Below are 72,089 nucleotides of genomic sequence, written 5' to 3'. Positions count from 1 at the left end.
ACATGCTTTCATACATCATCATCATCATTCCAGGGTTTACATACACCAACAGGATTTAGAGACTATATGCACAAAAAATGGGTCAGAATTTATGTGCATAAAAAAGGGTCAATTTACACAGCATGGATCGGCCCGCCAAAAAAAAGAGGAACAGTCCTAAGACTACTGGTCGGCCCCGTTCGACGATCCCACATCCTCAGGATCTGTCATCCAGGAGGCCGGGGGCGATGCGTTGATCACTCTACCGTTGGGAAGATCCGCCACGCCCTCACCCAAAATGGCATTCATCACAGCCAACGGAATATCCATGCTATCCAGTGGTCCAACCCTAACACCATCGACTCCAAAATGAAACCAAGTCCTAAACATATAAGGTACCCTGACATCCACGGTCACCTGGACCCAGACAATGGACCTAACCAACTGATAGACCCAAGGACTTCCAGGGTCAGGAGCAGTCTGCGTCGTCTGGTCAATCTCCGTTGGCATGCCACTCTGCTTTGAGGGTACTGCCATCTACAGTCCTGTAATATTTTCCCAAAACCGGGATGAGACTTTGTCTTAGCAAGTTCACCCCTCCTAAACCCCTATTGGAAAGTAAATACGCCCCAGAGTAGTCTAGCCACGACATCAAGAAGACTTACCTCGCATTAGCCTTCATCTGCAAGTTAGCACAGTTTATATAATTCAACCACGTGAAATTCTGATAACCAAACAACCGAGGCACAATCATATTATCATAACAATTCCATCACATGGATTGTCTCAATGATCAATCGATTCGGCCGATTACATGTCATTCTAGCAAATCAATTACTGCTTCCAATCACGATCCTATAGAAATGTTTAATAACCAATGGCAATCACGACCCCACTCGGCACAACCTTTAAAAGGTGGTAGATCTCGGCCCGATGGGCACGACCTCTAGTAGGTGGTAAATCACGGCCCGATTGGGCGCGACCTCTATCAGGTGGCAATTCACGGCCTTACTAGGCGCGACCTTTATCAGGTGGCAATTCACGGCCTCACTGGGCACGACCTCTAATAGGTGGTTAATCATGGCCTCACTAGGCACGACCTCTAATAGGTTGTTAATCACGGGTAGTCGCCCATCAATTTCTACACTTAGGATTTTATAAGAATCCATATTTATCGCAATCACACTCAATTTGCCACAACCAATCATCAATTTCAAATTCTAAATGAACAGTAGCGATCGACACGAAATTCTGAGCAATCGGGGTCAAAAATAATTTTTCTGTTTTTTTTAATATTTTAATAATTCCGGTTTATAATATAATATAATATTTTCCAAAATTTTGAAGCAATTAAATAATTCAAAACTAAAATCCTTTTATGTCCCATCAAGACTTAACATTAAATAACCTCTTTTAATCTTAACTAAACATACTTTAATATAAACCAACTTCTTAATCCAATTTATAATTAAATATACTAATATATCCACATAAACTCACTTAATTCAAACTAAACATACTTAGAGCATTATTAACACTCTAATTAGGGTTTAGTGAGGTAAACTCACTTGATTAACTTGTCGCTTAGACCAAAACGACGAGGGCGACGTCGGGATCGACTTTTCCAAAGGCAGGCCTAGCTTTCGGGGCCGGGAAGACGGCCAAAACAGGCCTTAAGTGGGTTGTGAGACCCACTTTTCTTGCTGCACGACGGGGTCGGAGGAGAGGGAGAACGGCGACGGCTAGAGGCGGTAGTGGCGGAGGAGAGGCGTGGTTGTCCAGGCAGTGGCTCACAGCGACGGCTGGTGGCGTGGCTGACAGAGGGCGACGGCGGCAAGCTGCTGTGGACGGGCGAAGCTGCTGGCGCAACGACGGAGGGGCTGAGCGGAGGGAGAGGTGATCGCAAGGTTGGCGAGTGCGGGACGACGCGACGACAACGGCAGCTCGGCACGACGATGACGGACGGCGGGGAAGCGGCGCACGACCGTTGGTTGACGGGTGAGCTCCTCCTTCGCTGGTTTCCTCTCCTTCAAAGACCAAAGGAAGAAGATGATGTTGATAGGTGAGAGGGAAAAACCCCATTTTATGAGGGCCAATGGGCTCTCGCCACTTGTCAACACCCCATTCGCTTGGCTCCCATCAGCATGACATCACCCCTATGATGTCATCTTCCACTATCTCCTCTCCCACAATATTCTTCAATGGGTGCAATATCATTTCTGCCGGGGTCCAAATCCTTGTACATCCAATTTCTTCAATTTTTCTTACAATTCTCTTCTAATTGAATCCAATTAAAATCCACAAAAACTATCCGATGATCCTAATAAGATGTGTGACATAACCGGGCTTTCAACTCCTAAATTCAATCCCAATTTTTACGGTTGAATTCAATCTGGTGCGATTTCAGCGCGCCTAATATACTAAGTAGCTTTTGGGGAAATTTTCTTGCATCCGACCTGAGGGTGATCAGTCCCCAAGTCTGACGAGGTAAAATTCCTTAATTACTTCACTCAATAGACTAGTTCCCTCGTGAGTGGCCAACTTTGAGAGACGAACTACATGCGCAGATGAATTGCCCGACTCAATTGACTAAAAATAAAATTGAGAAAAATCGGGATGTCACACATGTTTCCTATATTTTATAATCAATCAGAACTATTGAGCCCAAAAACTAATGCTAGTTTTAAAAAGATTGATTAAGAAACTTAATATCATATTACATAAAAAGCATGCCATGTCAATCTTATCTCATCGGTTAATGATACGTGTGCATACCATTATTTTTTTTTCCAAGTCTTGATATACATGGCACCATCAACGAAATATTAGGGAGATTGAGACTCCATTTCTTTGCTTGAAAAAGAAAATTAAGAAAACATTTTCTTAGCTTATACCCTTAAAAAATGAATAAAATCAGGAAGATGTATAAAAATTGCCAAATAGGATCAACCAAAAAGAGAACCATAAAAAAGGAAAAAAATAATTGTTGTTATGCTATAATTGAATCCATTAGAATTTTTAGAGCTCAATTGCAATTGTGATTTTCTCTTTTTAAGATTTAAAACTCTAGTTGGAATATCTACATGCATAACTCCCCAATGTATATACAAAAAATAAATTCATTATCCCTTCTTATGTAGGTAAGGAGCATAGGGTTAGGTTTCGAAGCATAATAAGTTTTAATTTTGGGCTACACCACGAACATATTGAAAGGCCAAAATGATAATGCGTGAAAATAAAAATCAATCAATTAATTGAAATTAAAGTAGATAGACATAACACAATTTCTATTCTAATTTCTATTCTAAGAAAATTCACAACTCGTTCGGTGTTATTACATCACAATATAAGTATTGGAAAAAAATTATATCACAATAAATAATAAATAAAAATAAAACAATAGGAAAAAAACCCAAGACAACAAGAGCAGCGGCAAAGTTTAAAGGCTAAAGCTAAACTATGCAAATAATAACTTAGCCATCTTACACTAAGGTTAAAAAGGTTAAAGCTAAACAATGCAAACAAGATAATCACAATCAATGATCCAAGCTTGAAACTATTTCAATGGTCTATTTAGTTTAGTCTCTTAAAACATAGTTTACTTCTTGTTTTTGTTTTTCCGCTTACTTGTGGTGGGCTTACTTGTGGTGAACTGTTTAATCAAAATAAATTCATAAAAAAAAAATTAATTAGGGAGAGAAACTATACAATGGTTTACTTAGAACACTAGTTTTAGTTTAATCAAAACAAATTCATCACTCATCAAAGAGAGAAACTATCCCAATGGTCTAATTAACACTCTGCATGACTTTTTATTTACTTAGAAAAGGTATCCCAATGATCATTTGAACACTGACATTAAGTTTACTTGTTATACCTCAACCAAAGAAACTTTAGTTTAATAAAAAAAAATTCATCAAAAAAAAATTAATCAGGGAAATCCACCAAAGCAAGACCAAAGAGAAACTAGAATTCTATGCCTATTTACAAAAGAATTTTATAAAAATAAAAATTATAGTCACAATTGTCTACACAATGCTGGAATGCTAGAATGCAATGCGTGGAATTGAATGCCTAGAATGATGATGCATGAAAATAAAAATCAATCATTGTAAATAGACATTACACAACGTCTATTCTAATTTCTATTCTATGAAATATATCACAATATATGTACTGGAAAAAAATTATATCATGGTAGAAAAAACAATAGGAAAACCCAAGAAAACAAGAGCGCAGAGTCACCGTGGCATGGCTTGACCATCTTACACTAAGCCTAAAGGTTAAAGCTAAAGGCTAAAGCTAACCTATGCAAACAATTGAGTATACAATCAATGATCCATGCTCCAAACAACATGAAAAATTATCCCAATGGTCTATTTAATTTAGTCTCCCAAAAGATAGCTTACTTCTTGCTTTTCCGTTACTTTTGGTCCACTGTTTAATAAAAAAATCATAAAAAAATAATTATTAAGAGAGAAACTATCTCAATGATTTAGTTAGAATACTGGGCTTGACTTCTTGTTTACTTAAAAAAATTATCACAACAGGGCATATAGTTTACTTGTTATGAGCCTACCAAAGAAACTTTAGTTTAATCAAAATAAATTCGTCAAACAAAAGGATTAATTAGGGAAATTCCATTGCTCTATACTTAGAGTAGTATCTTGACCAACTCTAGATCTAATAGAAGCAAGCCCCACAGCCCCACAGCTAACCCAGTAGCAATAATGGAAGTGGCAGAAATAAGCGAATTCATGATAATTTCCTCACAAAAAGAAAAGAAAAAAAGAATGATACCTTCATCCAATGAATTATGATTTAATTATTCCATCACTAAGATTCATCGAAAGGAAGTCACTACCAACTTTTAATTCAGAATAGGAGGACCAAAGCAAGACCAAAGAGAAACTAGAATCCTATGCGTATTTACAAAAGTTTTATAAAAAGAATTTCTTAAGATATAGTTGCAGCAAGATTAAATTAAATCTATCCAACAGAAAATTCAAGAAATTCATTATAAAAAAAATCTAGAATCACAATTGTCTACAATGCTGGAATGCTAGAATGCATAATCAAATGCCTAAAATAATGCGTAAAACAAAAAATCAATCATTGTAAATAGATATTACACATTTTCATTCTAATTTCAATTCTAAGAAAAGTAAAACCTGCAACTGTGTTTATTACATCACATATTGGAAAAAAATTATATCACAATAAGAAAACAAAACAGTAGAAGGAAACCAAGAAAACAAGAGCTGAATGGCACATCACCCAATTTACCGTCTTGAAGCTTGTTTGGCCATCTTGCCAATTTACTGTCATGAAGCTTGTTTGGCCATCTTACACAAAGGCTAAATGCTAAGGCCAAACTATGCAAACAATAGCTTGGCCATCTTCCACTAAGGCTAAAGGTTTAAACTAATCTATGCTATTTGAGCATACATTTCATTCAAGACCAAACCAAGACAATCAATGATCCAAGCTCCAAACAAGAGATGAAAAATTATCCTAACCGTCTATTTAGTTTAGTCTCCCAAATCATAGTTTACTTCTTGTTTATCATGTTTAATCAAAGTAAATTCATCAAATAAAGAAATTATTTAGGGAGAGAAACTATACAGTGGTCTACTTAGAACACTAGGCATTGTTTTATTTAATCAAAATAAATTTATCAAACAAAAAAATTAATTAGGAGAGAAACTATCCAACACTAGGTATGACTTATTGTTGACTTAGAAAAACTATCCCAATGGTCTACTTTGAACTGAACACTGGGCATTACTTATTGTTTTTTTTTTTTTTGGTAAAGGTAAAGGTAATATAGCTTTGGACAAATATACAAGACCAGCTCCAAAGCTGACACTCTTAGGGCGCTACGCATAGAGAGTGTTAGGGAGCCGAAACAAAAAGATTACAAAGAAGAAAAAGAGACAAGCACAAGCAAGAAGCAAAGACCAACAGGTCACAAGCGAAAAGAAAAAAACGCTAAACAAAACCTCAGCCGCCTAAGGAGAAGGCCAAGGGCCAGACACCCAAGGAGGGGAGGAGAAAAGATTGGTCTTCATCCGGATCTACGCATTCTCCTCACGATCATCGAAGATGGAAGGGTCGAAGCCCCAGTTTCTCTGAAGCCTTCTATTTCTTGAGGTATTCAGGACATCAGAGAAGGTGAGAGCTTTGTCCTTTACCATCTTGATAATGTGATTTTTCATTGCATCAAGAACCACCGCTTTGTCGCGGAATATGATAGAATTCCTCTCCTTCCAAATTAAGTAGCACATGGCAGCAAAAGAGTAGCGAGCTAAGTTGTGAAAGAAATCATTGCCCTTTAGGAAGGAGGTAGCCCATTGGAGATTCTCCTTCCACGGCCTAGGGTGCCAAGGAAGGTTGCATTGAGTAGCCCAAAAATAAGCAATGGAAGCCGATATGTGGCAATCAAAAAACAAGTGATCTGGGCATTACTTATTGTTTACTTAGAAAAACTATCCCAATGGTCTACTTAGAAAAACACTGTGCATATAGTTTACTTGTTATGTGTCTACTGAAAAAACTTGAGTTTAATCAAATAAATCTAGGTTTTCTACTTAGAACATTGGGAATGACTTATTGTTTACTTAGAAAACTATCCCAATAGTAGACCATTGGGCATGACTTATTGTTTATTTAGAAAAACTATCCTAATGGTCTACTTAGAACACTTGGCGTATAGTTTACTTGTTATGTGTCTACGGAAGAAACTTGAGTTTAATCAAAATAAATCTAGGTCTTCTACTTAGAACATTGGGAATGACTTATTGTTTACTTAGAAAAACTATCCCAATTGGGCATATAGTTTACTTGTTATGTGTCTACCGAAGAAACTTTAGTTTAATCAAAATAAATCTAGGTCTTCTACTTAGAACATCAGGAATGATTTATTATGACTTATTGTTTACCTAGAAAAACTATCCTAATGGTCTACTTACATCAAGACTTATTGTACTTAAAAAAATTATCCCAATGGTCTAATTAGAACAATGGGCATATAGTTTACTTGTTATGTGTCTACCGAAGAAACTTGAGTTTAACCAAAATAAATCCAGGTCTTCTATTTAGAACATTGGGAACGACTTATTGTTTACTTAGAAAAACTATCCCAATGGTCTACTTAAAACACCGGGCATGACTTATTGTTTACTTAGAAAAACTATCCTAATGGTCTACTTAGAACACTGGCGTATAGTTTACTTGTTATGTGTCTACGGAAGAAACTTGAGTTTAATCAAAATAAATCTAGGTCTACTTAGAACATTGGGAATGACTTATTGTTTAATTAGAAAAACTATCCGAATGGTCTACTTAGAACACTGTCATGACTTATTGTTTACTTAGAAACACTATCCCAATGGTCTACATAGAACACTGACTTATTGTTTACTTAGAAAAACTATTTCAATGGTCTACTTAGAACACTGGGCATATAGTTTACTTGTTATGTGTCTACCGAAGAAATTTGAGTTTAATCAAAATAAATCTAGGTCTTCTATTTAAAACATTGGGAATGACTTATTGTTTACTTAGAAAAACTATCCCAATGGTCTACTTAAAACACCGGGCATGACTTATTGTTTACTTAAAAAAACTATCCTAATGGTCTACTTAGAACACTGGCGTATAGTTTACTTGTTATGTGTCTACCGAAGAAACTTGAGTTTAATCAAAATAAATTTAAGTCATCTACTTAGAACATTGGGAATGACTTATTGTTTACTTAGAAAAAATATCCCAATGGTCAACTTAGAACACTGGCATGACTTATCGTTTACTTAGAAAAGTCTACTTAGAACACTGGGCATATAGTTTACTCGTTATGTGTCTGTTATGTGTCTACCGAAGAAACTTGAGTTTAATCCAAATAAATCTAGGTCTTCTATTTATTTAGAACATTGGGAATGACTTATTGTTTACTTAGAAAAACTATCCCAATGGTCTACTTAGAACACTAGCATGACTTATCGTTTACTTAGAAAAGTCTACTTAGAACACTGGGCATATAGTTTACTCGTTATGTGTGTCGTTATGTGTCTACCGAAGAAACTTGAGTTTAATCCAAATAAATCTAGGTCTTCTATTTATTTAGAACATTGGGAATGACTTATTGTTTACTTAGAAAAACTATCCCAATGGTCTACTTAGAACACTAGCATGACTTATCGTTTACTTAGAAAAGTCTACTTAGAACACTGGGCATATAGTTTACTCGTTATGTGTTTGTTATGTGTCTATCGAAGAAACTTGAGTTTAATCCAAATAAATCTAGGTCTTCTATTTATTTAGAACATTGGGAATGACTTATTATTTACCTAGAAAAACTATCCCAATAGTCTACTTAAAACACTAGGCATGACTTATTGTTTACTTAAAAAAACTATCCTAATGGTCTACTTAGAACACTAGCGTATAGTTTACTTGTTATGTGTCTACCGAAGAAACTTGAGTTTAATCAAAATAAATCTAAGTCATCTACTTAGAACATTGGGATGACTTATTGTTTACTTAGAAAAACTATCCCAATGGTCTACTTAGAACACTGGCATGACTTATAGTTTACTTAGAAAAGTCTACTTAGAACACTGGGCATATAGTTTACTCATTATGTGTCTGTTATGTGTCTACCGAAGAAACTTGAGTTTAATCCAAATAAATCTAGGTCTTCTATTTATTTAGAACATTGGGAATGACTTATTGTTTACTTAGAATAACTATCCCAATGGTCAACTTAGAACACTGGCATGACTTATTGTTTACTTAGAAAAGTCTACTTAGAACACTGGGCATATAGTTTACTCGTTATGTGTATGTTATGTGTCTACCGAAGAAACTTGAGTTTAATCCAAATAAATCTAGGTCTTCTATTTATTTAGAACATTGGGAATGACTTATTGTTTACTTAGAAAAACTATCCCAATGGTCTACTTAAAACACCGGGCATGACTTATTGTTTACTTAAAAAAACTATCCTAATGGTTTACTTAGAACACTGGCGTATAGTTTACTTGTTATGTGTCTATGAAAGAAACTCGAGTTTAATCAAAATAAATCTAGGTCTTCTACTTAGAACATTGGGAAAGACTTATTGTTTACTTATAAAAACTATCCTAATGGTCTACTTAGAACACTGGCATGACTTATTGTTTACTTAGAAAAGTCTACTTAGAACATTGGGCATATAGTTTACTCGTTATGTATCTGCTATGTGTCTACCGAAGAAACTTGAGTTTAATCAAAATAAATCTAGGTCTTCTACTTAGAACATTGGGAATGACTTATTATTTACTTAGAAAAACTATCCCAATGGTCTACCTACATCCAACATTATTGTTTACTTAGAAAAATTATCCCAATGGTCTACTTAGAACACTGGGCATATAGTTTACTTGTTATGTGTCTACCAAAGAAACTTGAATTTAATCAAAATAAATCTAGGTCTTCTACTTAGAACATTGGGAATGACTTATTGTTTACTTAGAAAAACCATCCCAATGGTCTACCGTGGTATTCTTAGAACACTGGGCATGATTTTTCGTTTACTTAGAACAACTATCCAATGGTCTACTTAGAACATTGGGCATATAGTTTACTTGTTGCATGTCTACCCAAAAAAACTTGAGTTTAATCAAAATAAATCTAGATCTTCTATGAATGACTTATTGTTTACTTAGAAAAACTATCCGAATGGTCTACTTAGAACACTATGGTCTACTTAGGACACTTAGAAAAACTATTCCAATTGTCTACTTAGAACACCGGACATATAGTTTACTTGTTATGTGTCTACCGAAGAAACTTGAGTTTAATCAAAATAAATCTAGGTCTTCTATTTAGAACATTGGGAATGACTTATTGTTTACTTAGAAAAACTATCCCAAATGGTCTACTTAAAACACCGAGCATGACTTATTGTTTACTTAGAAAAACTATCCTAATAGTCTACTTAGAACATATGATGTGCTTATGGTGTCAATAAGTGCCGTTGGTTATTAAGATAAACTTGAATGGAATTTTTCGTTGGATTCGATCTCAAGCTTGAGCTACATCCATTGTCATGAATTTATATAATGGTGCAAGTTGGCATGAGAAAGAAAGTATCTTCCAATTTATCGTGAGATTTCAGCTTGAAGAGAAGCGTATGTCTCCATCATGGAGTGAGGAATACAACTAAGGGATGTGAATTTATAGGTTATATGTCTATTTTTTCTTTTTATATTTTGTGGTCATAGATAAAGATGGAGATGTTTTTGGAATTTTTTTAATTCGTTTTTTAGCGACTCGCTTTTTCGCAGAGGAGCACACCCCGAACCATTCGATCTTTGGTGAGATAATCTTTCATTATAAAACACAGAAATCATGTTGTTTACCCGATAACAATTAATAAAATGAAGGTGAAGAACTTAACTCGAATAGTTGCGAAAAGAGAAAATGAAAATTAACTTGTGGAGCAGCGAGAGAAGAAGTACATGAAATGCCTTTTTAAATGAATATTCATGCATCAGACCACCTGACTTGTCCACGTGTAACTCAGCGCGCGATCGCTTGCTTTTCTCTACAGAAGGCCCACAGCTCCCCTTTCCGTGCCACGTGGATAATTTCCTTTTTTTTTTCCAAGAAAGATTATCCAATTTGTATTTTTGTCAAAAAAAATGCTTGAAGGCTCTATGAAAACATACGCCCAAAAAAAAAAAAGGATTGTTACCATCATCGGTACATTTTCATTCTAATGCTATATCTAATAATTTTTTTTTTATTGAAAAGAGTTTAATCACATTTAAAAAATAAAAAAACCGTGTGAAGATAATTTTTTTTCATTATTCATTTTCGTGGTCTCCTAATTACGAGCTTAAAATGAAAAAAATAAATAAGGAGAAAAATGGTTTATTTGTAATTTAAGACACAACCACGCTCTCCCGCTGGGCCTCCAACTGACACCGCGTTTGCTGCCGTTGATCGCCTGGCCATGCCCGGCCGCTCACCGCTGTCATTGCACGGCGAGACACGTTCCAACAATGGCATTGACTCCGGCGACGATCTGATGGACCCTACGCTTCACGTCATCTGCCTACTCCTGCGCTCTGGCTCGACGACTCGACACTGCAGCCACTGTAGCCCAGCCAGGGCACAGCTAAGCTCCCTGACGACTTGCCCCTACATCGCCCGTCGTTGCCGCTGCATCGAGGCCAAGACGACGAACTATCGACCCTCATTGAGCCTTGTGAGTCAAGCCCTTGGTGTGTCCCAGAGATCCATTGCACCGGCGGGCTCCGTGACCTTGTTACCTATCCATCACATGACCGTGCTCCCCGACGACGAGCCAAGCAGTTCCTCATCCTTGTGCCGTTGTTCCAACCCTGCACTACGGGATTTCCAGTCTCGTCAACGTTGCTGCTTCTATGGCTTGAGCAGCTGCTGATCGAACATTGTCCTTGCTCCCTGTGCTGAGGCCGCGTTTCTTGCCAAACCCGCTATATTCCTTTCCCGGTTTAGATTGCACTGATTCAAACCATTGTTGGCGTTGGCTCTCTGTCTGTTTGTCTCTCCCTGGAAGCCTGGTTTTGACTTGTCAAGTTATTGCCCCTACCACTACCATGTGCCATCGAGAACCATCAAAAAGTAATGTCCAAGCCAAATTCACGTGGGTGGGTTTTACAGATTCAAAATTTTCAAAATTTCCGTCTTCCCCCTTGCTCTACTCTCTCTCCTGTAGACCTGGCTCACCTCTCTGCACACTCTAAGGCTCTCTCTCCTCTGCTCTCCTCTACAGGGAAAGGAAAAGCAGCACGGGAAAAGAGGGACAACAAAAGTAGGGAAGCGGCAGCAGAACAGGAGGTCAGGGCAGAGAAGATAAGCAGACGAGAGACCGCAAGAACATGAGGTCTACTTACTTTGCGTCGTTCAGGCTCAAGCTCATGAGGACGAGGGTCGCTGCGATCAAAAGGGAGGAGATACGCATGCTCCGTTTGGCGAACGGGGAGAAGGCCAAGAAGAACAGGGTGGTGTCTTCAGGTCTGCAGCGTTGAGGATTTGCACCAACCTGATGAAGGTGAAGCAGCAGCGGGTCTCGCTCGACGGGAGGCTGGTAAGCTTCATCAACTCCATCTTCAGCGCAATGCTGAAGAGCGCTAGGAGGTCCGGTCCTGCAGAGGCGAACCTTGAGAGGAAGTTGAAGTCGGGGCAAAGGCCTTGTTTGGTAACCATCCAAATATGGCCAAATTCTGATTCTTTGTTCCCAGGAGTAATTTGGGAACGGAATCCTGTTTGGTAAAATTTTTGTTTCCAGGAACAAATTTGGGAGTGGAATCAAGAATAAAAAAACAATTGATTCTTGTTCTGGGAACAAATTTGAGAATCAAAACCAACTATTCTTCTTCTTCCCTTCTGCCATCCCGCGACTGCTGTCCACCACCGCCCGCCACTTTTCTCCGCCGCCGCCCATCGGTCACCGCCCGCCGCCGCCGGCTGGTCACCACTCGCCAGTCCAACGAGCTCGCTGGTCATCGCCTGCCAGTCCGACGAGCTTGCCGGAGGCAAGCCTAGCGAGCTCGCCGGAGGCAAGCCCAGCCATCAGTGAGGCTCGCCTAGCCTCGCCAGATTTGGCGAGGCCGAGCCTTAGCGAGGCTGGGCCAGCTAGGCTCGCCCAACCCTGCCGGTGGCCAGGTGGGCCTCGCTTATCCTCGACGAAGCTTGCCCAACCCCGCCGGTGGCCAGGCAGGCCTCGCCCGCTGCCGACATGTGGCATCTCAAAATTCATGGCAACCTCCAAATACTTTAAACCTATGGAAATATGATGGAAGTGTCATTGATTCATGTTGTGATCATTAGACCAAAGAATTGTAATAGATTAAGACTGAGTACTTTAATGGAAATGTATCTTGTGTTCATGGGTAAATTAAGGTTGGTGCTATATGACAATTTGATAAGAAGGATTTTGGTTCTTGACCATGCACCTTATAGATTTGATTCTTATTGTTTAACGTTGCAAGTTTTTGGCCATATTATTTTGTGATTAGGTATTTATCTAAGTAGGAAATTAAGGTGGGATTAATTGGAATAATTGTGGGATGGATAATTGAGAACTAAACCAACCCATAGCCCCACCAATCGACCATATAGGCTAGCCTGCGAAGCCCAAAGGAAGAGGAGGAGCTGCCGTCGACCAAGCTGGCCCAAGCCTAGCCGGATACAAGCCCATCTTGCATGGCAATTGCCAAGTGGCGCCGGCATGCAAGATCATGATTGTTAATCATGAGGGGGAAGAAATTAAAGGGGAAGAGGGGGCGGATTAGGCGAGGAAAGGGAGAGAGGGAGTCATCTGAGAGAAAAAGAGGAGAGAAAGAGAGAAAGGAAAGGAAGAAAGGAAGAGAGAAAGAGATTGTGCGTGCAAGAGGAAGGAGGGAGGTCTATCCGCCGATCGTCCGCCTAGCTCGCCGCCGTTCGTTCGCCACCTTCCCCATCTGTTTTTCTGTTTGTGCTTGGATTAGAGGCAAGTAGAGTCCTAAAACCTACCCTGTGCTTGCTGTGATGTGTGTGTAGTAGATGGTGAATTTCGGTTGTGGTAGATGTGATGAAAGGTCGAAGCTATGGGGAGAAATTCATTGGCCTAGCATGCATGCGTGCGACTTTTGAGCTGCATGCGACTTTTTAGTTGGAATCTCGCTTCGATCTCTTCATTAAAGTTGTATAGAACATCTTGAGGGATATCATACCAAAATTTGAGACAAAACGGACAAGAATTTCCTGGTGAAACGATTTTCCTTTGGAGAGATTAGATCTGGAATTTGTTGTGCTGACCTTTAGTGATTTCGTGGACTGTAAAGTAGCTTTCTTGCGAAAATCACACTTTGAGTTCTTAATGAAAGTTGTAGTGTACTTCTTGAGGTAAAAAATATAAAAATTTAGAGGAAATGAACAAAAAATAGGTCGGTGAAATCGTTGTCCTTTGAAGAAACTGGATCTGGGAAAGTACTACCTCGACCTAGTATGATTCTATGATTTTTATAAAATCATACAGTTAAAATTTGATCATGTGTCCTTAATGAAAGTTGTAGATAATATTCTAAGGTATAACATACTGAAAATTTAGAATAAACAGACATATGTAGATTGGTGAAACGAGTTTCCTTTGAAAGAAGATAATCTGGAAAAAGTGACACCGAGAACAGGGGGAATTAATCGTCTATATCTGTTAATATAGAACGATTTGGATTTAGATTTATTCACGAGATATTTACCTTTAGGACTTGTATATAACATATCAAAATTTCATAATTTTCGGAGTTCAATTGGATATTTAATTTAAATTACTTCCGAAACTGTGCAAGCTGAAGTGTTAAAAATTTGAAGACTGTGATGCATGGACCGTACTGTTTTGTGTGAGATTCTTTTGGTATGGTGTTTTTCATGAGATATCTGCCTTTAGGTCTCTTCTATAATGTGTCAGGTTTTCAGAATTTATTTATACCATTCACTAATTTTCCTAGAGTTTTAACTAAAGGAGTGTATTATGTTTTTATCCGAAAATTGATGCGTTGTCAAAAATAAATGAAGTCTTCCATGTGATGTAATGTTTTGAGTGGTTGATTTTGTTGCATATGTGGTGACATATGGCATGTTATGTGGCATCAAAAAGCTGGTTGAGACTCTTGATATTGATGCATCAAATGCCATGTTGAAATTAAGATTCGTATGTGAATATAAATTGAAATAATAACAAGACTGTCGGAGGTGTGAGCCGACAATGCCTCGGGAGTTTTGAGATGCCCGGAGTGTGTGAGTTGGATGCTCGGAGTGTGTGAGTCGGATGCTCGGAGTGTGTGTGCCGGATGTCCTTGGGAGTTTCGGGATGCCCGGAGGTGTGTGCCGGAAGCCTCGGAGGTGTGTGTCGGAGGTTCCTCGTGATGCCAGGTTGGATGTGAGCGATAAATTGAGAGATTCAAACACTGGTCCCTGGAAAGATAAAAATTGAGACTGTATCATGCGCATGGATGTGTACATATGGCATGGTGATATATGCATGACTGCTTGATGATAAGTGCATGGTGGTATATGCACATATGGCATGGTGATATATGCATGGCTGCAAGGTAAAGTATGCCTGAATGTATGAATGATATGTGCTTTATTCATGATACCTTGATTGTTCTATTTGATGCATTGTGTAGTGTGACGGATCTTTACTGCTGAGTGGTTGTACTCACCCCTTTTGGGGATTAACATTTCATATTAGAAATATGCCTCTTTCACCAGTTGTGCGTGGTACCTTCTATGGCATACCTACTGACGTCGAGGTGGAGTGCACCGAGCATTCTTGTATTAGTATACTTGGTCTGGAGTATGTCCAAGTTCGAGTATTGGTGATGTACGACGTGGGTTCAGCTAATGGCCCTATCATCCAAGAGTTTTTGTCCGTTCACGTTCGATGCAATGGGGTGATGCTAGGGATGTTATTACCACCGTCGCCCGATGCACCGGGTTGGGTGTGATGGCACGTAGGACTGGTGGGAGCTGACGTTTTCTTTTCGGGGATAGCCAACACTTGTCGATGGAGGGATGTACATGTTTCATATAGGATCAAGTTCTCTTTTGGGTGTAGCCAAGTATAGTTAAAAATCTTGGGCTTTTTGTTGTATCGACCTGAAATGTCCATTATGAAAATATAAATAAAAGTGAATCGGTTTTATCTTCTTTTTTTTTTTCTGGTGCGTAGTTGGTGTGCATTGCATTATTGTTATTGGAAGGAGAGATGGTGAGACTTGTTTATGCTTATGCTGATGAACTGCGCTGGGACCTTTATAAAAAAAAATGGAAAAGTATTTTACTAATCAACCCCTATGAACTATGGTTTCACTTAAATTAAAAAGTTACCTTATTGGCATGTAATCGGATGAGTGGCAAGTAATTTGTGGCGACCCTAACGGATTGGGGGCCGTCGAGGGGTGCCACACGACGAGGCTTGGCCAACGAGGGCTGGCGACGCTTTAGTGAGGTCGTTGGCCCTCGTTTGGCCGATCACCGGACCGGCGACCGGCCAGAAGAAGAAGAAGAAGAAGAAGAAGAAGAAGAAGAGGCGAAAAAAGGGAAAAGAAAAAGAAAAAAAGGAAAAAATAAAAGAAATAAAAGTAAAAAAGTAAAAAAATTATTTAAAAATTAAAGAAATTGATTTGAAACAGAATCAATGAGCGTTGTACTAATTGCAATTCGATTTCAGAATCAGAAATTTTAAATAGTTACCAAACGCGTTTTTTTACTCAGAATCAGTTTCTGGGAACATAATAAAAAATAATAATTTTTTATTAGAATTTGTTCTCGAGAATAGAATCGTTACCAAACGCACCTAAAGCTTCTTCTTCCGCTTCTACGTTTTCCACTATTTCTTCGCTCTCGAGGCCGTGCCTGAGCAAGCGCTCACCCTCGACGCGAGAGCGGTTCCACAAAAGCGAGGCTAAGAGGACGGTCCGTTTCTACCTGGTGAGCGTCATCGTTGACGAGGATTGCAGACCCTATGGCTACAAATGCCCACATCAAGGGGGTTTCTTAGTTGGTTTTTTGGTCGAGAGAGGGCAAGATAGAAGGAGAAGATGAGCCAAAGGGAGAGAGACAGAGCTCGAAGGAAAACATTGCGATCGTCAATTGTCCGCCTGAGAGTCGTTGCTTGCCACAGCGTCCCACCTGAATCAGGTAAGTCACCTAGGCTTTTGTGTGTGCTCTCTTTCTCAGGTACACCAGGTTGGAGCTCGAGGCTGTCTGGTTCACGCGAGCTCCAGCCTACATCGTCTTATTTTTTGTTTCCGATGTCTTGTTTGTCGTGTGTTTAAGATCTCGTTATGGTTTGAGCTTCGGTTGAGCTAAAAACACCTCATTATAGTAGTGCACCTCATATTGACAAAATGTCCCAGAGTGAACCGAGAAGCAACCTGAGTTGAAACTCGATTTGGTTCGTGTTTGCTCTTATATATGTTGGATTGTGCCTATCTTTTATGTTCCCATGGCGATTTCATGCGATTTTTATGGACCAATTGTGTATTTTTGAGCTGAGGGGGATTTTTGTGCCCGAAAATGGTTTGGCTGCCGGCGTTCGTGGCCAACAGTGGTCATCGCCATTTGGAGTGGACAACCGGTAGACAGTGGTGGTTCGACGGTTGAAGGTTTGCTGGTTGCTATGCTGGTGTTGCTGTCTGGTTGAAGTTTTGGGGGAAGACGTGCAAGGAGATGTTGGGGAGAAGAAGACTCACGGAGAAAAATTTGTGGGGAAGAAGATCATGGGGAAAAGACAAATAAGAAATAAAAGAAAAAAAAAACAAAAGAAAAAAAAGTACATAAAAAGTAAAAAGGAAAACAAAATATGGAAAAAAAAGCAAAAGTTTGCTTCGGGAAGGGGAAGGGGAAGTGTAGAGAGAAGGTGCAGCATAAAAAGACAAAATAGGGATAAGGCAAAAGTACAAAAAAAATTAGACAAATAAAAAAAATTAAAAAATGTCAGGAAATTCAAATTTTCTTTTGAAAAAATTTTAAAACAAAATTTCTGAGCTATTTTCTTTAAAAAATAGGACTTTTTAATTCTAAAGTGTACTAAAAAATTAAGTAAGCCCTTAAGGTCAGGGCTTCAATTGTCTTTAAAGACAATTACTCTTATTTGCATGTTTTTACTGTTTTGATCCCTTTAGTCGATCCCTTTAGTCCAATTAAGATTAGCAATTATCTTTTTTTTTTAATGTTAAATATTTGTTCTCCCATGCAATTTATTTAAACGCTTTTCTTGGTTACTAACTATTATTTTAATATTTGCGTACTCGCATGATCACTTCATATGTTAGTGGATAGGTATAAATCATTCTAAACTGTCTGACAAAAATATATTATTTTAAAATTATTAAGTCTCCGACCATAGATTCTCTTGTTACGTAGGTAGTGAGGTATACTCCCATACCTCACTTGGTTTCTAGCCGACTTCAATAGGCTAGTGACGACTTCTTATTACGAAATTTTTTAGAATATTCCAATATCGCGCGAGGTATGGGCCAGCCCGTGTCTAATCATGGTTCTTAGGTCCGTTTTTTAGGCAATACTCCTAAACATATCCCCTCCTCCCAAAGGGTAGGTCATGACACCGTCCATGTTTGGATACCATAAACCCAATGTCAATTCTGATCTCATACTTTCTTTAGCAATGATAGATATACTAAGGCCATTTAAATCTAAATAATTCTGGTACAATCATTCTGGTGATATAGGAGGAATGGCCATTCAAAACTCGGGTTTGACTTCCAAGCATTTGCATATTGACGGCATTAAAGAACTAATGCCAAAACAATAACCATATCTTCTAGAATGAGTTGAAGTATGAGTTCCCAAAAATTTGTTAGTAAAACGATGCCAATTGCATTTGTTGCTATTGTTGACACCTAAATTTTGACGATTTGTTTAAGTGTTTATTAATTGTATTGGAAAATTAGGGATTAATTTCTGACCCCTTAAATTTTTTTTTCATATAGACATTATGAGCATTTGAATCACTAGTTTTAAAATTTATCAAAAAAATTTTACAAAAAAAAAAAAAAAAATTAAAAAATTCGAAATTAAAAAAAAAAAAAGCGCGCGCGAACCGGGCTAGGCCCGGTCCTTTTCTGTTCTACTCTCCTCTGGATCATTTTTTCACCTGGGCCAAGTCCAACCTGACTTTCTCCCCAAGCCCGGCCTCTCTCTCTTTCCTCTCTTCCTCACGCCCTCATGCCGGTCTGGCTTTGACAGAAAAGAAACGTACAAACCAGAGGGGCAGAGGATCGTGAGCAGGACGTCCGCGTGATCTGCGGGTCGGGGCTAGGCCAGCCACCAAGCTGGCGATGGCAGAAGCCATGCCCACTGGCCGGTGGCCCTCAAAAGAGGGAGAAGATGAGTGGAAAGAAGGGGAGAGCTTAGGAGAGACCGAGGGACTGGGGGAAGACAGAACAGGAGAGGAACGGGGCCGAGAGAGGGAGTGACAGAGATAGGGCGAGCTCGAGAGAGAGAGAAAGAGGGCGAGCTCGTGAGAGTTCCGGACTGTCGCCGGAGGCCCGCCGTTCGTCGTAGCAGCTCTTTCCGAACCAGAATCGTGTATCATCGATTAGGCGCGGTTTTATTCGTTCTGGCAAGTGGATTAATGGCCGCTGGAGTTCATGGCCGGTGGTGGTCAACGCCGGTCGGAATGGACGACCGGCGGACGACGGCGGTTCGGCGGTAGATGGGTCGCTGGTTGTTCGGGGCCGTGCCGTTGGTTTGGGTGAAGCTTCGATGAGGAAGCAAGGTCTCGGTGAAGGAGAAGCATTGGGGAAGAAGAAGTCCAAGGGTGAAGAGGGTTCGAGCAAGGGCAGAAAGGGAGAGAGAGGCTTCAGTGGCCACCGCGCCGCGCACGAATTCCGTCTGACGACCACGCCCAGCCGACGTCCTCAAGCCTAGCAGTGAAGGAATCCGGCTTTTCGCTTTGGGCAGAGCTCGAAGAGGAAGACGAGACCGCAAATTTGGAAAGCTCTTCGCCTTCTGATCGAAGCTCAACAGGCGCTCGTGCCCAAGATCGCTCGCAAAGATCCGGAGTCGAAGACATAGGAGGCACGATGGCTGTGGTGGTTCTTCGGACAGGGGGATTCTTCTTCTTCTTTGGCTAAAAAAGAAACGGAGAGAAAAATGGGGGCAGGAGAGAATGAGAGGAGAAGAGGGAAGCTTTATGCTTTCAATGGCGATTCTAATGCTCAAAGGCAAGAGCAACCAAGACTAAAGCGAAAAGGTAATGTCTGCTCTGCTCTGCTCTCTGAACTTTTGGACCCCTCCATCGGACAGCTTCAACCCATCAAGCCTCCATTTTTGCTAGCGTTTCGCAGTGGAGACAAATTCGTCTCGATCCGTGAAACCACATGGGGCGCTGTTGCCCATGCTTGCATTATGGGGTTCTCCTGCTGATGAGCCTGAACCTTCTCGAATCTTTCGACATTGACTCACGAGACGAGGCCGTGCTTTTGCTGTTCGGGTCTTGCGCGCAGGCCCCGGGCCAGAGCTTGTTCGCTTGATTGGGGTTCGACTGCAAGAACTGGATGCGAGGCACCATATGCTCTGCCGGCCCATGCCTATCGTGGCGAAGGATCTCCTGAACGGCCAGCGGGTGGTGGTGGTGGTGGTCCGGTGATGGAGGTTCCCGGCCTGCTGTCAAAGAAGAATCATCTGCGTTTCCTGCTGTTCCAGTAGTAAAACCGAAGCTAAGTCCTCTCTGCCTTCTTTGGTTTTCGAGTTTTGTCCAATTATAACACTGACTTATACGATCCCCTAGTGCCATAAGTGTTTGTCGTTTCGTTTCTCTTTTGTCGTTCTAATTTTAGTGTTAATTGTTGATTTTGTCGTTTCGTTTCTCTTTTTAGTTGTGGCCTGATCGTCCGTAAGAAGAGAAGGGTTTTGGGCTGGTTCGTTGTGGGCTAGGTTATTTTTTAGAGTTTGGGCCAAAAATTAAGAACAAGAGAAAGTGCTCTCTGGATGGTTTATTTAATTCCGAGCGGGCTTTTAGGGTTAATATTTTTCATCCAATCCGATCCGATAGGGTTTGGGTCGGTTTACTTGGGTCAGGTCTCTTGACCCGGTCAGATTTCTCACATGTTAATATTAAGAAATATTAATGATATTCGTAAAAATTCTTAAAAAAAATTGAAATTCCTAGAAAAGCTTAAAAAAATCGTTCTTAGATAATATTTTCTTAAAAGGTGGGACCCTTTTGGTCTGAGATTGTGCTCAAAATTTAATAAGTCCTTAGGGCTTCACCTTAAGATTTCAATTGTCCTTAAGAGACAAATGCCATTGATTATACAACATTGATAGATTGATTAGGCTTCCCTTTACCCTAGCTAGGATTAGCATTTATCTTTTATATAGTATTAATTGTTTGCCACCCTATGAAATGTGTTTAATGTTTTCCTTGATTGCTGATTATTATTTTAATGATTACGCACTCACGTGATCATCTTACATGTTAATGGATATGTATAAAATCAATCCAAACTGTCTGACAAAAATATTTCTTTTAAAATGAACAAGATTAGGTACCGAAATGGCATTAATTGATCAATTAGTGTAATCAAGTCCCCGACCTTAAATTCTCTGGTTGCGTAGGAAGCGAGGTACATTCACATGCCTCACTTGGTTTCTAATTGACTCCAATAGGCTAGTGGCGATTTTTTTTTGCAAAATTCTTAAAAATACCCTAACATCACGCGAGGTATGAGCTTGGGAGAGCCCGCGCCTAATCATGGGCCATAGGCTCGTCTTTCAGGCAATACCCCTAAACCTACTCCCTTCCCTGTGGGTAGGTTGTGACAGCTATATATTCGGGAGCATCATAACCTTGAGTACCCATCACTTGAGTCGAAACATGAGTCCGCTCACCCGGGGGCGTGCCTTTCACAAGCCAAAGTTTGAACAAGCAAATTTTAGGCCTCTAAAGTCAAGTCGATGAATTGTCTGCTACTTGTTTGCTACGGGAGCTTATCTCATCAAGCAAAAGTGCTATGATGACAATCTTCAGTGAGAAATCGTGACTCGAAGAAGAGAGCTAAGATGATTTTTGAACCATCTCATTTTTCTGAACTAGTAGAATTTGATGTTACTATAAAGAGACTATTGACAAATTTGGAAGGAAAAACATCTGACTTGGAGGGTTCACATAATAAGACCAATGAGGGTGAAGAACTCAAGCACACATGATTCATGAGCATTACTTTCTTGGCATGATGAGAAAAGCATATGAAAAAGGCACATCAAGTTGCAATGATAAATTAATTGGCCCAATTGTTACTCGAAAAGTTTGAGAACACATTTCTAAAGACTTAATAAAATGGAGGGCAAGTAAAAGAGGACCATCCATCTTGGTGAAAGAGGTATATCTCATCCTTGAACATAATTAATTTTGAAAGATGACACCTATTCTTTTCCTTGTGAATTGGGGGCACTACAGATTCTAGTAGTGAGATGAATGAGATAAAATCTCGACCCAAGCTAAAATGGATGCGCAATTTGAATTTACTTTGATGGTGCATAGTATCCTATTCATGTACGTTCTCTTGTGTAGGGGCAAAAGCAAGAAGTGAGTATTTATTAAATCAAAGATCAGATTTTCAATCTTGATTCATAGGGGCAATCCAAGGAGGCAGTCCCTTTGTGGGGCAATCCCCTGAATGAATACTTAAAACCATGTTTTGAGTATGGTAAATTTTCTGTTTTGAAGTCACAAAGCTTCTCATGCTTAAATTGTCGGACTCTTTTGAAAAGAGAATTTTGATAGTGGTTTTGCCTATTTAACTAACCAATTTCATGTGGAGATTTGTCAAGATAAGACAATTCAATGGAGTGATATCAATGCTTAAGAACACTGAATGAGACGTGTCAGGATAATGAAAGGCAAGCCTTATCCTATACATAATCCCTTACTTATACACTTGTAAGATTATTGTAGAAAGTTCTATATCTGCAAGGTAAAGAGTTTTCTTGCAAAATGTACAATGACCGAAATAATGATGGACAATTCATTTCTCTATCCCAAACACTACATATGATCCATTGTTTAACCTATTTGAGTTTCATACACTTATGGAAATTCTTTTCAAATTACCACTGTCAAGAACCACCCCAACAAACCAAATTTGAGGTAAGACAGCACCATAAGATGAAGAAAATGAAAATAAATTTTCTTGCTTTCACTTGCATCAATTTTCAAGTCGTGCTATTGCATTGAATTCATGTGATAATTTAAGTGCTTTAGGATCATGAAGAGCATTTCTTGAAGAGCATTTCTTTCTCTATCTTATACACTTATATTCATTGTTTAGTCCACTTGAGCCAACAATTTCATTTCTTTAAACCCAGTCGGTGATCATCCCTTACATTGGGGCAAGGCAAGGCAAATGATGATGCTTGAAAGTTCGAGTGTCATTCAAAGTGTAATTGCTTGACATATGCATCAAAATAGAATTAAGGGGCATGAAAAACGCAGTGTGTCTGGTGAAAGCAAGGCTAATACCCATGAAAAAAGAAATGAATAAAAAATGAATGAGAACTAGGGGCATGAAAAAGCGGTGTACTTGGTAAAAGCAAGGCCGATGCCCATAGATGAAAAAAGAAGAGAGTCAAGATAGGTGACTATCGGTTGTAAAATGTTGTATCCTAATGAAGCAGTACTCAAAGACTTAAGATCAATAGTGCATTCATAATGACAATCCCTAGTGAAGGACAAGACCTGCGACAATGCCTAGATGATCATCAACTTTGACCCCTATACACATTTTTGAGTCTAATAATCCTTTCATTTCTCAACCTATGAACTTAGCTTACGTTACGTCCCTTGCAAAGTCTCTTTTGATTAGGGCACTTGAATTAACGTAGGGGTTAGCATGTTTTAAGCATCGCTCGAAGAAGTGCGGGCAAGATTATTTATTTCTCATTTTGTAGGGTTTTTGACTTGTAAACCCAGAAATGATTACAGAATTGTTTTTTCAATTGCCTTGATTCAAAGAGTCCATTTGTTAAGCCATTTACCAAGCTCACACTATGGTCCCTATAAAAGACTTCTTAGATTGGAAAGGTCGTACTGCTTGCGAGGATACTCAAACCCTTGTTGGTATGATGATAGTGAGATGGAGTGATTCTCCTAAAATAGCCATTCTAAATGAGAGTGAGTGAAAGTCATTTTAATTGAAAGTCTCTCATTTAGTATTCTTAGGAAATCCATGCCCTTGTCTTGAATGACAATTCTCTCATGTGGAAATTTGGGTGATGCAAATATGTTAAAGTCATTATGCATAAACTTTGATTGAACTAATAAAAACCTCATTGAATTTTAAAATGTGCATTTTAAAGTAGCTCAGATTGTCTACCTCTTTGGTGAATGCATATTAGTTTTTGCTCTAATCGTGTTTGATAGATAATATTTCCTTGAAGACCAAATAATACTTGACGTTCAAGTTGCTCATTGAAACCTCAAGATTTGGCGTGCTTCCATAGCTTAGAGTCTTTTTCATCGACATAGCGTGCTTTTGTAGGCCGGAGTCTCCTCTATCAAATCGATGTGCTTTCATAGTCCGATGTCTCTCTTAATTGACACATCGTGCTCTCGTAGCCCGGAGTTCTTGATCTTGGTGTGCTTCCGTAGCCTAGAGTCATTTTCATTGACTCGGCGTACTTTCATAGCTCGATGTCTCTTAATTGACATGGCATGCTCTCGTAGCCTGGAGTTCCTGACCTAGTGTGCTTTCGTAGCCCGAAGTCTTTTTTCCCACTATTTCTTATCCAGGATGCGCACCACATTCGCATGGTCTTATTTGTTCTATTTGTGAGGAATCCCCTTTGGCTTGACTGCTTTTGGGGTTTTGGCCATGCTAGAATATCCTTGGTGGCTTGTCAAGCATGGTCGCGTGGAGGAGGCGAGGGCATCCTGGCACGGATCTCTGACTCGAGGAGGAGGAGGCGGCACGTCGGCTAGATGAGGTCATTAGCTAGACTTAGTAGGGAGGGCATGTGGGAGGCTATTATCCACCTAACCCGATCAATCCTATACATGAGCATGTGTGTTTGGAATGTACCTGTTCCAACAAGCTTCTCGGAGCTGACACCATGCTTCTTTATGGCCCTCGCATTTTTTAGCAGGCAAGCATTGTCAACCATAGGGAACAATTCTTCCTCCTCATAGTAATGGACCTTGTGAAGACTTATGTTCACCTTGGTCTGCGCCATTAGCATCGATCGAGTGGGGCGGCGAAGGTTGATGCTTATTAGCATTTGCGAGATGATTTTGTCACTTGCTTCCCTGGGTGTATCCCTCACTATCATCCACCACCAAGACGTGGTCAAGTGGGCTGGTGCCATATGCGTCTTTTCATTGTTGTGCTACACGGCCTCTTTTCCTTTGGGATGGGGCCGGTAGCATGGGTCTATAGCTCAAAGATTTTCCCGATGAGGTTGCGTGCCAAGGGGGCGCAATTAGCGTTGTAGTGGGCTAGGTGGTAAGCATTGCGATATTCATGAGTTTTATGATTCTGTATAAAGCGGTCACTCTGGGGGGTGCCGCCTTCCTATTCATGGGGATGGCTATGGTGGCTTGGGTCTTTGTCTACATTTTAATGCTGGAGACAAAACAAAAGTCACTCGAAGAGATTGCACAACTATTTGGCTCATGAACAGCGTGGAGCAGCACGAGGGCCAACCATGATGCTTGATATCGTCTTTATGATTTTGATTTTGAGTTCCGGACATACTCTATTTAGTAAATTTGAAATCTCAATTAAATTTTAGTTAAGTATGACGGTTTTCAATTGACAATATATAACTAATGGAATGATTACATCTTCATCAATAGTAATTGAGATGTTCAATATTATAGTGTCAGTTCATTCAATTAGAAAACCGTAATACTTAACTAAATTTAATTGAGATTTCAAAATTACTAAATATTATATGTCAACTGAAAATTCATATTTCACTAAAATTAATTGAATCAAAATAAAAATGTACCTGGAATCATAAAGATGATATGGCCCTCGCGCTCTTGTAATGCTCCATGCTATTCATGAGCCAAATAGTTGTGTAATCTCTTCAACTAACATCTGTTTTGTCTCCGGCATTAAGATATAAACAAAGACCTAGGTCACCATAACCATCCCCATGAATAGGAAGGCGGCACCTCCCAAGGTGACCGCTTTATACATAATCATAAAACTCATGGACATTGCGCCGCTTACCACTGGCCCATTGCAATGCCAATTGCACACCCCGGGCGCGCAACCTCATTGGGAAGACCTTTGAGCTGTAGACCAATGCTATCGGCTCCATCCTAATGGAAAAAAAAAGGCCATGTAGCACAACAATTAGAAGATGCATATGGCACCAGCCCACTTGACCTTGTGGTGGTGGTGGATGATAGTGAGGGATACACTAAGAGAGGCGAGTGACAAAATCATCATGCCAACACTAATAAGTATCAACCTTCGCCGCCCCACTCGATCAATGCTAATGGCATAGACCAGGGTGAACATAGTCTTCACAAGGTCCATTGCTATGAGGAGGAAGAGCTATTCCCTGTGGTTGACAATGCTCATCTACTAAAAAATGCGAGGGCCATAGACAAGCATGGTGTCAGCTCCAAAAGCTTGTTGGAACATGTAGATTCCAAACACACCAATGCTCATGTGTAGGATCGGGTTGGGTGGATGACAGACTCCCATATGCCCTCCCCACTGGTTTGGCTAATGACCTCATCCAGCCGATGTGCCCCCTCCTCCTCAGAGTCAGAGATCCATGCTAGGATGCCCCTCACCTCCTTCACGCGACCATGCTTGACAAGCCATCGTGGAGATTTTGGCATGGCTAGAATCCAAAAAGCAACCAAGCCAAAGGGGATTCCTCCTAAATAGAATAGGTAAAACCGTGCGAATTTAGTGCGTATCCTAGATAAGAAATAGTGGGAGACGTAGGCTAGAAGGGTGCCTCCGTTCATGAAAATTTGAAACACCCAAACAAACATAAAAAACAATCAACTTCTTTAACTTAAATTTTCTAATCTTAATTTTTACTTAGACAAAAGTTGATTATAAATTTTAAAAAATAAATATATGCTATAAAATTAGGAAAGAAATGACTACCTTGGGGAATGATGTGAGTAGGCCGCGGTAAAAGGTGGGAGATATCTCCGTAATGTAGATAAAAGCTATAGTAAGGATATAGCTCGCCTCGATATTGATGATAAGGCAGCCCAGTAGTAAGTAGAAGAAGCCTGGCCCAAAGATCATGAAAAGGGAGCCGACAAAGTGAATGGTAGTCAATACAACTTTGATATGGTTGGGAAGTCTCTTGGAGGTGGACTTAGCTAGTGTCGACCCAAAGAGGGAGAAGAGTTTAGATATTCCCAACCATAAATCATCATCCTCACAGCTCAATTGTAGGTCTGGCTTTATGTATATGCTTGCCTCACTCATCACTCCAATTGCTACCAAAAATCTTATTTGTTATATTAATATTCCAAGTAAATTTAGCCACATATAAGAAATTGAAAACATAAAAATGAAAAAGAAATTATTTTGTGAACTATTTTCTAGGAACTATTTTCCAGGATGATTTATCCCAAATTGGTTAAAAAAAGAAGGAAAAAGTGGGTGATGTTATATAAAATGAAGTAATTTTTGTTGCTTTTTTATGCATTAAAAAGGATATTTGGCAATAGATTTATCATTTTTATTAGTAATAAAGCTCGACAAAAAGAAAAAAAAAGTGCACTCAAATATAACCAAATTATTGTTATCGTTTTTTTGGGCAACATCATCGATTTACAAGGAATGAATTAGTTTTTATGGAAAAACTTGATGGAATGCTTGGAAATAGTGGACACAATGCTAGAGAGCTAGAGAGAGGAGAAGAGGGACTAACCAAAACCCAGCACGATGCAATCTTGCAATCGCATAGCAGGAGGCATACTTGCTACAATGCGGTCGGTTCCCTTCCCTACTTCTACTTCTTCTAGTAGGCATTGAATTCCTAAGTGTGTTATGCATGTGTCGTGCTAGCATCGTGTGTATTATGTGTATATTCCAACTAGGGGTGAGCGCAGTTTCCAATTCTAAAGAGGGAGGTTCTGGTTCCCGGGTCCATTTTTTTGGGAACCAGTGGTTCCCGATTCCTATAGGAATTGGAACTGGAATCGGAACCGGATTCTAGAATCTAAAATGTGAAAATCCTAGATTTCAATTCGTTTCTTCCCCTTTCCCCTTTTCGTTTCTTCTTTTTCCCTTTTCGCCCTGTCCTCGACTCCCCCATGTCACTCCAAAATCTCTCTCTGATGATTTGACTCACTCCTCTCGACGATGCCCCCTCGATGACCTTGCCCCTCTTGACATGACCTTGATGCCCCCGCTCGATCACTCGCCGTTTGATGCCCCTTGACAACGCTCAACCCTTGGCACTACTTGATGCCCTTCGATGCCGCTCAACCTTCTGCACCGTTGGATGCCCCTCGACGCCGCTCAACCCTCCACACTGTTGGACGACCCTCGGCGCCGCTCGATGCCCCTTGACGACGCTCAACCCTTGGCATTTCTCGATGCCCTTCGATGCCGCTCTCCTCTCTTGAAGCTGCTCAACCCTTGGCGCCGCTTGCCTTTCTCAACGTCGCTCAACCCTTAGCATGAGTATGCATTCTTTAGGTCCCAAACTACACTCAGAAAGCATTACAGTCATACTTGGATTAATAGCAACTAAATATTGGATATAAAAAAGTAGAATTTCCAATTATTATTGGATTATTATAGCAGACAAGACTAATAATAGAAGTACCGATCAATAGGGAGAAACGCAATAAAGGAGCCTCACTGAAAGTACCATCCATGATGATGATGTTATTCGGATGTGCTTTGGTTAGTTCAGGCTTCTCTGTCGTCTGGTCTTTTGATCGGGGATGCGGCTGCAAAATTAGTGTGCAACCGGAATATCATCCATGTTTGTTTGTTTGAAACAAAGACGTTCCCCTCTCACCCAAACCCAAACGCTCTTCACCCAATCACTGCCGTTGCCGCCTCTATCGTTGCCGTTGACGACTGTGCCTTCTTGTTGACTCCCCCGCCGCCCTCTTCTTTGCTCCTTGCATTTTAGGGTTTCGTAGATCTGCTGCAGCAGCAGGAGGAGGAAGAGGAGGAGGCCCCTCTCCTTGGTCGGTGATGTAGTTGGGTAGAACCTGCGTGCGTTTGTGATTTTCTCTTGTTTCCAGATCCTTGTGTTCCCTGTGTTTATTTTGGGATTCATCCATTTTCCTCAAAGTTGAGCACAGTTGTTTTTCAAGAGCAAGACCCGCTCTGTGATGTGCGAATTTGGGAGCTTAGTTTGAAGCTGGGTTTGATGTTTGTTTGGGATCCGTCTGATTGTCGTCTGTGAACTTTGGTGAGCTTTATGATGTGCATCTTGCCTTTTGGAATTGAAAGAAAAAAACTTTTTCTTTTATTAAGGATTCCAGTGTCCTTTTATTACCTGAAGTAGAGAGGAGGATTAGCTGATTAATTGCTGAGGTTTCTCTGACATGAAATACCCAAGCTAGAGAGATGCATGCTCTCTTGTAGTTGTTGTCTACGGGTAAGACTTGCTTGGAGAGCCAAGATAGATCTTTGGATGTTCATGAAGAAATGTGAGATTATGTTGAAAGTACTTTTGTGAAGTTCTTTCAATGATGCACTTCTCAATATATCATGGCCTTGTATAAGGACGCCTCATTTAAGAACTCCTTGTTAAGGCTTCTCTTTATTTAAGTCTTTGCTACATATATCATTGATTCATTGTTATATTGTAGTCGTACTCAACTCCCGTAAAGGTTATGTAACCTCTGAATAGCTGAAGCAAATCAATCGTTTCAATTTCTTTGGTAACCATTATAGCTTAAGCTTAGGTGGAAACAACATGAAAAACCGTTGAATATGGCAAAGATACAGTTAACTTGTGATATTTTGAGTCTTATGTTTCGATTTTGTTACGAAGACCCAAAGAATGGAATAAATGTGCCACTTAGTGTTTCATCATGTTCTCATGCTAAGTGAGGTCCCTTTTAGAGTTTTCTAATTGGTTATATGTTGTTATATCGAGGAGATGCTAAATTAGCGAAGTTTGTTGCCAATGTTTACTCCATTTTTCTTTCTCTAACATTTATAACTTTGTAGGGAGACATTACTTACGTACATCGAGAGATGGAAACAATGTTCAAGTTTTGGGTTCGTTGAGTGTGTTGGCTTTCTGTTACAAACAAAAGGTTGGGCTGTTGTATCTTTCAGTCGAGAATTCCTTATTCGGTATACTGCCATTTATTATCAACATTTGCTGTTACAAAACTGGATGAGTCAATGCTGGATGCTCTTGGAATTCTTCCTGAGCACAAAAAGCAGAAGAAACTCTTGCTGGTAAGCATTATTGATTTTGCATTGCTTTGGCACTCTTGTAAATAATTCTGGCAAAGTGCCTTGCTTGTAATATTCATCTTTTGCTTTATGTACATGGTGGTTAAATGATATTGATTCCTAGAGTGTTATGCACAAAATTTGGACCTTAAAGAACAAAAGTTTGAAAATTCATTCAGTGATACTTTGCAGGAGTTGGTCGTCTGATCAAGACTTGTTGCTAAACTTGTTGGTTGAAGAGAAGCTTTCTATTGAAGAGATTATCTAGCCGTTAACATTCTCTGAATTTGTATGTACATCTTTGGTCAGTTTTTCATTTCATTATCACTTTTTCCTTCAATAAGATTTTGTACTGTTTTTAGATCATCGGGAAAACAAATTGTTGTTTTTCAAATACCATTTTAAGTTGATGATATTTTTTAGTTTAGTCAACTAGGTTTGCTTCTCATACTCTCCCTTCTGCTTGAAGCCTATGTTACTATTGTTCTCTTCTAGTCATCTCAATGTTGCTAAGTAATGCTTGTTTACTAGGGCACCACTCTAGCAGTCCTTACTGATAAGCTTATGATCCCACCACCGTTATTATTTTAAAAAAAGAAAGATAGACCCAAAACTTGACTTGAACCAACCCGACCCGACCCGAGCAGGATTTTTTGCTTCGGGTCGTATGCTTTTGGGTCAGGTCGGAGCACACACCCCTTATGATTTGGGTCGGGTCAGGTGACATTAAAACCCGACCCGACCCATTGACACCCCTAGGTGGTATCTCTATCCTATGGAATAACCCAAAGAAATATACGATGACAGGGATCTTGTGGGTGCTCAAAATTTTATATGACACTCTTGTAAAATCTGGACCTTTGGTGGGTCTGTGTTTTTGGGAAGTACCTAAAAAATTTCTGCTTCACTAGGCCCCTCGGGCTAGTTCATTATTGAACTGCTGATTAAACAATGTTTATGTACCTCACTGAGAGAGAGTCATCCTTGTAGTTTCAAGGAAACTACACTTTGTATTTTAGCTATGTGTGCATATTGAAGCCATGCAAGTTCCACATGCAAAGCAGTGGAAACTCTCCATGCTTAACGCAACTCCTCCATTTGACCTAAAAGAAAACCTATCTCCTCCATCACGCAGCTTACGACCTGTGCAACAAAGCTAGGATTTCTGCTTGCAACAGTGAGGAATCGTGGATCTCCTTGGTGAAGCCATCAATGATCACACCATTTGAATTGCAAAAGATCCCTGTGACCGAGCTTGGCGTCTCTCTGTCCACATTCAACTTCAAAGATTGGCTGTCCGGTGGCTCCCATCTCACAGGTACAGGCGACAACTTAGCTTTTCCTTTTCTTGTTCTTAGATTCCATCAGCTGAGACTTTGGCTTTGTGCTTTGGCTGCTTCGACAATGGCATCTGGTTGTGGGGCCTTGCCTTGAGAATTCCGATTGTTCCTATTTTTCGTAACCCGCTTTGCCCAGAGCACTTTTGCTATAAATCCTTCTTCTGGTGAGTTCGGTTTTGTTTCAAAAAATTCTGCCAGCCACTTGTCCATTCTAGTTGTTGTTCTTGTGTTGTTACTAAGGTTGAGGCATGAGTTTGACCAGATGTTTTGGGTCCATTTGCAGAAGAAAAACAGGTGTTCAATGGTATTTGGATGTTTCCAGCATAGAGGGCATAAAGGGTCGGGTAATATTCTTCTCTTGAACATATTTTCCTTTGTTGGTATTGCATCTTGACATAAGCTCCATAGGAAGATTTTTAGTTTGTGGGGATAAATAGAGCCCAAAAATGAGGAAATCATAAAATTTCTGTAATACTATTCAACAAGTGCATATGGACACTTGTTCTTAGGCAATTGATGATAAATCCTTGTTCATTTTTATTGTTGTGTTAATTTTTGCTTTGCTTAACTAAAAATGAAATAAAGAAGAAGAAGAAGAAGAAGAAGAAGAAGAAGAAGAGGAACATGTTAGATCTTGGAACTGACCCTGGAACTTGTAATAGGGTAATTTCCAGGTTCTGATGGGTACTTTCCAGGTTCTGAAAAATAAGGAACCTATACTCGAGGGTAGGTTCTAGGTTTCAGGCGGAACTTGAAACCTCTCACTCCTAGTGTAAAATGTTGGTCATGGTTTGAGATTGGTGACAATATATATTCTAACTCCCCTTCTGAAACCCCCATTTTTAGAGAGCCATGGAGTCTAAGCTGTATGAAGCCATAGTGGAAGGAAATGTCCATTCGTTGCTTGCCCTACTTAGTAAAGATATGTTACTTTTAGATAGAACTATGGTTGGAAATCAAACCGAAAGTCCTTTGCACATTGCGGCGATGCTGGGACACTTGGGATTTGTAGAAGAGGTCCTAGCTTGGAAGGTTGAAATGGCCAAAGAGCAAAATTCTCAAGGATCGACCCCTCTTCATCTGGCAGTGGCAAAGTGGTACTTCCACATAGTAAAAAACTTGTTAAGAGTTGATCCTAAAGTGTGTATCTTCCATGACAAATACGGAAGAAACCCACTTCATGTCGCAGCTATGAAAGGCCACGTTGACATCTTGGAACTATTGGTTTGAGTGAAACCCAGTGCAGCCTGGGATATCTTGGAAAATGGCCAGACAATTATGCATATATTCGTGAAGAACAACAAACTTGAGGTTTTGAAGCTGTTGGTTGATATTTTGGACGATGAGCAATTTATCAACTCGAAGGATGAAGATGGGAACACAATTCTTTATCGGCTGCTGCTGCTGATAGACAAACCAAGGTATGTTCATACAATGACACTTGAGGTACTATGCACATTTAGTGGAGCAAATATTAAGTGATTTTGAAGTGTCACGTCAGTTGTTGCCTTGGTGTGCATTTTTTAAGTCATGGCATGCAATAAGATGACATGAGTCTGCTGAAAAAGACTAGTAGCAAAGTTAATTCTAGAAAATTATAAAACACAGGCTCGTTCTCTTCAAAATTGACCTTGGTTCATTTTGGTGGTAATCATCTACAGATTGTACTCTTCCTGAGTAAAAAATGAGTTAACCTAGAAATTACGAACTACAAAGGTTTCTCAGCTCTCATCCTATCAACAAAAGGTGGAAGAATGAAATCGAAGATTGTGGATAATGTGTTCACAACTTTACATCCACCCGGAGGAAAAGAAAACGGAAATGAAAGAAAGAAAAAGTGGCAAAACAGTACGCACAAGATGCTTAATGTCGTGGCGGTTTTATTAGCTAGCATGACATCCCAAACATGGATCAACTTACCTAACAAAATTTGGGAGGGCAGAAAAAATCATGTAGCACATACTAGGGGCGACTTGCCAATGGTTAAAAGGCTATGGAATTTGGACAAGCTTTTCATGTAAAGTATCGTGATAAGCTTCGCCACATCATTTACCATAATTCTATTATTGGCAAGTTTTTCGTTAAAGCAACAGATCCTCATAAGGATTGCGATATTTACCACGTGGGTTGCGGTCATCTTCATGGAGGGTGCTTTATCTATGCAGATATTAGTATTGACAGAGGACGACGAAGGGTATTTTACATATGATACAGTTGAGACTGCAATGGAGGTACGGGCTGTATTAATGATTCTTATTTTCGGGTGCCACTTATTTGTCCCGATCCTGAAATGGTTACCTGGAGTCCTGAAATCGGTATTCAAAGTTCTGAAGTTCATCTCCAAGGCCTTGAAGAAACAGAAGCGAGAGTATCTTACAATTTAATGGCTTATGTCTCAAATACATGTAAGACGATGGGGTTTCCATGTATTGTGGACATATGTTTTACTTGATTTGATTTGTGATGCTTCCCTTTAAGGAATATTCAATGGTATTAGGACTTGTAATCTCGATTCTAGAAATAATACAAACATTTCATATGACGAAGGGTGTATAAATGAAGTCTCCACTCATTTTTACGTTCTATCTTAATCATCGATGATGTTCACTGGGGCCCAAGCATGTATCATATACTTAAAACAACCATAAGCATGTTCACATGGCTGCCTTAATTAGGAATCCGCAAAGGTCATGGTTGATGAAGGTACAATACATAATAATTAAAAATATATTTATGGTGCTCAGTTACTTCTGTGTGCAGCGGTGGCCTTCAATTCTGTACTCTACTTTATAATTGCTCAATTGATTTGTTTTAGGCTATCAAGTACCCTTCCGGTTGCAGGATTTGGTGCGAAGTTGCTTGCAGTTTCCAGGAATGGCATTGTTCAGTCGTTTATCAATGCTTGCACACTTACTCCAGGATGTCTGGATTTATCATCTAGCACACTACATAATTCCAGATGATGCTGTGGATTTTTTAGAATTGCTCTAGAAAGTAAGGGTGGGTATGATGTAGTACTTTGGCGCTTCAGCTATGAAATGTTCACAGTTCCACAGTTACTAAAATGTTTTCCAAAACCCATTGACATTCTTTCGATTTAGGCATATATACCTGTTAGGGTCAGGCCGTCAAGACTAACATGAGAATGTTTGTTGTTACCTGGTTCAGTCTTTCAAATTTATTTGTTTGCCTAGTTTTTCTTTTCTTTTCCTTAGTTGGGTTTTTGTTGTGGCCACTACGAAAGCTAATTCAATTGTTAAATCTGTTTGACTTTGGATATCATAACTTTATGTGGGTTTTTAAGCTGACTTTTTTACATCTGTAGCTATATGATTGATACCTCTATTTTCTTTGAATAAACTTATCAAAACATCTATATGTTGGTGATAACATATGATCTTCCATTAAGTTTGATAACATATTAATTGTATATCTGCAATGAGTTCCCAGGACCTATGAGTTGCTAGTTGACATCATGTCAACCTTAATTGTAGAATGATATGTTAAAGCTTTTTGAGAAAGGTTCTTCCTCTGTAGCAGTTCACTTTATCTTTTCTTCATCACTTCATGGAAAAGTAACTCTTATTTCACTGTTGCAGTCTGTCAAATGTTTCTTTCAACAAAGTGCTTTTAACTTAATGTTTCTTTTGCATCATGTTTGTGCGCCCTTGTTTGATGTAGTTTATGATCTCAAATTTGAAAATCATGAAAAGCAAAGGACGTTTGAGACAATATATTTTGAGGAAATTCATGATGAACTTCTTGAGCTAAAGGCAAATTCCTCTTTTAAGAAGCTTTTCTAAATATACCAACTCATACATAAGATATACTGTGGGATGGCTGCTACTCTTTTAAAATTGTCTATTTGGTAGGCCGAGAGGTATGCTTGAAATTATTAACTGCTTAATAATACTTGCTGAGTAGTCTTAGTATGTCATGTCATGGGTTTCTCGCTGGCTTTCCAACAATATAATGCAGTTTGTGCTAGGATGTGAGGTACTGTAATGCACTAGAATGGTCTCACGAGTTCCTAACAACTTCTTTTCTTTTTAATGCTCTTTAGGGAAGGTTGCCTCTAAGAGCGAAAATTAGTATTCCCCACAGTGTTCATAGGCGTTAATTTCACTTTATTCACATTGATCATTGCATTATACGTAAGTATAACAGACTCTCGTCCTCTTATGTGATGAAATCTGCTGCTTGATGGTGGGAACATGAATTAACAAGCCTTATTAATACTCCTGTGGTGTTTGCTCAGAATGACTTTCTCTGTGGCAATTTTATGCTCAGTGATGAGGAAGGTACACATTGTTGCGTCGGGTGATATAATCTGTTTTTCATTCTTTCATCTCTATTCTTGACTGGCATGAACCAAACAATTGTTTTCAGAAGCATTTAGTTTTTCCTCCCATTCCTATATTTATTTTGTTTGCTTTGTGTTCTCTTGATTTAACTCTGACTCTGGGAGCAATGAGCATGCCCAAGTAGACTGGTCACATAGAGACACATGCATGACATGGTCGCTTGTGGCTTTTGCTTTCTTGCACTTATTTTTCTTTTCTTTTTATACATTGAAATTTCTACTCACTTTTCAGGAAACTCTACTTCATTGATTTTGAGCATGAGTCATTTAATTACGGAGGGTTTGACATAGGGAATCACTTGAACGAATATGCAGGCTATTAGCTAAAATGCAAAGGCTTTTAGCTGAAAGGGTTTTGTGAAAATTAAATACTGTTTGGTAAACTGAAATTTGAAAGTGCCTTGGGGAGTAACTTTGAGAGAAAAGCTATTTGGTAGAAGCACATTTGAACGGTCCTTTGGTGTGATTAATTAAAGCTTTTCAACATTTAATTTGTTTAAAATTGAAAAAAAAAACAAGTATAACAATTTTTATGGTTTGAATGTTGAAAGCAATCTAAAACATTAATAAATTTATAAATGAAAAAAGGCACATTTCTTTTTTGGCCTCATTCTACAGTTGAGGTTTCTTAGAACCTGGAATATCCACTTGATGGAATTTTTGTAGGTTCTTAGCAATTTCAGCTGCCACCTTTGGCATCTCTATTGCATGAAGCGGAAAATATAAAATTGACATGATGTCAACCAACAACTCATAGGTCCTCGGAACTCATTGAAGATATACAACTAAAATATTATCAGACTTAATGGAAGCTCATATGTTATCACCAACATATAGATGTTTTGATAAGTTTATTTAAAGAAAATAGAGTTATCAATCATATAGCTACAGGTGTAAAAAAGTCAGTTTAAAAACTCACATAAAGTTGTGATATCCAAAGTCAAATAGATTTAACAATTGAATTAGCTTTCATAGTGGCTACAACAAAGACCCAACTAAGAAAAAGAAAAGAAAAACTAAGCAAACAAACAAATTTGAAAGACTGAACCAGGTAACAAGAAACATTCTCATGTTAGTCTTGACGGCCTGACCCTGATAGGTATATAAGCCTAAATCGAAAGAATGTCAGTGGGTTTTTGAAAACATTTTTAGCAACTGTGGAACTGTGAACATTTCATAGCTGAAACGCCCAAAGTACTACATCTGGAATTTGTAGTATGCTGGATGATAAATCCAGACCTCCTGGAGTAAGTGTGCGAGCATTGATAAACGACTGAACAATGCCATTCCCGGAAACTGCAAGCAACTTCGCACCAAATCTTGCAATCGGAAGGGTACTTGATAGCCTAAAACAAATCAATTGCGAAATTATAAAGCATAGTACAGAATTGAAGGCCACCGTTGCACACAGAAGTAACTGAGCACCATAAAGATATTTTTAATTATTATGTATTGTACCTTCATCAACCATGACCCCCGCGGATTTCTAATTAAAGCAGCTATGTGAAGATATTTATGGTTGTTTTAAGCATAAGATACATGCCTATGCTCCAGTGAACATCATCGATGATTAAGATAGAACGTGGAACTGAGTGGAGAGTTCATTTATACACCCTTCATCATATGAAATGTTTGTATTATTTCTAGAATCGAGATTACAAGTCCTAATACCATGGAATATTCCTTAAAGGAAAGCATCACAAATCAAATCAAGTAAAACATTTGTCCACAATACATGGAAACCCCATCGTTTTACATTTATTTGAGACATAAGCCACTAAATTGTAAGATACTTCTGCTTCTATTTCTTCAAGGCCTTGGAGATGAACTTCGGAACTTTGAATACCGATTTCAGGACTCCAGGTAACTATTTCAAGATCGGGACAAATAAGTGGCACCTGAAAATAAGAATCTATACAGCCCATACCTCAATTGCAGTCCCAACTGTTTCATATGTAAAATACCCTTGGTTGTCCTTTGTCAATACTAATATCTGCATAAATAAAACACCCCCATGAAGATGACCGCAACCCACGAGGTATGGCAATCCTTGTGAGGATCTACTGCTTTAACGAAAAACTTGCCAATAATAGAATTATGGTAAATGATGTGGTGAAGCTTATCACGATACTTTACACGAAAAGCGTGTCCATATTCCATAGCCTTTTAACCATTGGCAAGTCGCCCCCAGTATGTGCTGCACGATTTTTTCTACCCTCCCAAATTCTATTAGGTAAGTTGATCCATGCTTGGGATGCCATACTAGCTAATAAAATTGCCACACATTAAGCATCTTGTGCATACTGTTTTACCACTTTTTTTTTCTTTTTCGTTTTATTTTCCTCCGGGTGGATGTAAAGCAAGAACACGTTATCCACAATCTTCAATTCCATTTTTTTACCTTTTGTTGATAGGACCAGAGCTGAGAAACCTTTGTAGTTCATAATTTCTGGGTTAACTCATTTTTTACTTAGGAAGAGTACAGTTTGCAATTGATTGCCACCAGAATAAACCAAGGTCAATTTTGAAGAGGACAAGCCTCTGTTATATAATTTTCTAGAATTAACTTTGCTACTAGTCTTTTTCAGCAGACTCATGTCATCTTATTGCATGCCATGACTTAAAAAATGCACACCAAGTCAGCAATTGACGTGACACTTCGAAATCACTTAATAGTTGCTCCGCTAAATGTGTCTAGTACCTCAGGTGTCATTGCATGAACATACCTTGGCTGTCTATTAGCAGCAGCCAAATGGAGAATTGTGTTCCTATTTTCATCATTCGAGTTGATAAATTGCTCATCATTCAAAATATCGACCAATAGCTTCAAAGCCTCTAGTTTGTTGTCTTCACGCATATATGCATAATTGTCTAGCCATTTTCCAATATATCACAAGCTGCACCAGGTCTCACTCGAACCAATAGTTCCAAGATGTCAACGTGGCCTTTCATAGCCGTGACATGAAGTGGGTTTCTTCCGTATTTGTCACGGAAGAAACACACTTCAAGATCAACTCTTAACAAGTTTTTTACTATGTGGAAGTACCCCTTTGCCACTGCCAGATGAAGAGGGGTCAATCCCTAAGAATTTTGCTCTTTGGCCATTTCAGCCTTCTGAGCTAGGACCTCTTCTACAAATCCCGAGTGTCCTAGCATTGCCGCAGTGTGCAAAGGACTTTCGGTTTGATTTCCAACCATAGTTCTATCTAAAAGTAACCTATCTTTGCTAAGTAAGGTAAGCAACGAATGGATATTTCCTTCCATTGCGGCTTCATACAACTCAGACTCCATGGCTCTCTAAAAATGGGAGTTTCACAAGGGAAGTTAGAATATATACTGTCACAAATCACAAACCATGACCAACATTTTACACTAGGGGTGAGAGGTTCCAAGTTCCACCTGGAACCTAGAATCTACCCTAAAGTATAGGTTCCTTATTTTTCGGAACTTGGAAAGTATCCGTTAGAACCTGGAAACTACCCTATTACAAGTTCCAAGGTCAATTCCAGGATCTAACAGGTTCCTCTTCTTTTTTTTTATTTATTTATTTCATTTTTAGTTAAGTAAAGTGAAAATTAACGCAACAATAAAAATGAACAAGGATTTATCATCGATTGCCTAAGAACAAGTGTCCATATGCACTTGTTGAATATTATTAAGCAAATTTTATTTTTTCCTCATTTTTTGGGCTCTATTTATCCCTCCAAACTGAAAAGCTTCATATGGAGCTTATGTCAATATGCAATACCGACAAAGGAAAATCTGTTCAATAGAAGAATATTACCCGACCCTTTATGCCCTCTTTGTTGGAAACATCCAAATACCGTTGAACACCTGCTTTTTTTTTTTCAAATGGACCAAAAACATCTGGTCAAACTCATGCCTTAACCTCAGTAACAACACAAGGACAACAACTAGAATGGACAAGTGGTTGGCAGAATTTTTTGAAAAAAACTGAACTCACCGAAAGAAAGATTTATAGCAGAAGTGCTCTGGTAGTTCTCGGAGAAATAAGAACAATCAAGAATTCTGTGGCAAGGCCCCACAACCAAACGCCATTGTCGAAGCAGCCGAAGCACAAAGCCAAAGTCTTAGCTGATGGAATCCAAGAACAGGAAAAGGAAAAGCTAAGTTGTCGCCTATACCTGTGAGATGGGAGTCGCCGAACAACCAATCTTTGAAGCTGAATCTGGACTGCTCGTGGGTGGACAGAGAGACGCCAAGCTCGGTCACAGGGATCTTACGCAATTCAAATGGCGTGAGCGTTGATGGCTTCACCAAGGAGATCCACGCTTCCTCACTGTTGCAAGGAGATAGGTTTTCTTTTAGGTCAAATGGAGGAGATGCGTTAAGCATGGTGAGTTTCCACTGCTTTGCATGTGAAACTTGCATGGCTTCAATATGCACGCATAGTTAAAATACAAAGTGTAGTTTCCTTGAAACTACAAGGATGACTCTCTCTCAGTGAGGTACATAAACATTGTTTAATCAGCAATTCAATAATGAACTAGTCCGAGGGTCCTAGTGAAGTAGAAATTCCTCAGGTACTTCCCAAAAACATAGACCCACCATAGATTTTACATGAGTGTCATATAAAATTTTGAGTACCCATAAGATCCCTATTGTCGTATATTTCTTTGGGTTATTCCACAGGATAGAGATACCACCTAGGGGTGTCAATGGGTCGGGTCGGGTTTTAATGTCACCCGATCCGACCCAAATCATGTGCTAATGGTGATTATTTCAAATAAATAAACAAGATATAATAATAATAATAATAATAATAATAAAAATAATAAATAAATAAATAAATAAATAAATAATAAATTTACCTAATGGGCTCCTAAACTAAGGTTAGTGAACGACGGTTTGGTGGTATCGCCGGAGCTCCGGTAAGGACCGGCGGTGGGCGGATCGGCGGAGGCAATCGGCGTTCGGGCATCAACGAAGAGGGTGTCGCGGGCGTTGCTGGCGAAGAGCGGACCACCAGATCTGCAGCAGCGATTGGTGGAGACGGCTCGGCGGAAGGCTGCTGTGGGCGTCGCTCGGAGAGGGGGTCCTGGTGCGGCATGTAGGGCGGCGACGGCGGAGCAGCAACGGCATTCGAGCTGGTGGAGCGCCGTTGGGTTGCAGTGTCTGGTGAGGGTGGCAAGGATCGTTGGGCGGAGGCTGCTGCAAGGTGGCCGCTCGGGTTCTGCAGGTGGAGCTCCAGCAGCAGGCGCTGGCGCGGCGATTAGGGCTTCTGGCGGAGCAATGGACTCGGATCTGGATCTGGCGGAGGCGATGCGACAGCGGTAGCACTTGGTCGCGGCGAGGGGTAAACCAGTGGCGGAACAGAGGCGGAGGTGCGGCATACGGCTCTGGCGTCGCGGGTCACTGTTGTGGCGAACGCGCGGTCGTCGGCGCTGGGTTGCGGCGAGGGAGCAGCGGCTTCACGGGGGCGACGGAGCTCGACTGTGGATTGCAGGCCGTTGGGTGGAGCCGTGGTGGGTCACCGCGGGCGGAGGCTGGCGGGCGCGATGGAGCAGAGGCCGGCGGAGTTGGGTGGCGCCGGTGTGGAGAGACGACGGCGTCCGGCGGACGAGCGTCGCAGGCACGGCAGCTGCCCAGGGAACCGGCGACTGGGGGCGCCGGCAGAGGGCCCAACGAAGAAGACAAATAGTGGTTCTTCTTCTCTCTCCACTGCACGTCCGGTCACTTCCTCTGCCGTTCACTGTTGCGGCTGTACCTACAGAAGCTTTCCTTCTGCTGCTGACTTTTTGCTTTTCCTCCCCAAAAGCTTTTTTTTACTTCTTCTTTTGTATTGATTTTCAAAGGAACGACAACTTTTCCTCTCTTTTCTTTAGCGTTGAAATTTTTGACCTAAAACTCGAGAAAAGCCCCCTCGATGTGGGCCATGTGTTTCTATTATGCGCCCCCGAACCCTATTCGTTTTAATTTATTTATAAACAATGAATTAGGGTTTTTAACCTTTCAAAGTTGATATCCACAAAGATTGTATTTCCCAAAGGCAATATTCGCAACATTCGTTTTTTTTTTTTCACTTGCTCTATCCTAAAAATTCATTATATCTCAAAAAATTTTAAAATTTTTATTTTCCCACAAGACAATTTTCAATCATTTAAAAAACATGGGCTTGGGGCCAACATTTTCGCTTCGTGGCCTTATTGCAGAGGAGAAAGGGCGTTATAGTGTGCAGAGAGGTGACCCAAGTCTACACGACAGAGAGGAGAGGAGGGGAACATCAAATTTTGAATCCCTTACCCATTGGACTCAATTCTCTTTAAAATGGTCATTTATGTGCAAGAGTACCTTAGTCATACCATATTGAGAATGAAACTTAGTATAAGCTTCAATTGCTTGAAGAAGATGAAAGGAAACGTGTAAGTATGCTGGTAATGATATTTAATGGAGTTACATGACCTTCAATGGCGAAGAAATGGAAGGACTCTTGAAAGATACTAAATTTTTTTAATGGTAGGGCAGGATGATTTGTTTTGCTGGTAATGATATTTAATGGAGTTACATGCTTGGCAATGGAAGGTTTCTAATTTTTTTTTTTTAATGGTAGGGTAGGATGATTTGTTTTAGCAGGTTTTGAGCCCTTGCATAAGCGTAAAATTTTATTTCTACAGAAAAAGAAAGGAAATCCTCCCGTGGTGTCTACTTTTTTCTTGCCTTGCCTACTAATTCTTCGCAGTTACTTTTCAGAAGTTGGTATCAGTCTTCACCACACTATCATTGACAATGGTGGCTTCAGAAAGGGAATATTGATTTATGTGTGACGACAAGTATTTTATTAGTTAATTCTTGAGTTCTTTTGTGGACTCTGCCTCTCCCTTGGTCTACCAGGATGAAAATACCGCTGGGTGCTACCAAGGGTCTTGCTTTTCTTCATGAGGAAGCAGAACTGCAAGTGATATTTCGTGATTTTAAAACTTCCAAGATCCCATTAGATGCGGTATGTAGCAAAAGTTGCATGACATTCTTTTTCCTTATTAATCATGTTGTTTTGACTAGTTGAATTCTTCCAATTGTTTACAATAATAACCAAAAATAAATTTAAAACAAGATTATTTATTATAACCCAGTAGTACTTCGGTTACAATTGGATGGGAGCTGTTGACATTTCTGTGTTTTGTGCGTGGGGGGTGCGTGGGGGCGCGTGTTGATGATGCAAGGGGGCTGTTGAAACTCTTCTTTCTGGGCTTGAAGTCAAATACTGCAAGCCATACATACACACAAAGAAGAAGGGGGACGTGCTTTATCTGGGATGCTCTTGTTGATTTTATAGTTGAACCCTAGAGAGGAAAACACAGAAAGAAGGAGAAGGAGAAGGAGTAGGAGAAAGAACGAGCAGGTATAGAGGTTGGTTTTGAAGGGTCTGGTTATGGAGGTGTTGATGTTGTCAAAGAAGAGAAGAGAGTTGATGGTGAATATTTTGATCATGATGATGTTGGTGGAGAGTATATAAATGTATTAACTATGTTCCACTTGTTAAGATTCGTTCACTTTGCACTCTCATTTTGTTGGTCTAGGCAGTGGAGAAATCTCTCAGGAGTGTCAACTCATTTTACGGTGGTGTCAAACAAGCTGGAAAATACAGTGGAGGTATGAAGAGGTGGCTGAGTGTTGCCATTTTACTGATCGGACGTCCCAGAGTAAGTCTTAGAGTGAATCTCATTTAAAAAGCGCCAAAGACTCTTAAAGCCAACACTCTTGTGCTATTTATTGTTGCTCCGGAATTGGCAAGCTTGTCTACTTGGATGAACCGAGTACCGGGTTGGATCCAGCCTCAAGAAACAACTTATGGAATGTTGTGAAGTGTGCAAAGCAAGACCGGCCTAGTATTCTGACCAGTAAGTTTTGAAAACTCTCTCTCTCTCTCTCTCTCCTGCCCCCCCTCTGGGGGGCCCCGGCTGTCTCACTGTGTGCACTTTCGTGTGCTTGCTGCGCACATGTGCATTAGGCCATGCCTAAAGTTTGAACATGTTAGATGGAGATCCCAACCGGTGCTCACGTGCGTAGAGAAAATGAAATATCTTGATTAAGGACTCCTCGCTAAATACTCTATAGCTTTAGTACATGATATGACGTGCCATTGGACAGCTAACTGGATTTTTGCTGTCATTTGACTATTTCTGCCTTTTCTCAAGTTGCAATACAGAAAGATGTCTTTCTTTTGTAGATTTTCATGTTCTTTCTGCATCTATGGCGCAAGATATAATTTTCTGAACCCGAAGAAATATCTGGAAGTTGTTCCTCTCTATATAATATCTGTCTGCGCCTGCATTTAATTTGGTACCTAAAAAGACACGTTTTTACTATGCAAATTCTTTTCTAGAACCCAGTTTGGATAACCTGGGGGGACCTTCTGGTAGCTAGTCAACCTGCTTTGCATGAAAACACCCGAATGCACATTTTTACTTTTATGACAGCTGAAGGCTACGTATGGAGGCTCGTATGCGTTCACGATGACGAGATCATCCATTTATGGGGAAGAAGTGGAGAACATGGTGCGGCGTCTCTCTCTCTCCAGGTGCTAAAAGAATATGTCAAATATCTGGAACTCAGAGTTTGAAATGCCGAAGCATGAGGTTAAGATCGCGGATGTATTCCAAGCGGTTGAGAATGCAAAGAGTAGGTTCACAGTTCATGCTTGGGGATTAGCAGACAAACCCTGGAGGATGTCTTCATTAAGGTTGCTTGCAGCATGCAAGCATTCAACGTGCTGTCGTGATTGCTAGAAAATACCATATTTTGACGTGCTCCAAAATGTTATCAGAATTATTTTCTACCTTTTCGTCATTTGTAGCTACAGTCCATTGCTCTACAACTACAATATCCACCGGCTCATCAGGGTACTTCTCAACTGGCATACAGATTAGCCTGCATTTAGGAACTTTCCCCATTCCGTATATGTATCAATTACAGTGTTTCTTTTGAATAATTGATACCTCCCTAATGAAAGAAATATTTGTCGTATTTACTTAATACAAGTCATATGCCTTTGAGGGTTTGAATTCCTGACGAAATATCATTAACTTATGCCTAATTTTCTGTCCTTAGCAGTTAACCGTACCAGAAAAGTGATCATGCGCTGTACTTTTAGATCAACATTAAGCATCCACTCCAGCTGCCAAATGGTTGTGAGAGTAAGACGGGGCTCAAAGAACAATCCTTTGGGAAGTCTTAGAACAGTTACTGCAATATCCGAATAAGTGGCTTAATCGGCAATATAAGTTGTGAAATACATTATGATGTTATTGAGGAATCTGACTTTTCAACTGAATATAAAGTTAGACAAATTGCCAAGAACTCTTTGCCGTCATAAGGTACGATACTCCATTTAGGACAGAACAAAAGAATTAGCTGATTTTGGGTCATCCCAACCAGGAAAAGACACAGAAGCCAGCAATTGCAACACATTCATTGTTTACATTTTTCAAAGGTACAGGGACTTACGGTATCATTATAGCACACCAATTCAGAGAAGTTGCAATTCAAATGGTCTTAACTGCGCTCCGAGCTGCAATGGCAAAGACTAACTTTTATATTGTGTTTCTAGTAGAGTTATTGTTAGCTTTTCAAGCCAGTGAAGCAAGCAAGGAAGTTGGAATTTATGAGCTGAAAAGAGGGAATTTTTCTGTAAAATTGACAAACTATGGAGCCACTATGCTCTCTCTTATCCTTCCTGGTAAGTACGGCAAGTATTATTCGCTCGCTACTAAAACACTGATTAGTGATCATTTTTTGGGTCGCATCATTAGGCGTAGCAGGGAAAAAGAGAGCAGGGAGAAAATTTCTCCCATGATTTCCCTTCTCAGATGCTCAACATCTTGCATTGTTCAAATCGAAGAATGAGAAATATAAACAAAGACTGAACTTGTGTTTCCCGTACATGGAGACGACTTTTCAGGAATCTAAACTAATCAATCTCATGGAAATGACCGCCAAACATGAATTTAATTGGAGATGGAGATTAAATAGCTTGACCCTTTGTTTAATTTGGTTTTCTGCCTTATCAGTTCCTTTTTAACTTCTATGCAATTCAGGTAACTTAGTTGATATTGTTCTTGGATATGATACCATTGACAAGTACAAGGTCAGGATCAACCTTTACTTCCTTTTTCCCTCATCCTCTGCAGAAAATTATTTAACTATGATGCAACTGTGGAAGCTATAATCGGAAACAAACTCCCTTATGAACACGTAGATTCTACAGCAAACTTACTCTCGTTATAATTCTTCAGATAAATCTATCGTAAATCAAAGCTACCTTGTGTTCATTAAACTGATGGAGCATTGCAGAATGATTCAACCTATTTCAGAGCCATTGTCGGACAAGTTCCAAATAGGATTGGTGGGGATCAATTCAATCTTAATGGAACTCACTAAATGCTATTTGCTAATGAAGGAAACAACACTTTGCATGGTACTCACCACTTCCTGATCCTCATAACACACCCCTCACCATTCGTCATGAGGATCAAATTTAACCAAATGAATTACTTCAGGTGGCCTGATAGGATTTAGTGATGTTATATGGACAATGAAGAGTTACAGTGAAGAGAGTCATGTAACTTTTGGTTATGAGAGCTATGATAGAGAACAAGGTATCTAGACTTGATTTCAACTCCCAGATCCTTGGTGTATACTTCAAACTCTTGGTCTAGTTCACTTGTTGGGCATACACGATCCTTTGATCAATTGAACATGCAAAAATGAATCATAACCTCTGCTCAACAAACGAAAAAATCCTCCAACATGCTGTTGAAAGTGAAAAGTGCTTGTGATTGTTATTGCCTCTCTCTGTCCACCTATATGCAGGCTTTCCAGGTGATCTTTCTGACTATGTAACTACATGATAATTGCAATAAACAAGCTGGGTGTGAAAATGGAAGCCAAGGCCCTAAACAAGGCCACTCCAGTGAACCTAGCCCTGCACACCTACTGGAATCTTGGTGGCCACAACAGTGGTGACATCCTTTCACACACTATCCAAGATCACTCAAGTCGATGGGCACCACATACCCACCGGCAATATCCTGAACATTGAAGAATTGCTATACAACTTCCTCCAACCACGACATATTGGAAGCAGAATAAACGAGTTACCCCATGGATATGATATCAACTACGTTCTCGATGACAGGGAACACAGACATCTAATAAGGTCGCCGATGTCAAGTACAGCAAAACAGGAAGAAAGATGGAACTATGGAGTAATCAGCCTGGAGTGCAATTCTACACGGCTAATTATCTGGAGATTGAGAAAGGAAAAGGTGGGTTTGTTTATTCTAGTCGTGCAGGTCTTTGCTTGGAGGCACAGGGATTCCCAGACTCTGAATAACCCAAATTTTCCTTCACAGATCATTAGCCCCAGACAGACTTATAAACATATAATGGTTTTTCAATTCACAGCAAAATAAAAAGATCTTGACAAGCAGAGAAGGAACAGTCTGAATAACTGAAATGTTTAGTACATTCTAGCTTTGTCTAAATTGATTTATGTTTTGTATTGGATAGGATATGCAGCAAAATTCCAAAGGAGATTAGTAATCAAATCTAGTTTGTTTCAAATAGCTAATGGCTGACCTAACAGGCATTTCAAATGAGTGCTCCAAGAAAACATGATTTTCACAAAGCCACAGAAATCAGTTCCCAGGAGAGTGAAACAGATATTCTCTTCAGACTTCCAGTTCAAAATCAATTTCTTTGGCAAACCCAAGCAGTAGCAATGACGAGACAAAGCTCAGCAACAGAGAATAATCTGGCAACCCAAAGGAGAAAACATGCTCCATGACTTTTAACTGTCCATATTCATACATCAAGACACCCACTTTTGCATCACCCTAAGTATGATCAGTCAGGATTTAGCTTGAAAGATATAATGCAACTAACCAAAGTAGATGCTGAGCATCAGTTTGTCAATGCAGAAACCAATTGCCCAATAGACTGCAAGCACTTCTACTGGAACGCGGCATTGACAACAATCAAAAGAGAGTTAAAAAACAAGCCTAATTCTACGGAAACTGAAAACCGTTCACCAAACTCTAACATGAGGGGTACATGTACAAGAAATTCTATAAAAACAATATCACAAGCTATATAAATTACGAAAATTCCAACAAACGAGTCCATCAGTCATTTGACAATGACAAAGGCGTATAAGCTAGGATTGCTTCAACAAATAAGCATGACAGAATTTCAGGTGTTACAGTCAAAGCTATAAGTACGTAAAATGGCAGTCAATGAAGAGTTGTGGCAGTGGTCTTCTTAAAGTCAATCTTATTGACCTTAGCTTCCCCATCAATGAGTTCCTAAACAGAGACCACTATGCGCAGGCCATCAATATCTATGAGCACAAAGCTAGATTCACATCATAAGTGATGCTGCTGTATGCACCATTAGCAGAACCTTGGTTTGTCACGACCCTTCTCTTGCTTGTACACAGTGAACTGGTGGGTGTGACCCGTCTCAAGGATATCAACGTCCAGCTGCCTCTGGAGCATCACTAGAGAGTCCAGATCTCCCCAAGGAATAACCTACAAAGCACCAAAGGAGACAGAGTGAGCTAATTAAGATCAATACAAGAAACTTTTGTGTCAACTAAATAAGACACTTCTCTTTTATTGGGCTCCAATTTCCAAGTGCCTTTCAAACTAATATAGTACTATGACACTAGTACAGGAAGCGGAATTGACTTTAATCACTAGCAAGCAGCAATAAAACTCCATGATGGGCAGAGATAGGTTCCGCATAATGTCATCTGAGGATCAAGGAAGTAAGATAAACTTCCTACCATGCACTGTGACTTGTAAAACTATTTGCCCATATCTAACATAGCACTATCACACTAGAACAGGAAGTGGAATTAACTTTAATCACTAGGAAGCAGCAATGATGCTCCATGATAGGGCGAAGATAGGTTCCACAGAATGTCTGCCGAGGAGCAAGGAAGTAAGATGGACTCCCTAACATGCACTGTGACTCGTAAAACTATTTGTCCATTTCACTCTTAGTTAGCAACAAATTCACCAGATTAGTGTTTTTATTGTCAAAACAAGTTTAGATAGCTTTCGTGCTTGCCAACTTAAGCTTAAGTTTCCCAGGACAATCAGCATAGAAAGGCAGTGAAATATCAACAACTTCCTGAAGATTAATCTAGCAACGTAATATCTTAAGCATTCTAAACTATACTCCTTGAACCATCTCTTCTCTGGTTTCGTGCCACCCATCAGTTTCACAATCAGTTGTATAGTTAGTGGTTGAATATCGATTAATGAAAAAGCTTCAGCCGCCAGGAACTAACACTTTCAGATTGCAGAATAAAAAAATCAAATAAAAATCTCTGGGCTTTAAAAAAAGAAGTACATATAGAGTGAAATAGTAGAAGCATCCAACCTGATGACCATGGCAAAGTCCAAGCTCGAATTGGCCAATGGGTAATGTCTTTGTCTCTGGATATCTAGTTTCCTCATCACTGAAAATTTTTATAAAATTTTTATATGACCTAGACCTAGATTGATGAACAAATCCCATGAAGACATCAACACCTAAATCACATCATAAAATTTGACTAAACAGCCAGGTCAGACAGAACGGAACACATTCAGAGTTCAGATTCTTAACCTAAGATCATAGCACAATTTTAGCATGCAAACAACATCGTATGATGTATAATATGTCAAAACGAAGGTTATGAAGATTACTAGCATTATGTAGTTGATCACATCGTGAAAATCAGCCATATACATAATCATATCGTCAATATCACGCAATCAGTCCAGAAATCGCATTTACACTATCAACATCCACTAATCATGCCTTAACAGCCATTGATTAACATCATATCCACACATATCCATCTCGAACTATCGTTGAGCATTCAAAATGATGATCCTAGCCCCAGCCATTAAATATTGATCCAAAAATCAGTATTAATGACCTCGCTTCATCGGATGAGAATCATAGAGGATAGAAAGCCTACATTTGTTCGTTCATGAACCGACGATCAAGTAAACTTCAGAGATGTCCGTCATTCAATGATGAATTGACAAAAAAATACACTAAATCAATGGAGAATCAGAATCCATATTGTTCTGTAATAAAAAACGAAAGAAGGAAATAGAACACTAAGCTTTGATTCCCCTACTAAAACCACAGAACGCGAGGAACGTAGAGTTCAACTTGCTTAGCGTTTCATCATATTTTGTCGATGATGAACATGCAATGGTGATGGCGTTTCACCATGGACATCATCGGTGAGGAAGCGGCATTTCGGCAAGGTGTTTGTCCATAGCCAGCTTAGATGCAAAGGCCATAAAAACACAAGACGGAAATCAGTGATTCTAGCGATGAATAGCTTTCGTTGAGATCCTCCTGGCTAGAAGGTTCTCACTGTGAAACGTGTTAGGGAAATCCCTTATGATGTTTTGAATATGACAAAATAAATCAAAAGTTACTAACATGTTTGATGGTTGAGTAATAGACTATGCAGATGATAGAACGTGTAAAGGATATTGGCGAAATCTATACTTGGAAGAACCATAAGATGGACTTTATGTTGAAGCTGAACTTATTCACATTGTATCCAGACTTTAAAGTCTATTGCATTCAGACTCAGATTGTAAAGTCTATTGCTCTCAGACTTTACATTCAAAACGAGACAAATTGTAACACAAGTCCTAAATGTATAATGGCTAGTGATCTAATTTGGATTCTACATCAATATTGATTTGATTGATTCAATCTAATTGATTGACAATTAGATATTGAAGACAAGAACTTTCTATACGAAGAAGCTCTACTTATGAAAACTAAGATTCTATTTGTATGGGCGATCAGAATCAATTTGGGATTTTACTTTTATCACTCAATGGCTATCAAATCATTTAGATACAGTTTGTCTAATGGGTAGATTGGAAGACGATCCTCAAGATGCTGTCCAACGTCTAGTTTGGAAGTGGATGAGTATTTAAGGAGATCAATGACCGATGAGCAAGTAAGAGACAGAGTATAGAATTTATAATTCCAAAATCTGAGTGAACTTCGATCATACACTTGTCTTTTGTGAGCTTAAACGTTTGTGATCGTAAGAGAAATACCAAAAGAGTGACTTAGTGAGATAGTGTGATCTACTACTAAGTGTTTGCACTCAAAGTTGTAATCTCTTATTGATTGCATAGTGGAATTCAGCTAGGAGCTTGTTAGCATGGAAGAGTGGACGTAGGCTTGATATAAGCCAAACCACTATAAACATTATGTTCTTATTCTCTTCCATCAACTTATTTATTTTATTCTACATTTATTTGCCAAGGATTATTTTAAACACCTATTCACCCCTCTTTAGGTGTTGTTACTAGTCTTTTCAAAGCGGAGAAATATAGGATCCAGAACTCCTTGAAGACGATGATGTTAGCAACACAATGAATGGCCATGAGCAACCTCCAAGATCCTTTGAAGATCTTCTTGAGATGTGCAGGCTTGAGCATTGTCCACAAATTCCACAAACGTCACCTTCAAAGATGTTCGAGTTTCATTGATCTACTTAGATATCTTCTTGTACTCCTCGTCCACTCCATTCATGACTTGTTGAATTGCCCGGACCTGGAGATCGCTAATCGAGGTCAGGCTCTTGCACTCCAGTGACAGAGTCGGGCTGGAGGTATCGTCGCCCTTGATTCTGCGAACTCCCTTCTCCCCAACGTGAGTGTACAAAGGGAGAAGAAGACAGCTTGGGCGGCCTTTGCTTTCCTTTCACTCTTGGGCTCATGTCACGGGTTAAAGAAAGGAATGAGAATTGGGCCTAAAAAGAAGTAAAAAGATGGGGTGACGAGAAAGGAACATTGGACCAACCCCAAGGGCTCAGCTGGCCCAAAACTCGCTGAAAAATGGGCTATCTAAAACTAGGCCTCATCTATATTTATAAAGTAATTTAAACGCGCTATCATTTTTTTGGTTAAAATTATGTGAGTTTCTAGGCAGGCATTCATGGCTGTATACCTAGAATTGTCCTTTGAAGGATGTGCAGACTCGACGCTCTTGGAAATATACGGACCCACGTACTTAACAATGGACTGGAAAATGGTGTGGAAATGGGATGGTAATTTCTTTCCTTCGGCTTGTTTGGCAGCTTGATGAGATAGAAAACTTCAAGATTTACAAAGTATTTGTTAATGGGATCCACTTAGTTAAAATAAAAGTCTGTGGGATTAAGGATGGTATCCAACAAATTCCAAATTGTTATATGGATATTTCCAAGAAATTTTATGGAAAGATTACAAAAAAAACTAACCGTCTTTACCTATTTGAGATTGCAATTCCCACCATATTTAATCTTAGAATACTATACTTCCGCATATGATACACTCACACTTTTTAAAAAGCAATAATTTTTTATCCACGTTTTTCCTAAAGAAAATTCCATGAAGAGAGAGAGACTCGCCAACACATAACCCACGTGACCAAATCAGAAAAATCCTGCAGCTTCTCTCTCTTCAATTAATTTTTTATTTATCTTTTTATTTTTTCCTTTTTTTCGTCTTCTCCTACTCCGCCGGAGATCCAACGCCTCACCATCTCAGTCCCCACCGTGGCTGTGAACACCGGTTGCCGGCAAAAACAGAGACTCGCCAACTGTGTGGGTTGCCCTGCAATGATGAGAAATGCAGGTCTCGCTTGGGTGTTCTCTTGGCCCAGTGAGGTGCATCGGCCCGACCTTTTCCTCTTTGGTACACACACACACACTCTCCTTCCAAGCTCGAGGGATCACCATCACAATCGATAATCATAGCCTCGGAAAATAACATGGAGGTTCGGGTCAAAGGTCGCGGCGTCCGATTTCGAGAGAACAAAAGAAACGGGAAAAGAAAGAGAACATATCATCTTAGTCCACCACCTCACCACTGTCTCAATCCTCCATTGTCGCGCTCATGCTCGGCCAATGAACTTGAGCCTCAAATTTCGGATCTAAGCTCAAGCGAGCTCTAGATGGAGCTCTAGATTTGCAATCGAGAGTGGCCTTGAGCTCTTGGCCAACCTAGGAGGAGTTGGACAGGAGGTGGCCACGCTAGAGGTCGGAGAAGAAGTAGATGAACATGGTGGCAAAGATGGAGGCGGCGGAGTCTTGGGAGCGTCGGAGGGCTTTGAAAAGCAGAAGAGAGAGAAGATGGAGAGTTGTACAATTGAAGAGGGAGATAAGTTATAGGGATTTCTGATGATGATTGGCCCAAATGTCAACGTGTTACATGCCACGCTGGCCTCACAGCTCCACCCAGGGCGCCTTACCTTTCTTAACGTTCATTATTACACTTCTTTGTAATGTTCTCAACAGCTATAGAGTGAGAAATGAAGTTACATTGGAAGTCCAAACTAGGAGCTTTTAATAAAAGGCATTGCTAGGGAATTGCTGCTATCACTAAAGAAAATGTTGTTGACACACGTAGTATATTTTCTATATCTACTAATAGTAAAGACATGGTTATTTGGATCAACGGTTTCATCACTATGAACTTTGAATTTAGATAATAGACAGTACCTTGCCGGGGTAAAACACAACTAAGTTAAACTCTCTCGGAGGAATGGGGGAAATACCAACACAAGGCCAAATCTCAAGTTTAGTAAAAAATGCATTATGATTTATTAGTACTTATATCAATTGGATTTGTGATTTTTTTGATCGAAATTTAGGTTTTTTATGTTGATGTTGGAATATGCACATAATATACACGATGTTGGCACGGCACATGCACTATGCGTGCATAACACACTTAGGGCACATAATTTTTATAAAGTAGCAATGTGATAATATCCTGATTGTTATTTCCTTTCGTCTCCTAGTGTCTAAAAAAACTTGAGCTACAACTCTTTTTCTTTTTATTTTTCTTTTCTGTTCATCCCTTTTCATGATTTGTCTTTCTTTCTCTTAGTAACACAAAAATGAAGCACTCTTTCTTTTTTTGGTTTGGCATTCTTTTATAATCAAATTTGGTTCCCTTTAACTCGAGTCCTAATCCTAACCCTAAATGAAGTGGGAGTAAAAGATTTGAGAAGAAGTGAGCTCTTTGAGAAGAAATGAGATGAGAAAATAATTTTTACTTACCTTGATAATTCTCGTCTAGAAGGGGTTTCTTAGCAAAATTCTCCAAAAAACATTCCTTGTTATGAAAGCCATTGTCCTTGAAAAACTCTTGTATGATACTGTAACATGCATTCTTACGAAGGACTTGATAATGTTTCAATAGAAATTTACTATTTCCTACCTCGAAACTTATCTTTTTTTCATTTTTTGGAGGAGGATGCATGTTGTTGAGAAATGCTCGAACTTGAATGAACAAAGAGGAAAATATAGGAGAGGAAGTGAGATGGTGGGAGTGAGAGGAAGAAGAGGAAGAATTTTTATAAATTAAAAAAATAACAATAACCAGCGATCAACGTCCAATTGCAACTATGCAAATAAAACTGGCCATTTAGGGTTTTCAGTGAAAAAAACACCCAAACGCGGGTGGGAGGCTGGAAATGGTAAAAAAATTTCAATTCCAACGAACAGATTAGTTATTATGATGTTAGATTAGGAAATATGACCACACTCCATGTAATATTAATATCAATTCAAACCATACTTATACATACATAAGCAATATGAAGAATGAATTGTAGAGCGAGGATGGCATCTTTGGCCTTGAGCAAAGAGCTGGAGGTGGAAGAAGAAAGGAACAAATGGAAAAAAAATAGGGAAAAAGATGGAGGCGACGTGCCGGAGGCGATGGAGTCTTGGGAGCATAAGAGGTTTTTGAAATGCAGACGAGAGAGAAGAGGGAGAGTTGTACAATTGAAGAGAGATAAGTTGCAGGGATTTTTAATGATGGGCCCAAATATCAACCTGAACATTCCACGCTGGCCTCACTGCTCCACCCAGAAGGGAGAGAAGGTGCCCAAAATAGGAAAATAAATTGAAAAGAAAGGTCTCAATTCTTCCCAAAAATAGGGAAGTTTTGTAGAAAATGCAAATGCCTCAAGGTGTGTAGGTTAGGTCTTGGTAGCGAGACTATGGGAAAGAAAATATTGTCAAAAAGGAACAAAAGCTCAGGGCTACAAAAGAGGAGAGGAGAAGCTCACGCCCAATAGAAAGAATAACAGTGAGAGAGGGAAGGGAGGTTGACAAGTGGGACCATTAAGCCACGTGTCGATCAATTAGTTGGTGTTACGTATATTTAAAAAAAAAAGGGTAAGCGTAGTGTAAATTTTTTTTATTAGGGCAAATGTGTCAAAATTGATGACATGCTTCATAATAAATTGACTTATAATTTAGTATATATACATACCCACACACGCGGTAGGCACAATTCATATTTTAAAAAATGGCAAATTTACTTTATTTGAATTTTTAAAGTTACCCCTCTCCTCAATTACTTCTTTGATTTGATTTTCGGGAAATTTTGTATCTTGATTTTCGCCTCGTTCGTAGTTTATAGCAATTGCATTGACTTTTAGTTATTGTTTTTCAACATTTGTTTTCAACTTACCTTTAATATTGAAATATTTTTAAAGCATGAACATCATTTTCTAGGAGGAAAGATTTCAAAGCATGTGCTAGTACAAAAAGTGAGGCAAATTGCAGGAGATAGCTTAGTGATTGAACTTATTAAAAATTTCGGAAAGTGTGGATCATGAGGTGAGTTGCTCACTGGTGGGGACATGTGAATGGGCAATTTTTATTTCAATTTTGGTTGACAACCGCTTTGATGTGCTAATTGCTTGGGGGAATTCCCAACTTATGGTCATTTGCAGGTGAGGAAAATGGCAAATGAATGCGGGTTGGACTTGGATAAGATTATTTTATTAGAGAACAAATATAAAATGATATTAATTAATGTGTTGCCAAAGTTACGGCCATATGATAGTGTTAGATTAACTCACCCTCACATAACGTATAACCGCGGCAACTGATTAGGGAGAATTAGGGAGAGCACGTGGAGCGGATAATTTAGTGGATTATTTTATAACTAATCCCATTACCGGAAGGACAACGTGGATAATTTAGCGGATTATTTTGTAACTGGTCATATTACTAGGAATGACAAGAAGAGTACTCAATGTTCTCCTAGTGCATCCCCAATTACAAAGTACAAAGGTTGTCCAGAAGATGCGAAAGAACGTAAGGAAAGTAGGTGGGAATTATAGAAGATGTTTTTCGAATAAAAATTGAGAGACAAGTCTCTATTTATAAAGTTCTCAAGAGTGTATGACTAGCCATATCTTGATATATCATGTCCAATGGGAAAGAATTTAGTTACATATTTGTAATAATGGTAATATATATCATATAACCCTACCATCCGAACAAGTTTGACAATTTGAAAAATATTAAAAAAAAATGATCAATTTTTTGGTCAAGGAAAATATTTTTATTTGGATATTCAATTTACGGACGAGAGTAGCATTTTATATATTTGTAGTGAATCTCCACTTAGATAACATAGTGAAGAACTCAAAATAAGTTTGTTTATTATTTTTTCTTTTTTTCTTTTTTGGTTTAAAACATTTGCTATTGTCTTGATTGTCTTGACTTCCGGGCACGAAGAAGAAAGAGAGCCGTGAGAGAGAGAGAGAGAGAGAGAGAGAGAAGGGGGGATGTTGGCCGCCTCTTCTAGTCTCGATATAGCAAATTAGAAAGGTGGCCGAAATAGGAAAATAAATTGAAAAGAGAGGTCTCAGAAAATGCGTGAAGTTTGGTGATACTAGGGGAAAGAAAATAGTGAAAAAGGAATAAAAGCCTTCGCACAAAAAGACAAAAAGGATAAGGCTACAAAAGAGGAGAAGAGAAGCTCGCGCCCAATAGAAAGACTAACGGTGATAGCAAAGTAGGACCATTAAGGGCGCGCATAACAAAATTTATGTTAGAAATTGATTTAATTAATTTATATTCTCCGGACAAGCTTATGAGCAAAGAAACCCGTTTGATAACGATTTAAAATTTCTATTTTTGGAACAGAAATCATTTGATAACATAATAAAATTTCTATCTCTAGGAATAGAAATTGATTAAATAACAACATAGGAAATCTTCAAATACAAAATAATAGTCGAAATAATACTAAAACAACATAAGAAATCCTCAAATACAAAATAATAGTCGAAATAATACTAATACATTACAAAAGTTGAAAATACAATTTCATGGAATTTCCTATTACATGTGCTTACGTTTCCTATTACGTAATATTTTCTTTTGAAAAATAAATGTGGCAAAAAAAAATCAATTGAAATTCAATTGTAGTGAATATGTCGTTATGTTTTTGCCGAAATTGATTTCACATTAACCAAATAAGTCTAATGATAGCCATGATTACAATAGTCTAACCTCCTAAAAAAAAAAATCCTAACTTCAAGTCTAATTCCAATTTCTTTCCAAATTTTGTAAAAAAATCCTCACCATGTTAAAAAATCGTTGCCAGTTTTTTTCAAAATTATCATCACTAGGATTATTTAAAAATTTATTATCAAAATCTGTATTTTCATCAACACTCTTACAAAAACAACAGATTCCTTGTTAGATTTCTTTTTACTGGCGTCTTGATAAGTGAGGACATTATATAAAAGAAAAATCAGATGAAACACTAATGATTTGACCCCTTTTTACCACTTTAATATGAAATTTATGATTAAAAAAATAGTTAGCCAAATAGAGCCGTTGTCTGGCGTACTATGGAAGAGTAGGTGAAGAAAGATTCGTTAGATATGAATATGGCAAGTTGACTATTACCATACGTAGAATCTCTTGCGTGCAACAAATGAAGCCTTGTTCATTCAATTCCCACCATCTAGCCTAGGTTAAGATTTTCAATCAATATTAATTGAAATGATTATATTAAAAAACCATTAAAATATTTTGGACTAAATTAAATAAATTGAAAAGTTGAGATTTTTTTTTCTATTTCTATTTCAGAAACTAAGAAGTTAAAAATTTTAGTTTCCGATTTTTTTGATTTCTTTACTTCTTGAATATAAATCTGTTTTAGAAATAGAGAAATCAAATTGCGTTACCAAACAGATTTCTATTCCAAACCTATTTCAGAGAGCAGAAAAACAGAGAAATTGAGAAACATAAATTTTATCATACGCGCCCTAAGCCACGTGTTGATCGATTAATTGGGTGTTTTCCATGAGATGCCCCTAATATTTCCTCACGCGTTACTGTGGTCTCAACTCTTCGGTTCAACTAGTGAGATAAAAATTTCACATGGCCTCTCTTTCTTTATCCTTCTGTCCTTGGCATTATTATTTAATTTTAGTATGTCTCCGTTAAAGAGCATTTTGTAAATCACCATTCATTCATTATAGTATAAAAGCCACCAAAAACCTCAAATTATACCCTAAAAAAAAATTGGATGAAAGATTTTGTGTCACAAAGTAAAATTTTAGAATTTTTGGTATTATGTAAGTATAAATTTGGATTGAAAAAAAAATTGGATAAGCGTAGTACATTTTTTTTATTAGGGCAAATGTGTCAAAATTGATGATGTGCTCCATAATAAATTGGCTTTTAATTTAATATATATACATACCCACACGCACCGACATAATTCATATTTAAAAAAAATGACAAATTTACTTTATTTGAATTTTTAAAGTTGCCCATCACCTCAATTACTCCTTTGATTTGATTTTCGGGAAATTTTATATCCGTACTCTATAACAACCGCATTGACTTTTAGTTATTGTCTTTCAACCTTTGTTTTCAACTTACCTTTAATGTTGAAATATTTTTAAAACATGATCATCATTTTCTAGGGGGAAAGATTTCAAATTATGTGCTGGTACAAAAAGTGGGGCAAATTACAGGAGATAGCTTGGTGATTGAACTTATAAAAAATTTCGGAACCAAGGTGTGGATCATGAGGTGAGTTGCTCACTGGTGGGGATATGCAAAGGGAGAGGTCTTTAGTATAAACGTGACAAAAAAGGCAAGTGAATGGTAGAGCTCTTTAATATACATGTGACACCATCATTATTTTCCTAGGGAGAGTAGAGAAAATATTGGGTAGCTTTGAAGGTGACGCGAAAGGGAGAGGTCTTTAATATAAACGTGACAAAAAAGGCAGGTGAGTGGTAGAGGTTTTTAATATAAATATGACACCATCATTATTCCCCTAGCGAGAGCAAAGAAAATATTGGGTAGCTTTGAAGGTGACGCGGAAGAGAGAGATCTTTAATATAAACGTGACAAAAAAGGCAGCTAAATCCATTATTCCCCTAGCAAGAGCAGAGAAAAATATTGGGTAGCTTTCGTGCTAGCAAGCATATAAGAAGACCTGTCGCATGTGGGCTTCAATAATCATTGAAAACTCTTCTCTCTCCTATGCACGCTTTTCTCTCTCTTCGCCCGGCTGGCGAGCTTGTCAGCTTGACGAGGGCAGGGTAGCTCCTCATTGCGCCGCTCTACCTCCAAGTTGCCTCCGCCTTGGCGAAGTACGTTGGTGGCGTGCGGTGGCTTGTCTGACAAACCACCACTACGCGGCTTTGCCTCCGCCTTAAAAGGTTGCCTCTGCCATCACTGTGATGCTTATTGGTCAGGTGTGGTGGTTCGTCGGTCAGGCGAGGCCGTAGCTGGTGGCTCGTCGACGAGGCCACAGTGGCCGTGCAGAGAAGAAAGAGAATCTTGGAGCTTTCAACGCCTTGAAATTTCGGCCCATGCGTGACACGCGTTCGCATTCTTAAGGCCCTATTATTTGAACAAAAGCTGAGCCTAGTAAGACTAGAACGGCAAAGAAAGTGACAGCTTTGTGAGAAACGAAGTAGTGTCCTTTTACTTCTAATACTGATAGTAGAGCTATTAAACGAATAGGTCGGGTTGGGTTTGGGTTGGGTCGTTAATGGTCTGACCCAAATTGACCCATTAACCCATTTATGATCCATTTATATTTAATGTAAGTTTTTCGACCCATACCCGACCCAACCTATATTAATAAAATATTTTCATATTTAACCAAATTTAGGAAAACTTATTCCTATATATATATTTAAAAAAAAATTATATTACTAAAATACTTCCAAGTAATACAAATCTAATCAATAATTTTTCAAAAAAATTATTTTTTCTTTTTCTTTCTTTTCCCTTTCTTTCTTCTGCATCTAGAGAAGTTTGCTAGCCAACCTACTTAAAACCCATTAAATCGCTAAGCATCCACCGACCAAAAAAAAAAATGCTAAGCAATCCATTTATGACCCGTTTAAACTTGTTTTTAAAATAGATGTGGCAAAATGTGTGTGGAGTCCACATTTGATGATACATAAATCATGAAATGGATTTGAGATTAGATTATGGATGGAGGCTTTTAAATGGCAAAACTTTGACTTGGGTCATCCACAAATTATGAAATGGATTTGAGTTTTGATTTTATATAAATAAAATATAATAAAAATAAGAAAAAGATCTCCTCCTTTCCTCGTTAGTGCATAAACCGCGTTACCAGCGTCTCTATTTCATCGTTTTTTCTCGCCAATTAAAAGCCAAAACCCATGCAAACAGAGGGCGCAAAAGAGCCCGCCCCTCTCTCTCTCTCTAGAAAACCCTGCAAAACCCTCAAGATTTGCGAAGCAATGGATTGGGTCCGTAGTAAAGAGATTGGCCATGGCGGCTTCGCCACCGTCCACCTCACAGCACCTACCGAGACCTGGCCCTCTGACCACCCTCCAATGATGGCCGTCAAGTCCAGCGACGTGGCCCTGTCTTCCTCCCTCAGGCACGAGAGGCGGGTCCTGAGCGAACTTGGTGATTGCCCGCAGGTTGTCCGCTGCTTCGGCAACTATCTCACCGCCGAGCGTTGCGGCGAAGAGCTCTACAATGTCCTCCTCGAGTACGCCGCTAGTGGCAGCCTCGCCGACAGCATGAAGTCCAAGGGGAAGCCCCTCTCAAAGCCCGAGATCAGACCCCATGCGATGGAACCAGCTGATGAAGCTCTCTTTTTCTCTAGTTTCCTTCTCTAGAGGTCGAAGGTGTGGGAGTAAATGCATCTGTGTCTCTGTAATAGGTTGGGTTCATTTTTAATAGGTTGATAAATGGGTCTTAAATTGGTGTAGATTAGATCCATTTAAGACTCATATATCTCAGTCTCTCTATTTTTAGAACCTATTATGGGTACTTTGGGAAATAAAACTTTATCCATGAACAACCCATTTAAACAAATATGGGTTCATAAATGGGTTGTGTACCCATTTTGACACCTCTAACTACTAGGCTCCATTATTGTGCAGTTACAGATAAAAAATTTATTTCCTCTCTCCCTTTTGTAGTAGTAGTTGCCTGCCATAGAAGAAATTTTTATTTTCTTAATTAATCACCTCAACAAAATCCAAAAAAAAAACAAAAAAACAAAATCAACCAACTGAATTTTTAAATTATAAAAGGTAATTTTTTTAATTATAAAAAAGCAAGAAACACTTAAAAAGATAGTATTTACAGAGAATGAGCCATTCTCTCTATTTTACCTCTCTATTTTTGTATAAGTGACTCCTCTCTCATTTTTCATCCTCTCCCCATTCTTATTCTTATGATGGATAACAATGAGACTTTTCGGATTCTTGAAGAAGAAGAGAAGAATTATGAGATTCAAGAAGAGAGAAAGAGAAACAAAGAACATAAGCATTGTGGTCGTGTTGTTCATAAATTTAGAAGTAAGCGTTGCCGTTGTCTTGCTCATAAAATTAGATATAACAAAGATAACGGTGACGCTGCTAGGAAGGAAATTGCATGGGAGACACCAAGCATGACTAAGCCACGGATGGAAGTGCCTCTACAACTCATGTTTTTTTAGGGAGATGAGGAATTAGCACCAGCACCAAAATCCTGTGAAGAGATAGAGATGGACGAGTTGTGGAGCAAATAGAAGCTTCTCTTAGAGCCGGATAAGAGGAGTAATATATATTTTATTGCTATTCTTTGACTCTTCTGCATTGATACTACGTAACCTTAGTTTGGAAATATTTTGGAGTAACATTGCTAGGGCATAGATAAAAAAATAAGTTTCTTGCAAGTGTAACCGATCCTACCAGGACGACGTGCAAGATGATATCGAGGATAGCACCAAGTCCAATGCCATCAAGGACGGGAACATCCATAAGGCGATAGCAGCTTCTCTTCTCCAAACCATGCCTCAGAGCCTTAATGAGGAGGACGGCAACGGTGATGAATCAGTTCCGACCGAAGCTTGGTCATCCCTACGAAAGCAAAAGCCCTATAGTGAAGCAAGTCATGCTTCTAATTCTAAGCCCAACCAATTTATATGTGAAATTTGCTTCCATAGGAGGATGAGTGCCAACCTATTTTGGATTAAAGGTTGTAGTCACGCGTACTACATCCATTGCATTGCTAAGTATGCAATTTCAAAGCTTGACAATAACATGACACGCATAGATTGCCCTGTCTCGGGCTATGATGGTGTTCTGGAGACGGAGTATTGTTGGTTGATACTCTCTCCAGAGGTGTTCAATCACTGGGGCATAACATTATGCAGGGCAGGGATTTTAGAAGACAAGAGGTTTTATTGCCCACATAAGGATTGCTTGGCATTGTTGATCTGTGACCAAGGCATGATGGTGGTGATGGAATGGGAGTGTCCGAATTGTTGAAGATTATTCTGTGCACAGTATAACGTGTCGTGGCATGCAAGGATGGAGTGTCATGAGTTTTAGAAGCAGCAGGGGGAGAGAGCTAGGGAGGACATAATGTTGATGCAGCTAGCTAAGAAGCAGAATTGGAGGAGGTGCCTAGATGCAATTTCTATGTTGAGAAGATCGATGGTTGCGCATATGTGACGTGCATGTTGGTTTTGGTTGGTTTTGTTTATGGCTCTCCCTTTTATTTTCCTAACCAAACGGTTCATGCAAGTTGGATTTGCTTATGGCTCTTTCTTGTATTTCCCTAACCAAACAGTTCATTAATCAAACAGTTCACTCGTATGAATTAATTTGCCGTATGTTAAATCCCTTCGACGCAATATATCTTGATGCTTGCCTATGCCCGTGCGCATCTTGCTTGGTGCTGGCTAAATGAAATAGTCTAAGATTTTACGTGCCCGATGCATTCAATCATCTTGTGAACTCACTTCGCTATTTGTGACCTCTTGATGAATGATTGTTGGTTCCTTGTTCTTTGGCTTTCCCCGTGTACCTTTTTCGTTTTTGGTTTGTATTGCTTGGTGTATTTTACTTGTCCCTTCCATTGGTTGGCATAACTGTGCACATCGATCTTAATTATGTTTGATCAACTTGGTTTGATTTGCCATGGTCGCTCATCGCATGTATGTATTTTTTTTTCACCGAATCGCTTTTGCCGTTTGCATCTGTTGATTGCTGAGTGAAAAATATTTTGATGAGGAGATGAGGTTTCTCGTAGGCAAGTTCACCTGAGAACTACTACTAGGTATCGTAAGTTCACCAAGGTGTTATCTTCTATTTGTGGTGTCTAACACCTAAGTGCAGGCTCTTAGTTTCCGTGTCAATGATATACGTTTAGCTCCATTTGCCCATCGGATCATTTTTAGTCTGTTCATTTCGGTAGTGCAATGATTTTTAAGTTTTCAAGAGCTGTTGTCTTGTGATCTCCTTACCCTTTTATTTATTTATTTAATACCGAAAATTGTAAACATATTGTACCCTAAAACTGGACCCACGCGAACTCAATGTCTTTGTTTTGATCTTGGAATTGTAACAGGTGTGGAGTTGAATTTTGCTACCAATATGGAGCCCATTTAGAAACATTCCATTACTATTCAAAATGTCAGGGTTGAATCCTCTCATCACGATGTTAAGAGATTAAAGAATCTCTTATTTAGGCTCTGCCATGGCTTTAACATGAAACAGTTTCTCAAGCAATTAGCTACTAGATTTTAGTTCCTTTTTTTTAGCTGAATCTTGCACTTTTAAGTTGAACAATTGTGTTTGAATGTGCTTGGATGTTTTGATCTTTTTGCCAAATGCTGATGCAACAATGTAAGACATATTAAGGCGGTTCACTGAATCATGGGAATGTTGGAGAAAACTCCTATCATGTTTTGAAGCTCACAAAACTTATCTAAGTTCTATTCAGAAAAAAATGTTAGACTTGTTTGCCCACTTTGACAAGTTCCAGACTGAACACAAAAATGAAGACTTAATTAGACTCAGGATTATTTTTTCTTCCTTATGGTTTCAGTACGTACAAGATTTTAGAGAAAGAGAGGTTTTATTGCCTGCATAAGGATTACTTGGCATTGTTGATTCGCGACCAAGGCGCGATGGTGGTGATGGAATGGGAGTGTCCGAATTGCCGGAGATTATTCTGTGCACAGTATAACGTGACGTGGCATGCAAGGATGGAGTGTTGCGAGTTTCAAGAGCAGTAGGGGGAGAGAGCTAGGGAGGACATAATGTTAATGCAGCTAGCTAAAAAGCAGAATTGGAGGATATGTCCTAGATACAATTTCTATGTTGAGAAGATCGATGGTTGTGCGTTTATGACGTGCAGGTTGGTTTTGGTTGGTTTTGTTTATGGCTCTTCCTTATATTTTCCTAACCAAATGGTTCATGTAGGTTGGTTTTGCTTATGGCTCTTCCTTGTATTTCCCTAACCAAACAGTTCATTAACCAAACAATTCACTCGTATGAATTAATTTGCCATATGTTAGATCCCTTCGACTTAATATATCTTGATGCATGCCTATGCCCGTGCGCATCTTTCTTGGTGCTGGCAAAATTAAAGAGTCTGAGATTTTAAGTGTCCGATGCATTCAATCATCTTGTGAACTAACTTCGCTATTTGTGACCTCTTGATGAATGATTGTTGGTTCCTTGTTTTTGGCTTTCCCCCTGTACCTTTTTCGTTTTTGGTTTGTGTTGTTTTGTCGATTTTACTTATCCCTTCCATTGGTTGGCATAACTATGCACATCGATCTTAATTATGTTTGATCAACTTGGTTTGATTTGTCATGGTCGCTCATTGCATGTATGTATTTTTTTTTTTTTTTTTTTAACACTCGAATCGCTTTTGCCGTCTACATTTGTTGATTGCCAAGTGAAAAATCTTTTGATGAGGAGATGAGGTTTCTCGTAGGCAAGTTCACTTGAGAACTACTACTAGGTATGGTAAGTTCAGCAAGGTGTTATCTTCTATTTGTGGTGTCTAACACCTAAGTGTAGGCCCTTAGTTTCCTTGTCAATGATATTTGTTTAGCTCTATTTGCCCATCGGATTATTTTTAGTCTGTTCATTTCGGTAGTGTAATGATTTTTAAGTTTTCAATAGCTGTTGTCTTGTGATCTCCTTACCCTTTTTTTTATTCAATGCCGGAAATTATCAACATATTGTATCCTAAAACTGGACTCACGTGAAGTCAATGTCTTTGTTATGATCTTGGAATTATAACAACTGTGGAGTTGAATTCTACTACCGATGTGGAGCCCGTTCAGAAACGTTGCATTACTGTTCAAAATGCTAGGGTTGAATCCTCTCTTCATGATGTTAAGAGATTAAAGAATCTCTTATTTAGGCTCCGCCATGGCTTTAACATGAAATAGTTTCTCAAGCAGTTAGCTACTAGATTTTACTTCTTTTGTTCAGCTGAATCTTGCACTTTTAAGTTGAACAATTGTGCTTGGATGTGCTTGGATGTTTCGATCTTTTTGCCAAATGCTGATGCAACAATGTGAGACATACTAAGGCGGCTTACTGAATCATGAGAATGTTGGAGAAAACTCTTATGATGTTTTGAAGCTGACAAAACTTATCAAAGTTATATTCTGAAGAATGCTAGACTTCTGCGTCAAAGTCTATCTTACATTAGAAGTATGCCCACTTTGACATGTTCTAGACTGAACACAAGAATCAAGACTTAATCAGTCTCAAGATTATTTTTTCTTCCTTCAAGGTTTCAGTACATACAAGATTTTAGAGGAAGAGAGGTTTTATTGCACGCATAAGGATTGCTTGACATTATTGATCCACAACCAAGGCGTGATGGTGGTGATGGAATGGGAGTGTCTGAATTGCCAGAGATTATTTTGTGCAAAGTATAACGTGCCGTGGCATGCAAAGATGGAGTGTCCTAAGCTTCAGGAGCGGTAGGGGGAGAGAGCTTGGGAGAACATAATGTTGATGCAACTAGCTAAGAAGTAGAATTGGAGGAGGTGTCCTAGATGCAATTTCTATGTTGAGAAGATCGATAGTTGCACGTCTGTGACATGCGAGTTGGTTTTGGTTGGTTATGTTTATGGCTCTCCATTTTATTTTCCTAATCTAATGGTTCATGCAGGTTGATTTTGCTTATGTCTCTTTCTTGTATTTCCCTAACCAAACAGTTCATTAACCAAACAATTCACCCGTATGAATTAATTTGCCGTATGTTAGATCCCTTTGACCCAATATATCTTGATGCATGTCTATGCCCGTGCGCATCTTGCTTGGTGCTGGCTAAATTAAAGAGTCTAAGATTTTACGTGCCTGATGCATTCAATTGTCTTGTGAACTCACTTTGCTATTTGTGACCTCTTGATGAATGATTATTGTTTCCTTGTTCTTTGGCTTTCCCCTTGTACCTTTTTCGTTTTTGGTTTGTGTTGCTTGGTGTATTTTACTTGTCCCTTTCATTGGTTGGCATAACTATGCACATCCATCTTAATTATGTTTGATCAACTTGGTTTTATTTGCCATGGTTACTCATCACATGTATGTACACACCCGAATCATTTTTGCTGTCTGCATGTGTTGATTGCCTAGTGAAAAATCTTTTGATGAGGAGATGGGGTTTCTTGTAGGCAAGTTCACTTGAGAATAACTATTGGGTATGGTAAGTTCACCAAGGTGTTATCTTCTGTTTGTGGTGTCTAACACCTAAGTGCATGCTCTTAATTTCCTTGTCAATGATATTCATTTTGCTCCATTTGCTCATCGGATTATTTTTAGTCTGTTCATTTCAGTAGTGTAATGATTTTTAAGTTTTCAAGAGCTATTGTCTTGTGATCTCCTTACCCTTTTTATTTATTCAAAACCGGAAATTGTCAACATATTGTACCCTAAAATTGGACCTTGCAAGAACTCAACATCTTTGTTATGATCTTGGAATGATAACAACTGTGGAGTTGAATTCTATTACCAATGTGGAGCCCGTTCAGAAACGTTGCATTACTATTCAAAATGTCTTGGTTGAATCCTCTCATCACAATGTTAAGAGATTAAAGAATCTCTTATTTAGGCTCCACCATGGCTTTAACATGAAATAGTTTCTCAAGCAATTAGCTATAAGATTTTAGCTTTTTTTTTTTTTTAGCTGAATCTTGCGCTTTCAAGTTGAACAATTGTGTTTGAATGTGCTTGGATGTTTTGATCTTTTTGCCAAATGGTGATGCAACAATGCGAGGCATACTAAGGCAGTTTACTGAATCATGAGAATGTTGAAGAAAACTCTTATAATGTTTTGAAGCTGACAAAACTTATCTAATTTCTATTTTGAGGAATGCTAGACTTCTATGTCAAAGTCTATCTTACATCAGAAGTCTTCCCACTTTGACATGTTCTAGACTGAACACAAGAACAAAGACTTAATCAGACTTATGATTATTTTTTCTTCCTTTAAGATTTCAGTACATACAAGGTTTTAGAGGAAGAGAGGTTTTGTTGCCCACAAAAGGATTGCTTGGCGTTGTTGATCCGTGACCAAGGTGCGATGGTGGTGATGGAATGAGAGTGTCCGAATCACTGGAGATTATTCCGTGCAAAGTATAACGTGCCGTGGCATGCAATGATGGAGTGTCCTGAGCTTTAGGAGCGGTAGGGGGAGAGAGCTTGGGAGGACATAATGTTGATGCAGCTAGCTAAGAAGCAGAATTGGAGGAGGTGTCCTAGATACAATTTCTATGTTGAGAAGATCGATGGTTGCGCGTCTGTAATGTGCATGTTGGTTTTGGTTGGTTTTGTTTATGCCTCTCCCTTATATTTTCCAAACCAAACAGTTCATGTGGGTTGGTTTTACTTATGGCTCTTTCTCGTATTTCCCTAACCAAACAGTTCATTAACCAAACAGTTCACTCGTATGAATTAATTTTCTGTATGTTAGATTCCTTTGACTCAATATATCTTGATGCATACCTATGCCCGTGCGCATCTTGCTTAGTGCTTGCTAAATTAAAGAGTCTGAGATTTTACGTAACCAATGCATTCAATCTTCTTATGAACTCACTTCGCTATTTGTGACCTCTTGATGAATGATTGTTGGTTCCTTATTCTTTGGCTTTCCCCTTGTACCTTTTTCGTTTTTGGTTTGTGTTGCTTGGTGTATTTTACTTGTCCCTTCCATTGGTTGGCATAACTATGCATATCCATCTTAATTATGTTTGATCAACTTGGTTTTATTTGCCATGGTCGCTCATCGCATGTATGTATTTTTTTTTTTTCACCCAAATCGCCTTTGCCCTTTGCATCTGTTGATTGCCTAGTGGAAAATCTTTTGATGAGGAGATGAGGTTTCTCGAAGGAAAGTTCACCTAAGAACTACTACTAGGTATGGTAAGTTCACCAAGGCGTTATCTTCTGTTTGTGGTGTCTAACACCTAAATGCAGGCTCTTATTTTCCTCGTCAATGATATTCGTTTTGCTCCATTTGCCCATCGGATTATTTAGTCTGTTCATTTCGGTAGTGCAATGATTTTTAAGTTTTCAAGAGCTGTTGTCTTGTGATCTCCTTACCATTTTTTTATTCAATACCGAAAATTGTAAACATATCGTATCCTAAAATTGGACCCATGCGAACTCAATGTCTTTGTTCTGATCTTGGAATTGTAACAGGTGTGGAGTTGAATTCTGCTACCGATGTGGAGCCCATTCAGAAACGTTGCATTACTCTTCAAAATGTCAGGGTTGAATAATCTCATCACGATGTTAAGAGTTTAAAGAATTTCTTATTTAGGCTCCGCCATGGCTTTAACATGAAACAGTTTCTCAAGCAATTAGCTACTAGATTTTAGTTTATCTTTTTAGCTGAATCTTGCGCTTTTAAGTTGAACAATTGTGTTTGAATGTGCTTGGATGTTTTGATCTTTTTGCCAAATGGTGATGCAACAATGTGAGGCATACTAAGGCGGTTTACTGAATCATGAGAATGTTGAATAAAACTCTTATAATGTTTTGAAGCTGAGAAAACTTATCTAAGTTCTATTTTGAAGAATGCTAGACTTCTGTGTCAAATTCTATCTTATATCAGAAGTCTGCCCACTTTGACATTTTCTAGACTAAACACAAGAATAAAGACTTAATCAGACATATGATTTTTTTTTTCTTCCTTCAAGATTTTAGTACGTACAAGGTTTTAGAGGTTGGGACACCTGGAGTGCCATAACTTGGTACGGAGGGACCATAAGTGCCATAACTTTAAAATGGACACTTAAGTGCCAATATCGGAGTAAATGAGACACTTAAGTGCCACTCCAGCGAAAATCCGGCCAAATGGTTGACGTTGCAATTTTCCGCCGAGTTTGGTCCAAAACGGCGTCGTTTTGCACACTGACGTGGCGGAGAAAATACAAAAACGACGCCGTTTCGTGTCTACGTGTAAATAATAATATAAAAATTAATTAAATTAGATTTAAAAAATTTTATTTAAATAAAAAAAAAAAAATAAGAAAAATTTAAAAATTTTAAAAAATTAAGAAAAAAAATTTTAAAATTTTAAAAAAAAAAAAATTAAAAGGGGGGGAGGTCAAACGGGGTGGCTGAGGGTTGAGCCCTCGCCACCGCCGCCTCCCTCGCCGGCCGGGAAGGGCCGGCGACGGAGGGGGACGGTCGGCCGGGGTCGCCAGCCCCGGCCGGCCGACGGTGAGGGCTGCGAGCCCTTGCCAGATCGCGGCGAGGGCCGTGACCCTCGCCCCGAGATGCGGGCGAGGGCTCACGCGCCCTCGCCGCTGGTAGGCCGGCCTCACCGGCCCCGGCCGTGGCTCGGCGACCCCGGCCGACACTCCCCACTCCGTCCTGACCCTTCTCGGCGGCGAAGGGCCGCGAGCCCTCGCCGGATTTGGGCGAGGGCCGCGACCTCGCCCTAGATCCGCGTGGGCCGCGACCCCGCAGATCCGGCGAGGGCTCGCGGGAAGGGCTCCCCCGCCGCCGAGAAGGGCCAACGACAGAGTGGGGAGGGTCGGCCGGGTCGCCGGGGCCGGCCGGGGCCGACGAGGCCGGCCGACCCTCCCCTCCTTCGCCGGCCCTTCCCGGTGACGGCGGGGAGGCGGTAGCGGCGAGGGCTCACCCTCAACCGGTTCAACCTCCCCCCCCCTTATAAATTTTGTTAATTTTTTAAAATTTAAATTTTTTTAATTTTTTAAAATTTTTAATTTTTTTCTTAATTTTTTTTAATTTTTTTAATTTTTTTTTAATTTTAAAGTTTTCTTAATTTTTTTACATTTTTAAATTTTTCTTAATTTTTTTAAATTTTTAAATTTTTCTTAATTTTTTTAAATTTTTAAATTTTTCTTAATTTTTTTAATTTTTTTAAAATTTTTTTAAAAATTTTTCTTAATTTTTTTAAATTTTTAAATTTTTCTTATTTTTTTTAATTTTGTGAATAATTTAAATAAAATTAATTTTAAATCTAATTTAATTAATTCTTATATTATTATTTACACGTTGACACGAAATGGCGTCGTTTTTGCATTTTCTCCGCCACGTCAGCATGCCAAATGATGCCATTTTGGACCAAACTTGCCGGAAAGTCGCCACGTAAGCCATTTGGCCGGATTTTCACCGAAGTGACACTTAAATATCCCATTTAACTTCAAAACTGGCACTCAAGTGTACCATTTTAAAGTTATGGCACTTAATTGTCATCCCGTGCCAAGTTATGGCACTTGAGCTGTTCTTCTGCCGAGGTTTTATTCTGCGCATAAGGATTGCTTGGCATTGTTGATCCGCGACCAAGGCGCGATGGTGGTGATGGAATGGGAGTGTCCGAATTGCTAGAGATTATTTTTTGCAAAGTATAACGTGCCATGGCATGCAAGGATGGAGTGTCCTGAGCTTTAGGAGCTGTAGGGGGAGAGAGCTTGGGAGGACATAATGTTGATGCAGCTAGCTAAGAAGAAGAATTGGAGGAGGTGTCCTAGATGCAATTTCTATGTTGAGAAGATCAATGGTTGCGTGTCTGAGACGTGCATGTTGGTTTTAGTTGGTTTTGTTTATAGCTCTCCCTTATATTTTCCTAACCAAACGGTTCATGCAAGTTGGTTTTGCTTATGTCTCTTTCTTGTATTTCCCTAACCAAACAGTTCACTCATATGAATTAATTTTCCATATGTTAGATCCCTTCGACTTAATATATCTTGATGCATGCCTATGCCCGTGCGCATCTTGCTTGGTGCTAGCTAAATGAAAGAGCCTGAAATTTTACGTATCCAATGCATTCCATCTTCTTATGAACTCACTTTGCTGTTTGTGACCTCTTGATGAATGATTGTTGGTTCCTTGTTCTTTGGCTTTCCCTATGTACCTTTTTTCGTTTTTGGTTTGTGTTGCTTAGTGTATTTTACTTGTCCCTTCCATTGGTTGGCATAACTATGCACATCCATCTTAATTATGTTTGATTAACTTGGTTTTTTTGCCATGGTCGCTCATCGCATGTATCTTTTTTACCATCTACATGAGTTGATTGCCTACGGAAAAAATCTTTTGATGAGGAGATGAAGTTTCTTGTAGGAATGTTCATCTGAGAACTACTACTAAGTATTGTAAGTTCACCAAAGTGTTATCTTCTGTTTGTGGTGTCTAACACCTAAGTGCAGGCTCTTAGTTTCCGTGTAAATGATATTCGTTTAGCTCCATTTGCCCATCGGATTGTTTTTAGTCTGTTCATTTCAGCAGTGCAATGATTTTTAAGTTTTCAAGAGCTGTTGTCTTGTAATCTCCTTACCCTTTTTTTTTTATTCAAAACCGGAAATTGTCAACATATCGTATCCTAAAATTGGACCCACCCGAACTCAATGTCTTTGTTCCAATCTTGGAATTGTAACAGGTGTGGAGTTGAATTATACTACTGATGTGGAGCCCGTTCAGAAACGTTGCATTAATGTTTAAAATGTCAGGGTTGAATCCTCTCATCACAATGTTAAGAGATTAAATAATCTCTTATTTAGGATCTGCCATGGCTTTAACATGAAACAATTTCTCAAGTAGTTAGCTACTAGATTTTAGTTCCTTTGTTGAGCTGAATCTTGTACTTATATGTTGAACAATTGTGCTTGGATGTGCTTGGATGTTTTGATCTTTTTGCCAAATGCTGATGCAACAATGTGAGACATACTAAGGCGGTTTACTAAATCATGAGAATGTTGGAGAAAACTCCTATAATGTTTTGAAGTTAATAAACTTATCTAAGTTCTATTCTGAAGAATGCTAGACAAAGTCTATCTTACATCAGAAGTTTGCCCA

The 72,089-nt window shown here is 39.2% G+C and overlaps 1 protein-coding gene and 2 pseudogenes across 1 annotated transcript; 2 read left to right on the top strand and 1 right to left on the bottom strand.

Annotated features, from left to right (window-relative positions):
• Positions 1–32,134: 32,134 nt before the first annotated feature.
• On the top strand, positions 32,135–33,666 carry LOC108960818 (ankyrin repeat-containing protein BDA1). The gene is made up of 3 exons (XM_039317011.1): positions 32,135–32,379; positions 32,524–32,728; positions 33,370–33,666. The coding sequence occupies exons 1-3, from the start codon at positions 32,135–32,137 to the stop codon at positions 33,664–33,666; spliced, it is 747 nt and encodes a 248-aa protein (XP_039172945.1).
• Positions 33,667–42,498: 8,832 nt separating this feature from the next.
• Positions 42,499–47,077, top strand: LOC104454792 (annotated as a pseudogene).
• Positions 47,078–47,896: 819 nt separating this feature from the next.
• LOC104454791 lies at positions 47,897–51,142 on the bottom strand (annotated as a pseudogene).
• Between the last annotated feature and the right edge of the window lie 20,947 nt (positions 51,143–72,089).

This window comes from Eucalyptus grandis, chromosome 7 (assembly GCF_016545825.1).
Source record: "Eucalyptus grandis isolate ANBG69807.140 chromosome 7, ASM1654582v1, whole genome shotgun sequence".
Classification (NCBI taxonomy): domain Eukaryota; kingdom Viridiplantae; phylum Streptophyta; class Magnoliopsida; order Myrtales; family Myrtaceae; genus Eucalyptus; species Eucalyptus grandis.
The sequence above is the reverse complement of the archived record's forward strand: the minus strand, read 5'-3'. Positions and strand labels throughout refer to the sequence as shown.

Coding starts and splice junctions, on each gene's coding strand:
- LOC108960818 (XM_039317011.1), top strand. CDS start 32,135: ATGGAGTCTAAGCTGTATGAAGCCATAGTGGAAGGAAATGTCCATTCG. Junction 32,380..32,523: donor CATCTGGCAGTGGCAAAGTG/GTACTTCCACAT, acceptor AGTGAAACCCAG/TGCAGCCTGGGATATCTTGG. Junction 32,729..33,369: donor TTCATACAATGACACTTGAG/GTACTATGCACA, acceptor TTTTCGTTAAAG/CAACAGATCCTCATAAGGAT.